Consider the following 70,229-nt stretch of genomic DNA (forward strand, 5'->3'; position numbering starts at 1 on the left):
TGCACAGGTTGCCCTTTAAGAACCTGTATAATATGCCAGATAAACTTTATAACCCTTAAAGTAGGCAACAAACCAATAGATATAACCATATGTTCAGCGAACTAGGTTTAAAATCTTACGGCCACCGCCGATACCAATATTCTTCCGAAACAAGTCCAAGACTAACTGGCTAAACTTTGGGAGACTATTCAATGATAGGTAAGGGCTGCATAGTTAGGCGGTCTAAACACTGACGACATAGACAGGAATGTCAACAATTTAACGGACATAATTTTAATTAAAGTCTGCCTTCGAAAATGCCCTGGATGACTGGGGAGATTCGGAACAAATGTAAAGAGGTCCGAAGAGTTTAAAACAAGAAGTCTACAGAACATGAGAACCGCTAAATGCAAAATATGAGAACCGCTGAACTCCTGGAAAATTTTCTGTGAACAGGTAGATAGCGTAAATGACATCTCGGAAATAAGGAAGTTTCTATCAAAAACCCGCACTCAAACCGAAACGATGGTAGATGAGGGGGGAATAGAACAAAGACAACAGAAGGCACTATAAGACTCCTCATGAAAGATCACTTCCCACCGAATATATCGTCATCTGACGAAGTGACGGTGCTAAAGGGAGGAAAGATACAAGGAACCGTAGATTGGTTAAAAATGGTGCGCGGTGGAATGAAGAGCTTTTTACCATTCAAGGCAGCTGGGCCGCACCACGTTTCCCAAAGGGAAGACGGGCTATATATGACCACCATTATTAAGAACAACATACCCAACAAAACACAGGGAGGGATTGTGTAGCCACTTCTTTGGGTTACCACTTTTAATAGTCTCTCAAGGATCTTAATTGAGGAGGATTTGAGCCCGTCTGTGAAGCGTACGTATATGCCTAGGTATATGCGGGGTAATGCGGACAACCCCAACGAGAGCCTTGGAGACTATATTGTATATACATCCAATGACATCCAAAAAAGATATGAAGCGGCCGTCGCAGCTTTAAGACTTCTTTAAGAAGCCGTAACCCAGGAGGTAAAATCGACCATAAAACTGTTTTAAACCATTCACAAAGATGGATTCGTAAATAAGCTCGATGTTTGCGTACCACACCAATTAACAGAAAAAAGTAGGAGGGATCGAATTTCCATCTGCGAAGCCTTGGCTAAACGAAATGAGATATATCGATTTCTTAAACGGATGGCAACTGGAGATGAGAAATGGATCACATACGATAACCCTGTGCGAAAACGATCGTGGTCAAAGAGCGGTGAAGCACCTCAAACGGTGGCCAAACCAAGACTAACGACAAGGAAGGTTCTGATATGCATAGAAATAGTAGGAAACGAGATAGCAAATATACTCGCCATAATCGAAACCGACCGAACTACAATAGATGTAAATAATGCCAAACCTTCTAGTGCAACGAGAGTTGCATTGAGGTCATTGGGAAACAGAAACCCACAAAATTCTTTGTAATAGCGAAGGGACTGGGAAAGCTACAACTATTTTATGGGGAGACCCAAATGAGGACAAGGCAAAGTAAATCTTAACGCTAAACAAAAAGGAAATCAACAGACTGACGGGTATACTCACAGGGTATAACAGCCTGTAGGCTAGGGTGGCCACTTTGTATGGAGACGAACAATTCGATTGAATCCAGCCCCTAGGATGATTCAATGGACAATTCTAAGCAACTTTGGTGAAGGAACCATGGGTCTGTCTCTATTTTCGAGTCTCACACATTTTTCCCTATAACATCATTTCGATTCAAAATTCGATTTTTTATTCATCATTATATTATATTTTTATATTTTGAGCCGCCCTACTGTAGGTCCATTGGATGAGAGGGAAACAACTGGCGTTGTGCGAAACATTAGAATAATTCCTGTGCCATAGCCCAGTCTTTTCAAATTTCTGAATCCAATTCTTAGGAAATGGCACTATTCGTGAAATAACCGACCTTAGGCAGTGTGAGAGGAAAAAACTGAAGGACTTTACAAACAAAACAAAATTCCTAGAAGTTTATGACAATAAAATCTACAACTGGCCACTTATAGACCAAAGTGTATGTCCCAATAAACCATGTCAACCTAACCTATGTATAGAAATCTCCATCCTGAAGGTTCAATTTTGAGATGAGCCTAATAATGACAACAATTCAGCCTATTCCAATTTAGCAAAATAATTTATTTTTATTTATTTATATTAACTTTTGTCACGAAAATATTAAAACATACAAAATGAACTACCTCCCATACCTAACCCTCCTGAGATGTTTACAATTCTCGCGGCACAACATTTTGTAGTTTACAAATCGCAACATGTCCTATTGTAACGATCATACAATATTTCGTAGAAAAACGACTACATTTTCCTTAATTTCCCGAAAGAAGTTAATAATTTCATGTCATGTTATGTTGTTGTTTCTTCATTTCCCTGTGGATTCGCGGAATACGAAGAAAAAACGGAAATGGGAAATCTGGAGAAAATTGTAGCAATGAATGACATTTATTGTAAAATAATCGCTATTTCGAGTAAAACAAAAAAAAAGAAAATCTCTAAAACCCAAAGGATATCCCTTAGCAATTGATTTGCCAAAAGAAAAAAGAAGAAAAAACAAATCAAGGAAAAGATTTGTTGGTCATGCTTTTGCTCCGACAATTGAATGAATGACCAGAAAGAAGATAGAGGCTGAGGGGGGCTATGTGTGAGTCTCAGGAAGATTTAGATTTCTTCACATGCTCCAGAAACGAAACAATTGTAGCGAATTCAAACAAAAAAAAAGACGAATGGACGAACTGACGACTATTTCGTTGATCGGTCATACACGCCGAGCCAATATAATGGCAAAACAGCAACAACAACCAAATTGTAATGATTTGCTTTAGCCATCATTATAGAGTATTTTCATGGGTCCAAGATTTGCGAGTACTTTGTCGCCGTTGTTGTTGTTGCTGCTGCTGTTGTTACACTAAATAAACCCAAAAGCTGTTAGCCTGGCAAAAACAAAATCTTCTCATCACTGATAAGTGCTGGAGTTTTTACCTTCTACTCCTATTTTTTCCTAACATGAAATTTAGTTTTTGTGAGTATGTATGTGTATATATGTGTTTTGTTTTTTTTTCTGTGGCGTTTCGTTACTCCAGAAACTTGTTAACATTTATTTTAGCATTTGTAAGCATTAATTTTCAGCTTTACAATTGTTAAGTTAACTAACCATCCTAAAAACAGCAACAACAACGGCAGCAGTAATAGGAGCTCCACTAACTAACATTCACTACCCTCATCTAAACTAAGTCAAACCAATGGTAAAGAGTGTTACACATGGCCTATGTAATGATGGTTGGAGAGTGATGATGATGATGGAACTGTGGTTTGTATTGCTGGGAATTAGAATGAACAAAATATAGGCCAGGAGATCAGCATCTTTATAGGGATCATATGCCCTTGTAAATTATGCCTCGATGTCCTCTGAGAAAACATAATAACTCAGGTTAAAAAATATCGGGGAGAACCATACAAATATATAAAAGGTGTAGGACTGTTAAGTAAGGCTTGTTTCAAAACATAGACCCATACTTAACATTTTCTACGAATAATTTGTTCAACCTCCATGATATCGGGATGTCATAGGGACTAACGCCTTTAAAATACAGAAAATGGGGCGACAGCGTCATATGGGGTCTACGCTTAAACATAGACCAACATTGATGATTTTTTGCGAAGAAATGTTATGCCCACCAAGAACCCGGAATGCCAAATTAAAGTCAATTCAGTTGGGAACCACTCCTAAAACCGCAAATGAAGTGAGAACTTTTAAAATGGGGCTATAACACAACAAATTATTCAAATTATTCAAAATACAGAGAATGGGTCGGTACTGTTATAATCTGACTGTACCAAAACTTGGACCGATATGCCCGCTTTGCATATCGGTCCTAGTTTTGGTACAGGCAGATTTGCAAAAACTGTCAGATCTACCACGATTTCAATAGACATGCTAAAATGGCATAGAATTTTCAGATGTTCTTCTTCAGCAAGCACATTCACATTTGACCGGATTTGACTCGTTTCCATTTGATTCGTCTATGTCTCACTTTTTTAGCTCTAAAATATGTAGTGAAAATTCAAAAATCCGCAGTGAATTTTAAAGAAGTCTTCGATACTTTAAAAGCCGGCGAAATATACCCTTTAAGTCGTATTAAATGAATAGTGTTCAGAAAGCGTAGTTAGCATTTATATCGAAATAATTTGGAAAATACATATGCGAATTTTGTAACACAATGGTGTCTGAAATAAAGAAGCAATGGAATGCAAAACTAGCCACAATCGAGTGATTGGAAAGTCAGCGGTTCTTAGCAAGAGAAACAATAGTCACACAAACGGTTGCACAACTAACGACCACCTAGTGAGGGGAAAGAGGACGATATGAAAGCAAAACACAGCACACAAAGAGTTTGTGGTGGTGGTGTTTTTCTTGGAGGAATACATTTGTTTTTGTCATAAAAGAGAGAGAGAGAGAGAGAGAATAAATTAGCGCAAATAGTGGGAAGTAGGAAAATAGTTTTGATATTAACGAAATGTTTACATTTATTACATAGTGGCTTTCTCATGATTTTACGAATTTTTGCCTGTGAGTGAGGTACATGCACAATATGGACAAAAATTTACTATGAATAAAATTATGAAAATATTCATTAAAACTTGTTCTGTGTAGCTCTGGGAGTAGATATTCTAAAATCTGGTTACCCCACCAGATGGAAAATTGGAAGAACTTTTTAACCTCTAGGAATCTGAAATGATAAATTGTTGCATCTTATTGGAAATATATGTGGGGAAAATGTCAAAAAATTTACCAATATATTTTTAGCCCAATGATCTAATCTCCTCTAACAAATATGAGGCTATGATCGTGAAAAAATCTAAAATGGTGATCTTTATATAAGGAGGTATTTTGTCCACAGAAAATCCAAAATGGAAATGTACACTCTAATCGATTTCTTCTAGTCGTTTTTCCAAGGCAAAATTCCTAACAATGTTGGACAAGCGCAATGGAGAGGACATAATAAAATAATCAACGCTTGTGAAGGATTTCGAGATTGCGAAAAAGACAGTGTAAAGTGCATAGTCCAAAGGGAACTGTTTCAAACAGAGAAGATAGAAAATCAGTCACCTATTAACACGTCGGAATGAAGGAGGTTTGGAATCTAAGTTACTGTGCTTCCTCATTTGGAATAATAACCAAAAGTATATTATTCATATTACTGAAGTTAGTAATGTTTTGGGTAAACAATAATAGATTTTAGTTCAGGATATACAATTGATACTTCGCCCCTAATCTGTATACACAACATGGATTGCGACTGCATTAAAGTCCCTCTTTGGTATTACAGAAAACCATGCGTGAATATCATATAGGCTACAATGACAAGTTGATATCGAACATCATATCGGCAATTTAAAGGACCAACCTGAAAACCAAAAATGCATACACTAGATTTACGGACATAGTCAATTTGAAATCGATCTTGGGGGAGGTAGCGAGGTAGCGAAACCTTTGAATATGATATAGTTTTGATAAAAAATATTAGGTTGTGTAATGTTTGGATAAGAACGGACAGCTATATATTGATCAATTACGAAAGTGCTACCAGAATGAGTGATATGCTCTTCGAGCTTAATTTAGGCCTGGAAGAAATATTATGATGTGCACAGTTTAAATTAAATCGATATATCCTTTTGAGAATTGTCATTTATCAGCCTGAAAAAAACTTTTATATGGGTTTTCTAATAATTAATATTTTATGAAAATTGAATTGGAGCAGTTTTCCCAAAAAATTAACTTTTCTTGTATGAGTCAACTTGGCACACTTTAGTAAAAGTAGGCGTATACTCAAAATCCGTTAAAGGCATACTGGGAAGTTCCAGCACAAAAAAGGAGTTAAATAACTAGTACGAGCAAGGAAATCTATACTAATAAAAGAGTAAAGTGATTGACTGACTGAGTGATTTGACGATTCACCAACGCCCAGACGAAACGACTGAAGCTGGAATCTTGAAATTTTGGGTGAGGGTCACTCTTGGTCCAAAGGTGACAGATAAGGCTGGGGTTTTGGAAATTCGTACTAGAACGGTATGAAAAGTACTAAATGTGATACCATTTGTATTTGGTGAACCAGTGGAGCTAGAACTCTGAAATTTGGTTTGGTTGTCGTTAATGGAGTGCAGGATAGATCTACCAAGGGGTTTTTGGAAATTCGAGCTGGAATCCTGGAATTTAAAATTAAAATTACTGTCTGAGTTTAGGATTGGGATATGAACGTAGTTTTGGAAATTTGTTACTTATGTGTACGAAAAGTACTAAATCCTACTATAATTGGTACAGTTTGGATTTGGGTGATCCTAAAGAGCGGGAACAATGAAGTTTGGAGTCAGGATCACTGTAGGGGTCTGGGATTGGGGTCAGGATTCAGTTTAAGAAAATAATACTTATGTGTACTATATGGTACTAAATTTGGTACAATTTGAATTTTAGGTGAACCAAAAGAGCTAGAATCATGAAATGGAATCAGGATCACTGTGGGGGGTGTAGGATTGGGATATGTAGGAAGTTTTGGAAATTGGTACAACTATGTACTAAATTTGGTACAATTTGAATTGTGGGTGAACCAATAGAGTTGGAATCCTAAAACTTATATTTAGGTTCATTGAGGTGGTGTAGGTTTTGGGGTAAGTAAGAGGTTTTGGAAATTCATACTACTGTGTACTAAATTTGGTACAATTTGAGTTGTTGGTAAACCGATAGAGTTTGAATCCTGATAGTTAGATTTAGGATCACTGTGGGGGTGTTGGTTTGGGTAAAGTAGGAAGTTTTGGAATTGGCACTGCTGTGTACAAAATTTGGTATAATTTGAATTGTGGGTGGACCGATAGAATTGGAATCCTGAAACTTATATTTTGGATCACTGTGGTCGTGTAGGTTTGGGGTAAGAGGTTTTGGAAATTCAAAATACTGTGTACTAAATTTGGTACAATTTGAATTGTGGATGAACCTATGGAGTTGGAATCCTGAAACTTGGATTTAGAATCACTGTCGGGGTGTAAGTTTGGTTTAAGTAGGAAGTTATGGAAATTCTACTACTAAATTCGGTACAATTTAAATTATGGGTGAACCAATAGAGTTGAAATCCTGAAATTAGAATGTGGAATCATTGTGGGGGTATAGGATCGGGGTATGCATGAAGATTTGTTGGATGGTTGAAAAGGGTACTTATGGAAATAAGGTATTTAGCACACCTTATTTCCATAAGTGCCCTGTATTTGGATTTGGGTGAACCTTTAGAGCTCGAATCATAAAATTTGGTCCTAAATGGTACTCAAATTTAATTTATGGTCGATATTAATGTGTAAACTGGTATTTCTGATATATGCAGTTTGCTGTGAAAATAAAAGAATATGTTAACACATGTTTAAATATTTCCTACATTCGCTAACGAAGTTGCTGGCATATGCTAGTTATATAGTAAAAAACATGTTTAATTAGATCAAATAAACCAAAGAAAAACTTATTTCGTGGAAGAAGGAACAGAGTTTCAAAATTGTTGAACCGGATATTCAGATAATAAAAACTCTTTTTTATACCTTATGTGCATACCATTAGATGACCGGACCATTATCGGTTTTATTATATCCGGTTCAAAAAATTAGTAAAACCGGCTCTTCATGTTACTAGCAACAAAAATGATCATGCCATATCGCCGAACTTTGACCTATACTGATAATTCTACAAACCGATTTATGTACACCAAATACAAATTTCAGCAATTTTAAATGGGGATTTTTCCTACAATCTGAAAAACTCAAAACGTGGACTGATACTGAGAATGCTTGGTAAAGTATAGAAACCTCAAACTACTGCAATATATATTGCAAAGTTATATGAGGCTATGCCTAAAAGGTGACCAATATTGATAACCTAGTGTAGGAATTGGCGAATATTTAGGGTTATCATTATATGAGTATATATCAGTATATGGGGGAGATGCATAAATGCTGGCCGATATATTCCATTATCGTCAGGTTCGAGTTTTATTTATTACGATATCCTTAGAAAGCGGAATGATTACAACAGATAGCTAAATCGACTTAGAATTCCATACTTTGTGGAGTAAAAACTGACTATTTCGAGTAACGTCTATCCTCCATACTATGGTAGAATACGCCTATATAGGGACATTCCCAACACACGGAACAAATCAGCTAAATATGGGGACTACTCCTAAACGGGGGCGAATATTAATAATATGTGGCAGATTTATTACCAAAATTGAAAAACGCGCTCAAGAACCCCAAAATACCGAAAATTTGGGGGTATCCTGATATGGGGACTACCCGAAAAAAAATTACCTATATTTATAATTTTTAGTAGAGAGAAATTTACTAAACAATAAGAACTCAAAGTACTAAATTACAGCCAATTCGGTTGAAAAATGTCAAAACCCCAAAATACTGAAAATTGGGAGATACCGTCATATGAAGGCTACCAGAAAAAGTAGACCCAAATTTATAATTTTTAGTGGAGAGATTTGGTACACATTTCGGTTGAAAACCGAGCTTAAGAACCCTAAAATACCAAAAATTTGGTTGTACCCTTATATGAGAACTATGCCTAAACGTGGACCAATATAACCCATCTTCGAACTTGAATTGCCTGCAGACAAAAGACGACTCTATTATGCAAAATTTTGGTGATCTGACCGACGGACATGCTTTAATCGTCATAGAATTTTACGGTGATCAAGAATATATGTACTTTATAAAGTCGGAAATGATTATTTCGATGAGTTACAAACGGAAAAACAAAATTAATATACCCTCCGTACTATGGTGGAGGGTATAAAAATATTTTTATTACATTTTGAATATTATGAAAAACAAATCACTGTAACTTCATTCCCTCCCATCTTCTAATGCAGCTCACATAGGTAAAAAGGAGTTCAAAATTTCGAACAACTGCAGCACAACAATAACAAAAACATTTGTACTCCGCTGTATAAGTACTAACTTCATGAATTTGATGCCATTTTATTTCGTATGAGAATTAGTGCCATTACATGTTACATTGTCTTTAGGAGGGGGGTTGGATGGCTAGGTGGCCAGGGCAGCTATAGACGAAATATTGGTGGAGATTGGTGAAGAGGCTTGGACTTTAGGCCTTTTTTGTACTTAACACTAACTAAAACTAATGCTCTTGAATTTACGTTTATTAAACCAAAACCAAGAAACAAAAAATCCTAGTGGTGGTGTTGGTGGCTTCATGGAAACATTGCAGCGGGACCAGTGTTGTTTTGTTCGCGTTCTACGTTCGCGATCGTGTTCGAGAAACATGAAAAATAAATTAGATTTTTAGATTAACGTGGGGATTTGAATTTTTGTGTTTTGCTAGTTGGCTTCATTTTTTGTTTTAGATTTTTTGGGCAATGGTTTTACAATTGTTAATGGTAACGCTGCTGCAGCTCTTCGAAGAGCTGATGCTGTGGAAGTTTAAATTATTACAAAATGTTAAAAGTTGTATTTTTCCGTATGGCCGTTAGTGGAGCTGCAATGCAAAAGAGCGTGTTAGTTTTTCCTCCGCCGTTGTTGTTGTGATTTTTAAAAATTTGCAATGTATGACGTTTTTTTGGAGGATTTTTTCCTTATTGTTTTTTTGTTGCCCCTTTTAAGAACCATAAATTACAATTAATGTTGATTTAAATGTTTTGTGGAGAATGAACAAAAAACAATGTTTAAATTACAATTTTGCCTTGATTTGGCAAATAAATCAAATCAAATGCATACCTGTCCGGAGGTATCTACCGATCAATCCAAACCGAAAGTGAGCCTAATGTACAATAACATAATCAGATCACCATTTCAAATGTCAATTTCAGTTCCAAAAACCAAAACAAAAAATTGCCCATTGGCTGACATGATTGATTGTTCGTGACCCATGTTGATGTTTCTATTATTGTTATTTTTTGTAGTTTGGTTTTATTTCCGGTCTATCGAATTTGGAATGGTTTTCTTGTATGGGGATTAAATTAAGAAATTGAATAAGTAAATGTTGACATTTGGATTTTACGTAAATAGACAATTACAGAAGATATAATTAAATTAATTGAGATATTTTCGAAATGAATACAGTTCAGATTATGTAGGCAATGCAGTCTATAATCATAGAATTGAATCTTCTTAGAGAAGACCATGTCAGTCAATAATTTATCGGTTATTTTTTTGTTGAACCAGGAATGTCTGTTTTCTTTTTCATATACAAATTATATGTTTTACATTACACAAAAAAAAATAATTCCTATATTATATGAATAGTGTTCACAAAGTTGTCTATTTCTGAATTTCTGCATTTTATGAATATAATTCATAAAACTTTAAATATTGGTTTCTTATCAGAGAGAGTAAAAAAGCAGCAACGCATTTTAAGTATTGGTTTCTTATCAGAGAGAGTAAAAAAGCAGCAACGCATTTGGTGGTGACGGGTTTTATATGGCACATAAACCCTTTATCGTTTAGATCATATATCATATTCTTTGTTATTTCTTTCAACACTTCTTTGGTATTAAATCGAAATAATTTGGAAAATTCATATGCGAATTCTACAACACTAATGGAACATGGAATGCAAAACTAACCACAATCGAGTGAGTGGAGGTGGCGGCTGTTAGCAAGAAAAACATTCATCAAACAAGCGGTTACAAAACTAACAACTACAAAGTGAGACAAGAGTCGGAGCGATTGGCCAATGGTGGTGGTTTTTTTTCCTCAGCAGGAATATATTTATTTTTGCGAAAAGAGAGAAAGGAAAAATGAGTGCAAATAGTGGTAAAGTAGAGAAAAGTAGGAAAATAGTTTTGATATTAATGAAAAGTTTACATTTTTGGAAAAAAATAGTGGTTTTCTCATGACTCAATGAATTTTTACTTGTTTTCTAAGTACATGTGCAATATGGAAAAATAAACTAGGAATTAAATTATGAAACTATTCATTAAACATTGTTTTCTGTGTATAATTTATTCAAAGGTAGGAGAAAGTAAAACTGTATAGATCATCGCAATACATTTTAAAAGAAATTTGATAATTTTTTGTTTTAGAACAATCAAAAATTCACATTTAAACCTCAGGTTAACCGAAACATTAAGAAATTGTAGATTATTCGTATACGCTGTATTTAAACCAAGGGAACCTCGTTAAAAAAAAGAAAAAAAAAACATTTATACCGTCGGCCTCAATGCCTCTTGTGTCTGGCCCAAAACCCTTTCAGACAATTCAGATATATTAGTGAACGTATATACGTTTTGATCCGACAAAGATTAGACTTTTATAAACATTGGATTTATACTCCACGTTTCTTCGGATGACATTAGCCAAGTGGATCTAAATATGGGGCCTCCGAAACAAATAAAAACGTCGTTAAGTTCGACAGGGCCAAACTTTTTTTACCCTTCATCTGTGGAGCACATTTTATGGGTGCTATGCCATGGTAAATTGATTCCAGGAGAAAGCGAAATATCAAACTACATATTCTCTGGTTAAAAATTTGACAGTTTTATGGGGACTGTTCTAAAACCTGGAGCCGATAGTGATCATTTTTGATAGAAAGGTCTGCAACCAAATCCCACACTTTCAACTAATAAGGTTGAAAACTTGTACAAATAATTCAAAATACTGAATAAAAGCTTGGGCCAATGTTTAGCCTTTTTGCTAGAGAGATTTTCTACATAATGAAAATTCAAAATATAAAAGTACAGCCAATTAGGTTAACAGATTATACCCTCAGTCTTTTGGCTACTGATGAACCTCATCGTAATATTGGTTTTTGACCTCATGTTTATTTGGACCAAATTCGTTTTACACAATATGGAGTCGATTTACAAATGTCCGTCAGTCTGTCTGGATGGTGCGAACGATAACTTTCGAAGGGATTTACCGATTCCATCCAAATTTTGCACATCGTAATATTTCTTCCAAATTTAGGTTAACGGTGCACCATTCAGTTTTCCGAAGTTGCGTTCTTATTTTTGCATGGGGAAAAATACCACATTTCGGATAACAATTCTGAATGCTTCTTGTGTCCTAGTTCAATGTTCGTCAGACGCTTCTCGATACGCTTCTCCTCTGAATCCGAGAAACTGCTTATAAGATTACACATTTTTTCAGCAGGAGCATTGACGATGATATCTGATATCTTCTCTAAAATACTGATTTCAATCGATGCGACAATGTTGTGGAATCTTACGCAATACCAGCCATAATGAATTGCGATTCCATTGATTTGAGCAATAGCTGCGGGTCGAACGCCAAAATGGAGGACCTTTCGCAGCTAATCGCGAAACTTCCATTGGTGGTCCGGAATTTGTAGCGACGGTTGTCATTGTTATTACTTCATTATTGTTAGGAATCAATAAAACCTCTAAAATTAAATTTTATATAAAATGTTGATGTTTTATTTTTAAAAGACAAAATGGATCCCTCTAGAAATGTGAAAATTACTATTAAGGGCCCCATACACTATAAATCATGCCGTCATCGTACCCAGATGGTGAAAGTCGTTTCACTCTTTCTGGTACCTTCCCCACAAACTAGTCAAAATTTAGCTGAAACTTTATTTAATAATATTACGCGAACGGACTATCCGGTTTGAAATAAACCTTGTACAACCTAATATCAGACTGTATAATGTTGTACAGTACTTCTCCCTAGTACTTCCCCCACCAAGGGTTTACATTTTGAAAACGTGTACATCGTATATGAAGCGAACCAAATATCCAACTTCATGGAAACTTTGCCCAGCCGTACTTAGATTATGTCCGTACTTCGATTATGTAAGTACCATTTTGCCGTACTTATGTCCGAAGATGGGGCCCGTCCCATCTTCGGTCAACTCCTTCCTCACACCCAGTGTCAACATTTTTTTAATGAAAAGAAAAAGAATGAAGGGTGTATTCTAAATCATCACCTAAATATACACATATTTTTGTGTTCACAATAAAATTATATGTCGATTTAGCTCTGTCCGTCTATCTGTCTTATTGCTCCGATTGTTTCAACTCCTCAGATTTTTGGTATTTCAAATGAAATGTGTCGGTCGTTTGGTATAGTCCCCATATAACGATACATATACTGTATTGATTCATCAATTGAAATAGTGAACTGTGTTTTTTTATTTTATTTAAATATTGCCTCAAATGTTTTCTACTGATATTTAGCCATTTCGTTGGCCGTAATAGCACCCTAAAGATATTTTAATTTCCTATCATTTCTCATTTTGGTTTCTTGCGAAAATTTTCAATTCCATTTTTGGGTAGTAATCATAATTCAAAACCCCCCACCTACACACATTGGATGATATTTTGTTATGAGTTTGCTATGTCGTGCGTAAAACATAAGCCCAGAGAAAAAAAAGCACCGAAACGTTTTACAACCCATGAAGCAGGAAAATGAGTTGTAAATTTTCCGCAATAAAAGAAAACCCGAACGGTGTAGAGCATAATATTAACGCCAAATGGGCAATGCTTTCCACTTTTTTTTGTTAATTATTTTGAAAATTTACATATGTATGAACCAATTCGAAGTCATAAATGTATGACCGAATGACTAGTGAAGGAAGATGCACAGGAGTTCCAACCGAGATGTGATATTGCACAGTGGTACATAATAGTAAAAACAATAAATTTTTAAACGAATATTTTTCAAGGTGTAGATTTTTTAAAGAATATTTTTCAAGGCCTATTATAGGCGCTGATTTTTTAGAGAATATTTTTTGCAGGACATACTGGAGGCGTGGATTTTTCAAAGAATATTTTTTCCAGGTCTATTAGATGTTTGGATTTTTAAAGAATATTTTTTGCAGGGCTTAGTAGAGGCGTGGATTTTTTAAAGAATATTTTTTGCAGGGCTTAGTAGAGGCGTGGATTTTTTAAAGAATATTTTTTGCAGGGCTTAGTAGAGGCGTGGATTTTTTAAAGAATATTTTTTGCAGGGCTTAGTAGAGGCGTGGATTTTTTAAAGAAGGTTTTTTCAAGGCTTAGTAGAGGCGTGGATTTTTTAAAGAATATTTTTTGCAGGGTCTACTAGAGGCGTGGATTTTTAAAGAATATTTTTTGCAGGGTCTACTAGAGGCGTGGATTTTTTAAAGAATATTTTTGCAGGGTCTACTAGAGGCGTGGATTTTTTAAAGAATATTTTTGCAGGGTCTACTAGAGGCGTGGATTTTTAAAGAATATTTTTTGCAGGGTCTACTAGAGGCGTGGATTTTTTAAAGAATATTTTTGCAGGGTCTACTAGAGGCGTGGATTTTTTAAAGAATATTTTTGCAGGGTCTACTAGAGGCGTGGATTTTTTAAAGAATATTTTTGCAGGGTCTAAGAGGCGTGGATTTTTTAAGGAATATTTTTGCAGGGTCTAAGAGGCGTGGATTTTTTAAAGAATATTTTTGCAGGGTCTAAGAGGCGTGGATTTTTTAAAGAATATTTTTGCAGGGTCTAAGAGGCGTGGATTTTTTAAAGAATATTTTTGCAGGGTCTAAGAGGCGTGGATTTTTTAAAGAATATTTTTGCAGGGTCTAAGAGGCGTGGATTTTTTAAAGAATATTTTTGCAGGGTCTAAGAGGCGTGGATTTTTTAAAGAATATTTTTTCAGGGTCTACTAGAGGCGTGGATTTTTTAAAGAATATTTTTTGCAGGGTCTACTAGAGACATGGATTTTTTAAAGAATATTTATTGTAGGGTCTACTAGAGGCGTGGATTTTTTAAAGAATATTTTTTGCAGGGTCTACTAGATGCGTGGATTTTTTAAAGAATATTTATTGCAGGGTCTACTAGAGGCGTGGATTTTTTAAAGAATATTTTTTGCAGGGTCTACTAGAGGCGTGGATTTTTTAAAGAATATTTATTGCAGGGTCTACTAGAGGCGTGGATTTTTTAAAGAATATTTTTTGCAGGGTCTATTTTTACTAGAAATATTTTACTTTTTAAAGAATATTTTTACTAGAGGCGTGTACTTTTTAAAGAATATTTTTTGCAGGGCTTAGTAGAGGCGTGGATTTTTTAAAGAATATTTTTTGCAGGGCCTACTAACTAGGGGCGTTAACTTTTTAAAGAATTTTTTTTTGCAGGACATCTAAAGGCGTGGATTTTTTAAAGAAAATCTTTTGCAGGGCCTACTAGAGGCGTGGATTTTTTAAAAAAATATTTTTCAAGCTCCACAAGAGGTGGAGGTTTTTTTAAGAATCTTTTTTAAAGGCAGAAGATGGGGATATTTCAAAGAATATTTTTTCAAGGCATAGTAGGTGGGGATATTTTCTGCAGGGCCTACTAGCGGAATCCACTGTGCAATTATATGTAGGATGAGACCCCCACTGGCTACTTTTCCCCCAAATTAAGGAAAATACCTCAAACTAAATGTGAAAAATCATCATTACAACTATTTTCTCTCTATATATGTTAGTGTGTGTGTCTGTATAACTTCTTGCGATTTGGTACTTTGACTTTTTTTGGGAACTATATAAACTCTAATTTTAAGTTTTTGGTAATAATTACTAGAAATCTGTAGTCATTACGAAAAAAATTAACAAAAACAACAACATGTAACACCCCAATGAGAAACCATAACAGACAGACAGATAGGAGGACCACTAAAATAACACTCTACATTAGTCATTAAAATCTGTAACCATGTAAAATGTAAAAATACAGGGGGATCGGGGTGGAATTTTGAGGGGAAATCTAAATAAAGAAATTGCTCTCTTCTTCTTTTCTTTTCAAAATACCCAACGGAGCATTTATTCACAGAGTGTGTAATACCACTCAGCCAAATACAAATATCGTCAGTCAGTATGTCTAACTGACTATCTGTCTATTTGTTTGTCTATTATTAAAATTGGTTGGTTTGTTGGTTGTTACAATTCTTGTTTAGTTGTTGCTTTTGTTGTCGTTGTCGAAGTAATTTTTAGCTGTTTCATGGTAATGCGTTTACGCTTGCGCGCACTGATGCATAATTCCCCTCCAACACCTGATGGAAAATGTAACAAAAAGTAACTACCAACCACACACAGAGTGAGAGAGCGTTAAGGTGACTTATGTTTTCCATCAGACAATAGCAGATAGCAGTAACAACAAATAATAAAACATGAAATATTCAAATTATGTTTCGTCAAAAAAAAATGTTAAAATCTAACATTTTTACAGTTGTAATACGAAGCGATCATAGCATGAGAATAATACAGTGGTATGGAAATTTGGAAAAAAAAGTAACGCCTCTTAGGCCTTTGACAAAATATTCTATAAAAATTCCAACCCTCTTAGGCACTTGAAAAATATTCTTTACAAAATCCACGCCTCTTAGGCACTTGAAAAATATTCTTTACAAAATCCACGCCTTTTAGGCACTTGAAAAATATTCTTTACAAAATCCACGCCTCTTCTAAGCCTTGAAAAATATTCTTTACAAAATCCATGGTTCCTCTTCGCCTTAAAAACATATTCTTTAAAAAATCCACGCCTCCTCTAAGCCTTGAAAAATATTGTTTAAATAAACCACACCTCCTCTAAGCCTTGAAAAAATATGGTTTAAAAAAACCACGCCTCAGCTAAGCCTTTGAAAAATATGGTTTAAATAAACCACGCCTCAGCTAAGCCTTAAAAAAATGTTCTTTAAAAAATCCACGCCTCTACTAAGCCATGAAAAAATATTCTTTAAAAATCTACGGCTCTTCTATGACAGCCTCTTCTGTCCCTCTATGGCAGAAGATCTTCTGGTCCTCTATAGCAGAAGACCTTCTGATCTTCTATAGCAGAAGACCTTCTGATCTTCTATTGCAGAAGACCTTCTGATCTTCTATGGCAGAAGACCTTCTGGTCTTCTCTGACAGAAGACCTTCTGGTCTTCTCTGACAGAAGACCTTCTGGTCTTCTATGACAGAAGACCTTCTGGTCTTCTATGACAGAAGACCTTCTGGTCTTCTATGACAGAAGACCTTCTGGTCTTCTATGACAGAAGACCTTCTGGTCTTCTATGACAGAAGACCTTCTGGTCTTCTATGACAGAAGACCTTCTGGTCTTCTATGACAGAAGACCTTCTGGTCTTCTATGACAGAAGACCTTCTGGTCTTCTATGACAGAAGACCTTCTGGTCTTCTATGACAGAAGACCTTCTGGTCTTCTATGACAGAAGACCTTCTGGTCTTCTATGACAGAAGACCTTCTGGTCTTCTATGACAGAAGACCTTCTGGTCTTCTATGACAGAAGACCTTCTGGTCTTCTATGACAGAAGGCCTTCTGATCTTCTATGATAGAAGACCTTCTGGTCTTTTATGACAGAAGGCCTTCTGGTTTTTAATGACAGAAGACCTTCTGGTCTTCTATGATAGAAGACCTTCTGGTCTTCTATGACAGAAGACCTTCTGGTCTTCTATGACAGAAGACCTTCTGGTCTTCTATGACAGAAGGCCTTCTGGTTTTTAATGACAGAAGACCTTCTGGTCTTCTATGATAGAAGACCTTCTGGTCTTCTATGACAGAAGACCTTCTGATCTTCTATGATAGAAGACCTTCTGATCTTCTATGATAGAAGGCCTTCTGGTCTTTTATGACAGAAGGCCTTCTGGTTTTTAATGACAGAAGACCTTCTGGTCTTCTATGATAGAAGACCTTCTGGTCTTCTATGATAGAAACCCTTCCGGTTTTCTATAATAGAAGACCTTCTGGTCTTCTATGACAGAAGACCTTCTGGTCTCCTATGACATAAGACCTTCCGGTCTTTTATGGCAGAAGACCTTCTGGCCTTCTATGGCAGAAGAGCGGCTGGTCTTCTATGGCAGAAGAGCTTCTGGTCTTCTATAGAAGTTTTTTATAGAAGTCGTATTTCCCTAAACTTTACATACCCACCTCTCCTTGCACCCTCATCCATTAATGTCTATAATGTGGTTGAATAAATTTCCCTGCCATTGTAACAAAAAATTCCCAACAACAATGAAACAACGGTTAATTAGTCATTCAAGTCTTCTTTTTTTCGAAACTATTAAAAGTCATCCTCCATTGTCAGAGGGTAGGAAACATTAGAAGATCTTACTGTAAAATAAAAATAAAGAACATCATAGAAGAGAACACCTTCTGTCATAATGACCACCCATTTTGCTACCGAAATTTGACATTCCGTTCGTCGGTGATTACAGGTCGTTGTGGTAAATGTTTTATTAGTCTAACCTCAAAAACAAAAACATAGCCGTTGCGGTCTTAAGTGGTGGCATTTCAAAATTTACATGAAGAAGTTACGACTACTGCTGCTACAGGTGGTAGGTTCAACAACAAGTACACAACATATTTTTGGGAAACATGGAGACAATTGTGCGTAAGGTTGTTTTTTATTACAAATACCTGTCGCACATAACAATAACAACAACCTGCCAGCCCCATTATCATTGTCATTACAATCATTCCAATGAAGATCAACAACATTGTAGTCGTCAGTAGTCAAAAGTTTTACTTAAAATAATTGCCGTCGACTTTATTCTCAAACGTTTTATCGTTCAAACGTGCGTTCCAAGCGGTTACGCATGCGAGAAGAACCAACCAAAGAAAAAATGCGTCATCTAGGGACTAATCATGCCACCGAAAAAAATAATTTTCTTTATGTGGGAAATGTAAATGAGAAGTTATTGCCGCTGTTAGGCACCACCGTCATTCTCTAAAGGGAGTTGACCTGATGATACCCATCTCAAATTGCCTACAATTTGTTATGGAGCTATGCTCGTGGAATTTGTAATTGGTGACCTCTTTCTGAGAAATAGAAATAATGTATCTTTAGAATTAATTTCAAATTAATTGCAGTGAAAGAAGATAACTTACAATTATTTGAAATTAAATTGAAATATTCTGAAATGGAGAACTATTAAAAATTGAAATATAATAATAGCGACGAAGCCCAGATAAGGTTCTACAGAAGGTTTATAAATCTAGAAGATAAATTTGACAAAAAAATCGTTGAAGTCAAAACCTGGTCCAAAGAAGTCCCGCGGTTTTTATCCCCAAATGTTAGAAGAATGTCATAATTTTGCCTTCCTCATACAAAATAACTTCCTGATGTCTATCTGCTCTAGGAAGAAGGCAGAACTTCTGGTCCCCTATGTCAGAAGACATTATGGCCTTCCAATTCAGAAAATCTTGGAGTCCTCTATGACAAAATCCTTCTGATATTCTATGGCAGAAGACATTCTAGTCCTCTATGGCAGAACAACTTCTGGATAAATACCTTCTAGTCATCCATGACAAAATAACTTCTGGTCCTCTATGGCAGAAGATCACCTTGTTTTCAATGACCTTCTGGTCCTCTATGGAAAGTCTTACAAAATAATTTCCAGAAGTCTTTCTGGTCTAGAAAAAAGTCAAAATATTTCTTCATTCCAGAAATCCTACTAGTCTTCCAATGCACAGGACTTTCTAGTCCTCTAAAACAACAGTCCTTCTGGTATTCTAAGGCAGAAGACCTTCTAGTCCTCTATGACAGTAGACGTCCTGAACCTCTACGGAAGAAGACTTTCTGGTCTTCCAAAGCATAATACCTTCTAGACCCTCCCATATATGTGTAGAAGGTCCGCCTCGCTTCAAAAAGATTTTCTTCTATGGGTCTTTTTCCTATAGAAAATATTGAAGTTATGGAAATTATGTACTTCCCAAGATGTGTAATGGATCGAATTTTTTGGATAATGCAGAATGCCCTCAAAGAAGGACAAAGGGACCTGTTCCAAAGAAGAGTTGAAGGTCTACAATTGAAAAATATGTTCTCTTCTCAAGAACTTAAGAATTCTATGGATAATCGCCAAAAGTCTCCTTCCATAGACGAGCAGACAATTTTCCGTATAAGAACATAAGACTTTCTATTTTAAAAGCCAGAAGGTCCTTATTATATTAAAGTCTCTAATATTCTGTCAGAAGATATTTTTCCATAGGAATCTTAAAATAGCTATCTATAGGCGACCAGAAGATATTTTTCTATAGAAGATCCGAGGGTATTCTATAAATTATTTGGTACGGTTTTCCGGTTTTCCTGTAGAACCTACTTCAGATAGAACATGGTCTATAGAAGAACGGTAGACCTTCTACTTTAGAAACCTTGAAGGTCCTCTTTATATTACAGACTTGACTGTTACAGAATACGACCTTCAGCAAGAAGTTATTTTTTCATAGGAACCTAAAAATTATCTTCTATAGGCGACCCAAAGGTCTTCCTTCATAAAAAACTATCAGAACTTCTACCATCGAGTAAAGAGTAAAACGACTTAGTTTATAGATGAGCAGAAAGGAAGAGAACATAGAATGACGTGTTTCCATACGAAAAAAATCGAGCAGACTATCGTATTCTTTAGAAGAACAAAAGACCTTTCTTCATTAAAGACTAGAAGAACTTCCACAATCGAGTAATGAGTAAGGGATAGAAGGACTTTTTCCAGAAGAAGCTTAGAAGGTCTCTGTTGTAAGAATCCAAAATATTATTCCTTAAATGATCCGAAGATCACAGAATTCCAAAAGGTATTTTTCCAAAAAAACCTAGACATCTTGGACCTTGAATAGAGGGCAAGAATATAATATGGTGATATTCTATAGGAACCAGGTAGGCCTCCCATCATTGAAACGCCGAAGGCTTTCCTCCATATGGAATCAGAGGCACTTATTCTACAATAGAAGTCTAAATGAAAATATATATTCGTCCACGGAAGAAGAAAGGACCTCATTTTATAACAGAAAAGAATATCTCCTTTAGAAATCTCTATGTTCTGGTCCTCTTGAGATGGACAGAATGCCTTCTATTATAGCAGAACAAAATCGTATTTTATAGAAGCACTTAATGTCTCCCTCCCTCACTAAAGGTATCTTCTGTATAAGTTCAGACAAAACATTCTTAAATGATCTGAAAATCCTAGCTTTCGTGAAGGTCCCTTTTTCACAGAAACCCAGAAAATTTACTGCATCAATAGAAGACAAGCAGGGAAATTTTTATAGGAGAAATGCCGAAGATATGTCCCTTCCATGGAAGATCAAGAGGTAAATTTCGAAAGATTAGCAGAGGTATTCGTGTATAGTAGAGTAGAAGGATTGCTGCTATAGTAAAAAACAGACTTTCGAAAGATATATTCTTCACGAAAATAAGGACGTATTTTTATAGAGGTAGATGTCGTATTCTCATGAAAATCCAGAAGGTTTTCATACATAGAATACAAGATTGAAATTTGCTATGAAAAATCGGACAATCTTCTACTAAACGAGACAATACAGGGTCTGCTTCTACTGCTTCTACTAAATATCAGAAGGCTTATAAGCTTAGGAGGTATTCTCTTATACAAGACAATGCATATAGAATATCGGAAGTATTTCTTCTTGAAGCAGAAAATTTTCTTTCTAACAGACGAACAGGTATTATTCCGTAGGATTGTAAATGGTATAGTAGAGAAAAGGATCTGCTGAATCTGCCCAGTCTTCCCTAACAAACTCCGGCGTTATCTAAAGAAGTTGTTTATCCATGCATTTATAACAAAAAAACCAAACATCTGACTAGAGGAACTTTGCTTAGATAGGGATAGAACAATGGTTCCTGGGCACACTCAATTATAATTCATATATTTATTTGGGATGCAACAAAAAGAAAAAGGAAAAGAAAGTGGTTTGGAAAGAATTGAATTCTTGAATTCTTCCGCTTCATAGAAAGAGACCGACAAACATCAGCTATAAATTTATTATTTACGCATGATTTGTTTGCTACGCACATTTAGTACTCAAAATGAAAAAAAGATGAAATTGAAAACTAAAGAATTAAGAAAAACAAATTGCTGTTTAATGCAGATGGATTAAGGTTGATAGGTCGGAAGAAACCGCAAAGAAATGATATTGATTGAACTGCCACCAGTGACGACGATTTGAGATGGCTGTTCAAATTACATGAAACTGTTGGGCCTTGGGTAGTCATCAGATTGACTGATTTATCGATCGATAGACATGATAGAACCAGTAAGGAAAGTCGTAAAGTCGGACGGGGTCGACTATATGATACCCTTCACCACTATGGGTATATTAAACAAGACTATTAAGATGAAATTGGATGAACTAAAATCTGTGATATTTATCAAAATGTGCCAAATTTACATAAAATGAAACGAAACTTTATATGGGAGCTATATCTAAATGTGGACCGATTTTCACGAAAATTGACAAACATCACATTAGGCTCAATGGGAGCTATATCTAAATTTGAACCGATTTTCACGAAAATTGAGAAAAATCACATTAGGCTCAGTTCAGTACGTTATGCCAAATTTCGTGCAAATCGAAAGATATATAGGGACTTTGGTGCACCATTTACATAAAATCGGTCGAAAATATATATGGGAGCTATATCAAAATCTAGTCCGATTTTCAGGAAAATTAACACACATAAATTTATACCTAATTCATTACGCTGTGCCAAATTTCGTGCAAATCGGACGATATATAGGGACTTTGGTGCACCATTTGCATAAAATCGGACGAAACTATATATAGGAGCTATATCTAAATCTGAACCGATTTTCACGAAAATTGAGAAACATCACATTAGGCTCAGTTCAGTACGTTATGCCAAATTTCGTGCAAATCGAAAGATATATAGGGACTTTGGTGCACCATTTACATAAAATCGGACGAAAATATATACGGGAGCTATATCTAAATCTGGACACACATCATTTTAGACCTAATTCATTACGCTGTGCCAAATTTCGTACAAATCGGAAGATATATAGGGACTTTGGTGCACCTTTTTCATAAAATCGGACGAAACTATATATAGGAGCTATATCTAAATCTGAACCGATTTCCACGAAACTTCGTAGACATCACATTAGGCTCAATTCAGTACTTTATGCCAAATTTCGTGCCAATCGCACCATTTACATAAAATCAGACGAAAATATATACGGGAGCTATATCTAAATCTGGACCGATTTTCAGGAAAATTAATACACATAATTTTGGACCTAATTCATTACGCTGTGCCAAATTTCGTGCAAATCGGAAGATGTATAGAGACTTTGTGGCACCATTTTCATAAAATCGGACGAAGCTATATATGGGAGCTATATTTAAATCTGGACCGATTTTCATGAAACTTGGCAGACATCACATTAGGCTCACACAGTGGGAAAAAATGCAGATCTAGCGCACAGAAAATAAAAGTAGATGTTTTACTGTATGTTTATCGATATTTTGGATAAGAATAGATTTATATGGACAATTTTAATTATTTTATGAAAAAATTTGGCAATTTTTGTTTTTATTAACCCATTAAGGGCCGATTTTTTTTTAGAAAAAACTTAAATTTTTAGGTGAAAATTACTATTTTGAAGCATTTGAAACATTTTATAATAAGCAACATTTTTCGTTATAACTAATAGTACTCCTTCTTTTAAAAATTCCGAAACATTTGGAGGGTAAACAGTGGGTTAAGGGCAAACACTATTGTTATTATATATCTTTATTATTGTTAGTATTACATATCTAAAACATTAAACTATATATATTTTACAAAATTTAGGCGTCACTTATTAAATACTAATCACATTCAGAATCCGAGTTTTGATCTGAATTAGTTGGTAGCATTGGATCCTCCAGTAGTTTAAGGACTTCTTCAGATAGTGGCTCACTATATCGATGATTAAAAGATGTACTACGAGACAAACTTGATATTTTTGGATCAGAAGAAAATAGCAACCTATTGAAAAGATCCCTCATTGTTTCCTCACGACTAATTTTTCTGGCGTACAGTTCCCTGTAGTTCCGAAAATCTTTATTTCTGGATTCCTATGTCCTTCAGACAACATTCCTATGGGCAAAGCTGCACATTTAATTATATCAAGACCAAGAATATAATTCCGCGAAAAGAATAAATGTTTCCTTAGTAAGTTTTTTAAAAGACTCCGCGTTAATAGCATATCCACAGGCCATGGTTGAAACGCTGTGATCTATTCCAAGACATATTTGATGAATTATATCAAAAAAATTCACAAATTTTTAATTTTATTTGAACAAAACCTTAAAAAAGCTTCCTACACCAAATTGGCATTTTTTCAAAAAATTGCCATAAATCCGAGAGTCGCAGGAAGTCGCAGGAAAAAATTTAGTATGATGTTCTAGAGAGGCACACAAGAAAAATAAAACAAAAATCAACGCTGAACTCGACTGCACTCCATACTAAACCCCTATTTTAATTGAAGGAATTTAAAAAAACGGACCTTACATATATTTAGCCCGAAACACCTAAATTAAAATAACTTATGGGTTATATAACTATACCATTTAATTAAATACCAATACTATATATCAAAAATGGACAAAATTTTATAATAATATATTCACAGAATGCACACGACCATCGCAATTTTATAGCTAAACAATACCATTTTTAACATTGGAAAAATTGTCTATTTTAAATGTACCGTTATTCCGTTCTAGCTTATTAATTCGGATTACTTTATATAAACTTAAGTACTCTCAACACTCTACTTTAAGACTGCATTATTGTTTTAAAGTTTCCTTCAACTTAATTTTTTTATTTTCTGCGCGCTAGATCGGTATTTTTTCCCACTGTGGCTCAGTTCGGTACGTTATGCCAAATTTCGTGCAAATCGAAAGATATATAGGGACTTTGGTATACCATTTACATTAAATCGGACGAAAATATATATGGGAGCTATATCTAAATCTGAACCGATTTTTCTCAATCGGGCCAAATAAGTGACCTATGCCAAATTTCATCCTGTACTTTGTTTAAAATTTAACATGGACAGACGGACGGACGGACATGCGTAAATCGACTCAGAAAGTGATTCTATGCATATTCTCAAAAGGAGCCATGTGTATATCTCGTTTCCTTTTGCCTGTTACAAGCATATGCACAAAGACATAATACCCTGTACCACAGAGTGGTGAAGGGTATAAAAATGGTTGTAACAGAAAAAACAAATATAACAAAATATAAAGGAATCGGAGAAATTCCTCCCCTCTTCCTCTTCCAGGTCATTATTTGTATTATTATTCTCTACATAAATACGTCCATATTGTATCCACTATTATTTTATTTATTCTAAAGAATTTTAATCAAATTTCTTAGTCATATTTATCTAAAAATCTCTCCTAGAACATAAATTAGAATAAAACTTGAATAAGAAAATAGTATTTTCTTTCCAAGAATCTGACAATTTTCCAAACCACCACCACAACAACAATAATGGGTGGGGAATAAGATCAAAATTTTTTATTGCGAAAAATTTTCATACGAGAAGAACGAACAATCATTCCAAGCTATAAGTACAGATGAGATGATGTGCTTGTCCAACTAACAAAACAGCCGCAACAACATCAAACAAATGACAATAACACCAATCATCATCCTTGTCGTCATGACGACCGTCGTCGTCGTTTGTGCCAAACATAGACACGTTTGGCGACAAGCCCTTGACATTGAAGTGGCAGTGACGTAGAATGTAAAAGGGGGGTAAACTTATACATAAAAGCTGGGTTTTTTGATATCCGAACTAGAAGGGTACAAAAAGTACTAAATATAGTAACCTTTGTATTAAGCAAACGGGGAGAGTTAGAATTCTGAAATTTGGAATGTGGGTCACTAATGGAAAGCAGGAAAGATGTACAAAAGGGTTTGTGGAAATTCAAACTATAAGTGTACAAAAAGTGCTAAATTTATTTCAAATTTTATATATATTGGACATATATAGCTAGAATCTTGAAAATGTATATGAAATACAGGTTGTGGAGTGGTGTTGATGATTGGAAATGGTCTTAGAAATTCGTACTTATGTTTATGACAACTACTGAGTGGTACTAAATTTGGTACTATTTACATTTAGCTGAGCGTATAGAGATGGAATCCCGAAAATAGGAACTAGGATAACTATTGGAGTACAGGATTGATGTAGTTTAGGAAATATTCGTACTTATGGGTACGAAAAGTACTAAATTTAGTACAATATGGATTTTGGGACGTGACCATGTGAACGGATAGAGCTGAAAACCTCAAATTTGATATTAAGATCGCTGTAGATAGATATAGGATTGAAAATTGGTATTTATGTGTACGAAAAGTACTAGAGGGCACTCCGTTCACACAATTTAGATTTGTGTGAACGGAGAGAGAGGGAAACCTAAAATTTGAAATAATAGTTGCTGTAGGAGTGTAGAATTGAGATATGGAAGTATAGTACTTATGTGAAGAAGTACAAATCCGATGTTATTGCCTTACAGGAAATGCGATGGAAAGTGACTGGTGTAAGTAAGTCAGATGATTACGCCCTGTATTATAGCTGACATGAATCGAGATATGAATTTGGCTGCGGATTTATGGTTAACAGGAGAATAAAAGACCTCGTCTCCAGATACACTCCAGTAGATGAGCGAATTGCTATAATCCGTATAAAAGCGAAGTTCTTCTACATCAATCTTATTTGCGCCCATGCTCCGACCGAAGACAAAGATGAACAGACTAAAGACATATTTTACGAGCGCCTAGAAACAGCATATTACCGCTGTCATGGCCAGGGACATTAAAATTCAGCTAGGAGATTTTCATGCAAAAATCGGAAGAGAAAATATCATTGGTCCCACCGTTGAAAAATTCAGCCTTCATGAAGAAACATCCGACAATGGCATAAGGTTGATTGACTTTGCGGCAGCAAATAACATGGTAGTTAGCAGCACCAAATTCAAGCATCTTGTTATACACAAGGCCACCTGGATTTCTCCTGATCAGGCAACGAGAAATCAAATTGATAATGTTTTGATAAAAGGACGGCATTCATCCAGAGTTTTAGACGTTCGATCGATCCGAGGAGCGAATATCGATTCGGACCATTACCTTCGTTCGCACCCGTCTTAATGTAGCAGGGGCGATTTAACGGAAACTCGACGTCGGTAGGCAGAATGAAGTCCGGAAATTTTACCAACGATGGCACCAAATAGTGACGGGTTAAGAAGATTCCCCAGAACCCATAAGAGATGACGGTATAGATTGTATACCATCTAGCCAAGATGAGGTCAGAATAGCAATCAATCTGCTGAAGAATGATAATGCAGCAGGTGCCGATAGGTTACCAGCCGAATTAGTCCATACTGGTGGTCAGATGCTGGTAAGGCGCATGCACCAGCTGATTAACACTAGAACGCCGAAGGCGGTCATTTTGACCGCTTTCCAATTTCAAGTACAAAAGCAACTGTGCATTTAATGACACTTTTTTTTTTAAATTTGGTGAATTTTTTATAATAAACGTAATTCTATGAGGTACAAAAAGTCACCATATTTTAAAAAAAAGTGTCATTAAATGCACAGTTGCTTTTGTACTTGAAATTGGAAAGCGGTCAAAATGACCGCCTTCGGCGTTCTAGTGTTAACACAATTTGGCTAGAAGAATGCATGCCCAATGATTGGAACCTCATCATCCTGTGTCCCGTGCACAAAAAAGGAGACAAGACGATATGTGCCAAATATAGAGGAATAAGTCTCCTTCCCATCGCATATACAGTGCTATCCAGCGTACTGTGTGAACGACTGAAGCCAATGGTCAATGACATTATTGGACCATACCAATGCGGCTTCAGACCTGGCAAATCCACCATTGACCAGATTTGCACTCTGCTCCTGGAAAAAACCTACTAAAAACACATCGACACATTCCACCTATTCGTCGCAGCATTCGACAGCCCTATCCGTTCAGAGGTGTTTAAAACCATGTTTGCATTCGCATTCCTGCAAAATTAATACGGCTATATGCAGGATAACTTTAACTTACACAAGGTCAGCAGTAAAAGTCAGAAAGGACCTTTCAGAGCCCTTCAATACCGAACGAGGATTCAGACAAGGTGACTGTTTGTCGTGCGAACTGTTTAACATCCTGCTGGAAAAGGTCATAGGAGATGCAAATGTGAACAAAAAATTACACTCTGTACACCTAACAACGCATGTTACTCGCCTACGTCGATGGCATCGTCACAATGGGTCGAACATTGCGGTTTTGGCACATTTGCGGTTTGTATTTTCTCCATTTCTGTGCACGATATTGAGTTCAGAACCTAATCAACATGCAAAATTTCTTGACGATTGATCTATGACTGTGACAGGTACATTGATTACCAGTTATAGTGGACAGACGGACAATCAAGTCTAGATCGACTCAGCTAGTCTAGACATTACGATCAGTATACTAAAAGGTGGCTCTATGACCAATATTTCGTGGCGTTAAAGCCCATGGGGCTGCATAAACTTATAATATCCTGACAACATAGTTGTGTAGGCTACAAATATTAGGTTGGGGGAAAAGAAATCCTTTGTTTTTATAAGAACTATAGGAGTTTTTTAACAAGTTTCGGAATGTACGATTTGGGCCAAATATGCACCGTTTTCTTATATGATTCGTTGACATTCTGTGGGTAACTTCATAATGCCTCTCTCATAGAAGTACTGCTCTCTATTTGCAAAAAAACTCTAGTAGTCGATTTTCACAATCCTCCCCAGATACCAATTTTTTATCATTAAAGAAATGTTGCAATGCAAGAAAAAGATGATAATCGCTTGGTGCCAAGTCCGGACTGTATGGCGAATGCATTAAAACTTCCTAACCAAGCTCCCAAAGTTTCTGGCCAGTCACTGTGATGTGTGTGGCATAGCGTTGTTCTGGTGGAAAACGACACATATCCTGTTGGCCAATTCTGGCCGTTTCTGGTAAATTGTAAATAGTTCAAAACAGTTTTATGGTCGATTTTTAGCTCCTGGGTAATGTTACGACTGCTAACATGCCGGTCAACATCGACGTTTCGTCGATTTTATCGACATTTTCGACGACCGACCTACATGTGCAAACAGCAAAATAAAAAATTTCAGTACAGCCGTCTGCCGAAAAAATAATGGATTTATTTTTCCCCACTTCCACGACCCTGATTGTAGCTGCAGATCAACAAACCTAGTATGTTTGCCATACAAAAAAAAATAACAACGACAATAAAAAAGTGCGTTAACAACAACACCAAGAAATAAAACTAAAGAAATGTTTAAACAATTCTTAAGCGCATGCTTAGTGTCGCTCATACATGCAATAGTCTTTGATTAGTGGCAATCGCGATGACTACGCGATGAGGACGATGACAGTACGGGAGGGGGTACATAGTCATCCAACATCCCAACAAACTCATCATGTTTTAGTTACAAGAATTGTGCGACTGTTGTTGGCAATCGACATCATCAACAACCATTTGGGAAGCATGCGGCGGTTGCGGCGGCATTCAACCAAACATTCATTTGTGACTGTTGCCAGTAATGGCGTTGTTGTTGTTGCTGCTGCTGGTGGTGCGGTTCAGTTGTTGTTGTCGTCAGCATATTGCAATTGCAAATTGGTATTGAAATAATTATCTGATGTAACTTTGACGCTTTGACGATTAACTTGACGAATTGTGGATTGTTGGATAGCTGGCTGGTTGGTTGTTCGGGCTGGCTGGTTAGTTAGGCCAACATGGCTTCGTTGGATGTACTCGTCGTAGTCGTCATCGCCATCCTCATCAGCCATTGTCGACGAAAATGTGTATGGCTTGTTTGGTATGGTTGAATATTTTGCGAATGCAATGCAATGACTACGACGATAATGAGAATGAGGCTGTTGCTGTTGCCGAGAGATGACATTGATGTCGATGACGCGATGACGGCGTCAACACACATGAATACTACAACATCAACAATTCGAAACGTCATAGATTGTCATTCAATTTTGTTTTCTTTATAAGCATCACCACCACCCTCAGATCCAGCACATCTGTACCCATAAAGCCAGCCATCATTGGCGGGAAATATTTTTTTCTTAAAGGGCCCCTAAAACTATACCTTTTGTTGTTGTGCACCATCCATCCACTTTTTTTAACCATTTCTTGGCAAACGATGATTACAATGATAATGAAGAAGCCAAAAGACAATTAAAAAATTTCAAATTGTTAACAACAACCACAAGAACGCAATGCCTATGTTTGCAACCTCTAAAGATTTATGGAAAATTGTCTTGAGATTTATTGGAAATCATAAGAAAAATATTTAAAATATTAGAGATACTTGTGTGAAATGATGACAGACAACAGATAAATGATTATTGTGGTTTTAAATGCAGACAGACGTACTCGTACATAGATATGTTCGGATTTAGTAATTTCTTGTGAATATTTGTTGTGTTCTATTTTGAGTTTAACCATTTAGGGGGACAATTTATTCAATATCTTCAATTTAGAAGAAGTACAACATTACAATAGCTCCATAGATAATGAGGATTAGTTTTAGAGAAATTCAACATTTCAAAGAAAATATATTTAAATATAAACCAGTAAGATAATTGTATACTCTAAATTTCTTAAAAACTATTGAATATAAATATATAGTTTGCTCTGGGACTTGCAGTGGAATTTGACGTAGAATATTTTATTCTTTGACATAATAAACCTAAAATTACGTTTCATGTAAATTTAATGCGCTTAGTCGAAAAAAGTACTGGGAAATGTCTTTGAAAAAAATACAAGAACATTTTGATTTTTTTGTTCAAAATGTATGACCATGATATAATTATTACAAGGTAGGGTACAGCTACCAACTGATTACAATTTTTTCTCAAGGTGGCTTGTTCCATCAAATCAAAATACATATCGTTAGCTAAAATGCAAAAAGGCGTAACTAACAAAAGCATAATTGTGTAGGAGAAGCATAAAACAGCTTTGAGTGAAAACTATAAACATGACATGTGAAATGAAAAAGTATGCGCGGTTATTTAGTTTAATGGCAGTCATAACAACTAAGTAAAAATTTGATTTTTTTGTTAGTTACGCCTTTTTGCATTTATCAAATAAACCCACTTGTAGTTACGTCTTTTTGTTTTTGTTAAAAGAAGCTCCTTTTTGACCGCAGACGTGTAAAACTTTGTCAACACATGTAGTTTATTGACATTCACAATATTCATTCAAAAAGTCGATTTTCAACTTTTTGTTACTTACGCCCTTTTGCATTTTAGCTGACGATATTTTGTGTATTGTTTTGAATACAATGTCAAATAAATTCAAAATAAATGGAAATCTAGAGTAACTTCTGGTAATGTGGACCATGCGTCAAATGTGGACCACCCCCCATATCTAAGAAAATGCTTGAAATATGCCAATGCCGCCTTGATATATGTTTTCCTAATTAGTGAGAACAAACATCAAACTTGGTTTTTAATAAATAATTGCAATGTTGAAAATTTAGTAGGTGAAAATGTAGCTCTGATTGTAAAAGTGTGATTTGAAAATTTTTTAGCACAATAGTCGAACGATTTTGTAAAATAGTCGAACATTTTGTTTTTCTCGAATATAAAGAGGTTATGTGGTTTTCTTGTTTTCTTTAACAAAAATACATGTTTATCTGTAATTACTTTTCGTTATTTTTAAATTTTTATTCATTTTTGAAGCCGATAATTATTTTTAAATAAAAATATTCAATGTGGGGTAATGTGGACCACTATAAAAAAGTGGGACATTTTCATGAGGACGAGTTCGAAACAAGGGCGCATTTAATATGCGAGGAGGTATTCTATCCTCTGAAAACTCGATATCCGAAATTATAGGTGCCTCGGTTGGATAATGAAGCAAGGACCTTCAAAATACCGCAAATGGGGTGATACCCTTAAATGGGGGCTATTCCAAAACATGGGCCCATATATTTTTGCATTCATTGTTACCCAAGAGTGCAATAAATTGAAATTTATCACAATTAATCCACAACCTACCTTTAACTTACTGATCCTCATTACCCACACATACTGGTCCACATTACCCACCAAGTTATTTTTATTTGCAGTTTAGAGTTTTTTGAAATATAATGCAATAACATTTTTATGGACAAATATATATAATTTTTGACCTAGAATATAATTAGCCAACAAATCTACCATGCTGTGAAAACAATTTGTTTTTATTTTTTACCTTTGTTACGCCCACAATATCAAAAAAAGAAAATGGTGGTCCACATTACCCGAAGTTACTCTATTCAAGTTTAATTGAAATGAAAATAAAGTTTTTAACACGTTCGTCTGGAAGTAATTACTTTGTTATGGATGAAACAAACATTTGATGGTATTCCCTACTGGATTTTGGGAAGAAATCATAACCTTTCATTCATTTTTCGCGTTTCTAGTTTTGTGTTGAAAAATGTCTAATAAACACAAATACTTGTTGCTTATATTTATTTTATTTTTGGCAGAAGAAGCCACACGTGCATAGCGCATAGTTTTTTGTTATTCAACTCAAGCTTTCCTACCTTGTATTATTGTACCATGTGTATGACTATATATTCGGTATATACATTATATATTACTCCTTCTAAAACAATCTCTTGTGGGAAAATTCGTTTGAGGCTTAAAATTGTACACCCCGATATTTTATCAGTAATATTGCCGAAGACATAATATACCTAAAATGATGGAATTTTAAGAAATCATAATTGGAAAATTTTAAATATTCTTAAAAAAGTGTAATATTACAGACCTGCGGCTACTGCATCAGTATGAATGCTATTCAAACCTGCTCGATAGGCAACTTGATAACTTCATAATCCCTCTCTCATAGAAGTCCTGCTCTCTATTTGCAAAAAACTTTAGTAGTAGATTTTCACAATCCTCTCTAGAGGATTACAGTATCGGGAGCATAAACATCATTCACAATTTTATCTGCTTGGCTTGCATTTTCGCCTTTGTCAAAGAAAAACTGTAAAATGTACCGAATTTTCTCTTTGTTCACTTCGATTTTTAACACCCTGTAACTCACAACTGAATGCACCAAACAACAACAACAACAGCAAAATATTTTTTTTTTTTTACTGCGAAATGTCACCCAACGAGCATACATTTGAAATTGTTTGATCGATACTTTACGAGAAGTCTATCAGTACAGTCATCTGCCGAAAAAATAATGGATTTCTTTTTCCCCAACCAAATATAAATTTTGTAAAATTTTGATTTGAGTGAACCTATATAGATCTCGAATTATGAAATTTGGAATTAAGATTACTGTTGGGGTGTAGAATTGTGGTAAATTTTGTACAGAATGGTACTAAATTTGGTATAATTTGGATTTGGTTGAACCAATCCTTAAATTGGGAAATAAAATTTATATTAGTTGGTACAATTTGGATCTGGTGAACCGATAGAAATGGAATAGAGAAATATGATTTCTGTTGGATTGTTGAGGTATGTAGTTATGGAAATTTATATAAATGTGCACAAAATGGTACTAAATTTGGTAAAATTTCGATTTGAGTGAACCTATAGAGCTCGAATCATGAAATTTGGAATTCGTTTTGGGAAAAAGTACTACAAGAGTACAACAGGTAATAAATTGTACCATATTTAGTATAGAGATAGATTTCTTTTGCGACCAGAGAATAAGAGAATAAAGGTACTATTTTTTTAATTTAAAAATACCTCTCAACTGTGAAAAAATAACTTAGCGGGTAATGTGGACCAGTAAGTTAAAAAGCATGTTGTGAATTGCATCTTGGGTAACAAAGGAAGCAATAATATATGGGCCAATATTATAAAATAAAGGCCCTAGCTTTATTTCAAACCCATGTTTGGATCTAGTCCCCTCTTTTTTTAGCAATTCGCATTACCTGTCATTGGAGTTTTCTATTTAATAATACTTTTCGGCTTATAAAATAAATACAAAATTAAAAACCCACCGACTGTAACTACATCTGGCCCAGAATTTTTGTTATAGGAAATAGAGGACCAGATAAATTCTTTATATTTGAACTGTACTGCCAATTTGCGGATTTTGGTATGTACAAGGTCTTAGCCCAAATTTCTAATAGATTGTAGTTTGATATTTCATTTTCTTTTGGCAGCAATTTATCATGGCATAACAACCATATAATAGTGCCGATCGATTTTAAGTATTTGACTGTGACATGGTGGGGATATAAAAAGTCCGTCTCAGGAGAACTTAAAGATGTTTTTACTTGTTTTTGTTGATATTTTTGAATAAATTATGATTCCAACAAAAATTTTACTCTTTTAAATAAAATTAGCATGTAAAAAATCAACAAGTGTAATTAAAAAATATAATAAGAGATAAAAGAAAAGGCTCTAAATCCCAAAAAAAGCCGTGTACCTCCGAAAATACTTATTTTGTTCCTTCTGTCTTCACGCAAATAAAATACAAAAACAATTTGCATTTACAGATTTAAAATATTTTTATTCAAAAAAAGTTTGATGGTTTTATTTCTCCTGAAAAAGGGATTTATTGCCTTTACAAGCCAGCGATATGAATTTAGAAAAATGTGTCTCAAAAAGCCGAATATTGGAGGTACCGTTATTTTTCTAAACCAAACATCCTAGGAGTAATAGTAATGTATTTGCAAAATGTCAGTATTGCAAGTTTTTTAGGAAAGAATTACATACGGACATGGCTTAATAGACATTGAACGTTATTCTGCTCAAGAATACTTTATGGGGTCTCAGCTTAATATTACGAGGTGTACCAAACGGAATGGCAAATGACCAAGAACTCGGAATGCCAAATAAAATCTCTTTCGCTTCAAAAAGTGGGCAGGACACATATCCAAGTGGGCCTACATATAGAAATGTAGGCTAAGTCAAATCAAAGGCCAATATTTACATTTCCCTGCAATGATGTTTATCACCTTTCAAAATACAGGATTCTAAATTACAGCCATTTTGTTCGGAAAATGCTGTTAAAAAGAACTTAAAAATACCGAAAAGGCGTATGTTATACCGAAGCAGTAATGTTATATGGAGACTGGCGTACCAGAAGGCGGAGAACTATAGTGTAGACGATCGGAAATATCGAAAGGAGTATCAATGATAGTATCATACATTTGTATGAACATCTAAATCGTTGGAAGTCGTTATAAGTATCAAATGGTCAATTGTGTCGGATTAAAATATTTAAAAAAATATAGGGGAGAGGGGGGCACCTTTGAACGTGGGGCACCTTTGAACAGCGCTCATAAAATCTTGGTTTAATATTTTTCCGACCCGCAACCACATTTTTGTATATGGCAATCTTGTTCTCTATATGCGTAAACCACTTTGACTTGATTTTTCAGTTGTCGAAAAATTGTGCATGGGTGACCATGTTTTCTAAGTGTCATTGTAAACTTTTATTCATTTGGTTGAAAGGGCGCAGGAAGAATTCTGTGATTTTTTTCCTTCGCTAAGCAAATTTTTTGCATTCCAAAAATCATTTCAAACATAACTAATGTAATTTCTTTCATATATATTTATTACAAAAAAAGTTATTTTAAATTTCCGTAAAATGCCATGGGTGGGGCACCTTTGAACATGCCCATTAAACTCGGGTAAAAAAAAATGATTTTTTTAACTTTTCGCTTCGATTTATCAAAATTTCAAATGGGCAAATAAGATTACGAAATTAACTGTATTTTTCACCATATTAATTTTTGTTTTTAAGTCATTTTATGTTTAATAACTTTTGATCTAAATTTTTTAAATATCGAAAATTTTTTATATATTTTTTAATGAATTAATGCATTTCTGATATGTATGAATAAAATACATACATATTTGAACATAAACACTGTAAAAAAACCATGTCGTTCAAAAATGCCAACCCCTGTTAAAAGCTGCCCCCCTGGGGGGGCAGTTTTGAACACTTTGAGTTCGTCCATTAAAACAGTAATAAAATATATTTATCAAGCTTATAGTATGTCATATGTATATTCATTTTAAAGGTTACATATGTACCTATTAGTTAAAATTTATAAGAAACCAAAAATTATAAAATAAAAAATTTTATAAGGCTTGAAAGCAAAAAGTGTTCAAAGGTGCCCCCTCTCCCCTATATACTTTATGATCATAGATCTAATAAGAAAACCACCCCAATCACGTTTCCCAGTTAACAATTAAAATATGCTTTATCTATTCCAATTAGATCATGGTGAAATAAACACAATATCATTATGACTACAAAAAACGTGGATTCCAAACTTACCTTAGGGGTATGTAGCACACTCGGTGTTCCCGGCATACTATCAACATCATCGATCATTGCACTAGTCATACCGCTATCCTGCATATATTCATCCATAACATCACTATCATCGACACCGTACATAGCCAACGGATTACTACTGCTCGATGCAATATCATTTAAGTGGGTTAAATTGGATATGGCCGATGGAAATTTACCACCTTTTTTCTTATTGGCGGCCATTAATTCTTTATCACGTTTGGCCTGAAACACTTTACGTTCAAATTCATTTAGATGCTCAAGCGATGGTTCGGCACCATTCAAATTGGAAATGCTAAATGCCACCCATTGTTCAACAAATTCGGCGGCATCTTCAATATTGTAAGTGGAGCACAAATCAACAGCTGAAATGTGAAATAATTAATTAGTTCATAATTTATTAAATAAATAAGGTATTAACTTACATCTAAACAGAACTTCTTGGCTGGGCTCAATTCCCATATTATCAAATTCTTGTTTCAATTCGGATTCCATTTTGTTCACTACTACTTTATTATTATTTTTTTAATGTCAACACAAATTGATAGAAACTGAGTTGTTTATTTGAAGTATTTATTATTTAACACGTTTTATTTAATAAAAAACACACACGATAATTTGTTTACAATCGGAATACACGGCTTGTTTAATAATATTTTGCAATGTTTTTGTTTGTTGTGCTCAAGAACTGTCAACTGATGGCGCGCAATTAATGATATTTTCTACACATGTTTCTCTCCACTACATAGAATTGGCAGCATTTTTTCACCAGTTGCCTATATAGGGAACACTAGGTGAGATAAATAGAATACAAATGATTGTTTACATTTTCAGTGTTTAGACAGGGTTGAGATTATGGCGCAATAATTCGATTAACTGTCAAAGTGCATTTGAGAACATTGAGAAATATTATTAAAATTTAGATGGTCGAATGAAAAAGAGATTTTTTTGATACAACAATTATTTATTGCATCATGGACAATAATTATGTAATATACGAAACCACATTCCGTCTATCACTGATATAAATCCACAACATAAGTCGTGTTTAAAACGGTTTTTATAATTCGTTTACGGAATTCTGGGTTCCACAGGTTGCGGATAGTGGGAAGATCAGCAAATATATTTATATATATATATGGAGGCTATGCCACCGTCCTCCAAAAAACAATGACGTATGAAACCAGTGATCTGAAATAAAAAACCCCCATAAAAACAAAGATATTCGACTTAAACAGTTGTGGTTGCTTTGGTACCTTCAGTATCACATGCTACAAGAGCAGACTCTTCATCCCGAGTCAGGAAATCCTTCTGAGAGAATATGAGACTATAGTCTCACCACCAAGTCAGATGGGGTCGTGAGATATGAAACGGAAGGATGCGGACCCCTCGAGTAAGGAAGCTCGAGACTCTACAACGGCAATTTTCTATTAGCCGTGAGGTACCTCCACTGCAATTAACCACCGAAGACAAGTCTAAAAATTAAAAATCAAAAGTGGCCGTGGATAGGAAGGCGTGCCGAAAGGTTATTTGTTTTTGCCAACTATACGTCGACCAAGACCCGATTAAAATCAGTGATAGGGGATTTCTTTTGATCAGGAAACACCTAATGGTGTTTCTACACGATATGTATTTTACATATGTGCTGTCACTTTTTTATATATGGAAATCGAACTCGTCATGTGAAAAATACGGAAATTTCAATGTGTCAAAACGATATGCAATTACATATGTATTTTTTTCCGAATAGGACGCGCTCTATTTTCGTATGTGAAACATAAGGAAATCAGCTGTTTGAATGAAACACATTGTTGGAAGAAAATATTTCAATTGCAATTCAAAAAAAAAGGATGAAAAGGCAACAATTACAAATTATTATTTCGTTTGTAGGTGTTTAATAAAAAAATGATGTTGATTTAAGAAAAAATAAAAGTGTTATTTTGTTTATAGGTTATGTCATATGTAAAATACATATGCCGATTTGAACACAAAAATAAATGTTTTGTGTACACTGCTAATTTTGACACACATACGGAATTACATATTGTTACGTTCTTGGGTTTTACTAAATCCCGTGTAGACGTTGTTTTATTTCCCGATACAATTCGTACCAAATAAAACGCGGGTTCTTTCTGATTACGATTATTATAATGATTTTATTCACACAACTTTACTTTGCACTTTACTTTACACGACGGTTTCAATTCGCGATCTGATTCACAACTGACTCACTGCCTTTCCATTCCCTCTATTTATATGAGCCCTGCCTGTCGCTACAGAAGTTTCTAGACGATCTGGTAACACCTAGATCACGAACAATCTACCAATGCAACAAACACATTGAGTAACAATAACAACAACAAACTTACTGAGTGAACAATAACAACAACAAACTTGAGTAAACAAACTTACAATAACAACAACACATATACAGGCGAGGGAATAACAAAGAAAGAGGAATAACAACAACACATATACAGGCGAGGGAATAACAAAGAAAGAGGAATGACGTTTAACAAGAATTGTACGACAATAACAAAATAGAAAATGAAAGAGGAAATGGAAGGATGTAGAAAAATCTATACAGTGGTTGTTGTTGTGAAGTTATTCAAATAAACTGCGTAGTAGAAATTTACGTTACAATTCAAATTCTTAAATTAACGGAATTCATCTAAATTAACTTAAATCTAAAGTTATATTCGTAACATTGCCCCCCGCTTAAGCCTGTTCGTCCCGAATAGGCACAGTTCCCGTTCCGTAGGGGGTCAGCCGCTCCAAATGTACAACTTTCATCTTCGACCTGGGACTGTCGCTCCTCTGGATGCGATAAACGACGTCATTTATTTTCGTGACAATCTTGTAGGGTCCTTCCCAGTGCGTTTGCAATTTGGGGCATAGTCCTTTCTTTCGTTGTGGGTTGAACAATAGTACCAGTTGCCCTTCTTGAAACCCATCGGTATTTGCCGCTCGATCGTACCTTGCCTTCATGCGGTTGCTAACCATTTTTATTCGATGTCGGACTGCATCGTGGACTTTACTAAAAGAGTTTTGGCTGTCTTCATCTTGGTTCACATCGTCGTTTGGGGTAGCGCCGAATATCAAATCGCCAGGTAGCTTTAATTCATTTCCGAACAGAACTTTGGCTGGGGTCCGGGATGTGGAATCATGAATGGCCGATCTATAAGCCAATAAAAACTTTGGAATATGCTCATCCCAGTCTCGTTGGCCACTGTCCACCACTTTCCGTAGATGTTCTTCAAGGGTGCGATTGAATCTTTCCACCATGCCATCTGATTGTGGATGTAGGGGCGTCGTTCTGGTTTTCTTAATTCCGTAGGAGTCACACATTTCCTTGAAGATCGCTGATTCAAAATTCCTACCTTGATCGGAATGAACCTCAGATGGAACACCATAGCGACAAATCCAATTTTTGCTGAACACATCCACAATTGTCCTGGCTTCTTGATTTGGGATAGCATAAACCTCCGGCCATTTACTGAAGTAATCCATGACCACTAAGACATACCGGTTCCCAGAGTCGCTTGTGGGGAACGGTCCAGCTACATCCATTGCGATTCTTTCAAAAGGGGCTCCTGAATTATACTGCTGCATGTAGCCTCGACTCTTCCGTGTTGGACCTTTAGCTTTTATGCACCTTTCACAATTGGCGATCCAGTCGGCAATGGATTTTTGACAGCCGACCCAGTAGAATCTCTGCTTTACCTTTTCAGCGGTCTTTGCTATGCCAAGATGTCCTCCACTTGGCCCATCGTGAAACTCCGACAAGACATCTCTTATTTTGGAGTCTGGGACGACGATCAAGTTCCGGTGAGATTTACCGTCCTCACTTTCCCATTTGCGATATAGGCAGCCATCTTTTATAAGTAGACTGTCCCACTGGGCCCAATAGGATTTTAAAAGAGGGCTTTCGGAGGTAATTTCTTTACGACTAGGTCGCTTGCCCGTTTCAATGGCCGAAATTACTTTGCCCAGAATGGGATCTCTTCGTTGTTCCGTCGACCAATCTTCACCCGACTCAAACTGCAATAGTCGGACATCAACGATATTCTCCTTATTCTCAGCCTTTGAGCAATGCCTGCATTCCACCTTGCATGGCCGACGAGACAGGGCATCAGCATTACCGTGTTTTCCGCCTTTTCTGTGCTCGATTCTGAAATCATAACTCTGGAGCCTCTCGATCCAACGGGCTAGTTGACCTTCCGGATTCTTAAACCGCAGCAACCATTGGAGAGCAGCGTGGTCGGTCCTCAGCAGGAAATGCTGGCCATATAGGTATTTGTGGAAGTGTTTAACGCTCTCAAGGGCAGCAAGCAGCTCTCTCCTCGTCACACAGTAATTCCTCTCAGGCTTCGACAATGTCCGGCTGTAGTACCCGATGACTTTTTCCTGTCCGTCGATTTCCTGGGAAAGGACGCCACCGATGCCGCACGCACTTGCGTCTGTGTCCAGAGCAAACTTTCCGCCAGGTATAGGGTATGCCAAAATGGGGGCTCTGCATAGCATGTCTTTGAGTTTACTGAACGCCTCTTCTTGGTCGTTGCCCCACTGGAACCTCTGGCCTTTTTGCGTTAAGCGGTGTAGACAGGCGGCGATGTTGGCAAAATTTGGGACAAATCGACGGTAGTAGGTGCAGAGACCCAGAAAGCTTCGCAGCTCATGGAGATTTCGGGGCTGCGGCCAATCTCTGACGGCTTGAATTTTCTCCTTATCCGTCGATATGCCCTCCGGCGTCACGTGATGCCCCAGGAACTTCACCTCTCGTTGGAAGAGACTGCACTTCTTTGGGTTCAGCTTGAGGCCTGAAGACGAAAGCTGCTGAAGAACGTCCTTTAAATTCTTGATGTGTTCGTCGAAGTTGCGTCCCATGACTATGATGTCATCCAGGTATATGAGGCATGACTTCCACTGCAGCCCTTTTAACACACGCTCCATCAGCCTTTCAAATGTAGCCGGGGCGTTGCAGAGTCCGAATGGCATGACATTGAACTGCCAGAGACCCCCATTAACGCCAAACGCTGTTTTCTCCTTATCTTTCTCGGCGATCTCTACTTGCCAGTACCCACTCTGCAGGTCGAGGGTGGAGAACCATGACGTCCCGGCTAATGTGTCCAATGTGTCGTCGATTCTTGGGAGCGGATAGCTGTCTTTCTTGGTGACATCATTTAACTTTCGGTAGTCCACACAAAACCGGGTGCTTCCGTCTTTCTTCTTGACCAAGACCACTGGGGAGCACCATGGACTTGACGATGGTTCTATTACACCACTCTTTTCCATTTCACTTATCAGCTTCTGGACCTCGTCTCTTTTGGCCAGGGGAACACTTCTTGGAGGCTGTTTAATGGGTCGCGCGTCTGCTGTATTGATTTCATGCTTCACCACTGATGTTCTTCCTTGGTGCTCTTTTGTCAACGCAAAGGTAGAGGCATACTTCCATAATAGCTGCTTAGCCTTGTTCCTCTCGGAAGGTGATAATTGGTGTGTCCACTCTTTTATGTAGCCGTCGAGGTGCTTCTTCTCCATGGCTGCTGGCTTTTCGGTGCTAGTTTCCAAATTAACTACAGCTTCAGCTGGTGTGCATTGTCCAACTTCGGAAAATTGGCAAATTTGCTCTTGCTTGTTTGACAGGTTCAAAACTCTAACAGGAATCAATCCGTCCTCGTTGCTTTTCACCAGGGCATTCGCTATTAGGATGTTACTGTATCTGTTTTCTGCTGGTTCCACCACCCACAACTTCTCGGCTCCACAATCTCCATTCATTGGTACCCATATTATTGCTTCGGCACAGGGCGGTATTATCTCTGGATGGTCCGTAGTCAGACGTCTAATGGGTGTACTTTCATCGTAGCCCACGTTTAACGGAATTTCGACGTTAGACCAGGTCATCACACGCTCTTTCATATCCAGATTGATACCGAAGGCAATCATAAAATCTGCGCCTATTATCACTTCGTCTACGATATCGGCAACTATAAAATCGTAATTCACCGATTTATTGGCAATAGTTAGTCTCAGGGTAATCTTGCCGTGTACGGCCGCGGGCTCCCCCGTTGCTGTGCGCAGTCTGACTCCATTAAGTTGCGTTATGTTTCCCTTTACCAGATCTGATCTTATGATGGACTTTGATGCGCCAGTATCTAACGTCAGAACTCGCTTGTCACCATTGATGTACCCAGTTGTTGTTAGGTTGTGACTTTTCTGTTGTACTATTGCTATGGAGATTGTGGGGCCATCGTCGATGGGAGCCAGTTCATGCCCCGCTGGACTGGCTCGATTTAGTTTAACGGTGACTCATTGGTGGACTGTTGAGCCATTCGTCTACCATCTTTCGTTGGAGGTGGTGACGATGACCTGGATCGTTTGCGCTTAGCTCTGCATTCGCGCGCAATATGACCTGCTTTATCGCAGTTGTAGCATCTAACCCTGGGCTTAGTCATCCCTACTAACTTTGTTTCTTCTATTACCTGCTTCATGGCGTCCTTGATCGAGTTAACGAGAGATTTGGGTTCGCAACCTTCGGTCTCCAGTTGGCGAATCTTGTGGGTCTGGGGCTTAACAATTATTCTTGCCGTCTCTTGGGCAAGGGCAAACGACACAGTTTCGGCAAACGACGCTTTTGGTGACGCATATGTTGCACATTTAATTTTCTTCTCCAGATTCGTAAACCTGTGGTCGTGGGCCAGAAATTTCTCGTCAACCGACTGCACTTTCTTATCCAAATCTTTAATTTGGACCTCCACGGTTTCCACTCTCCTTCCAATAACTTCCGTAATGTTCCCGAGTGTCTCGTTCATTCTACAATTCTCTGCCTTGAGTTCATCTAACTTTCTGGAATTCTCTTCGAACATTCGTCTCGTGTTTTCTTCTAACTTTCTGGAATTCTCTTCGCTCCTTCTGAAATTTTCCTCAAACATTTTGGCCAGCATTTCTCTGAAATCGTCACCCCTGGCAGCTACTGACGAGACTTCCCCACCGTTGGATTCGCCCATTTCCGATAAATCCACTTCATCCTTACTGTCAAACTCATATGTATCGATGTTCATACCACGGCGCTCGAACTCATCCAACAGACGTTTTTGTAGTTCAGCCTTGTTGCCAGTAGAGGACAATTCCAATTTATTGAGCTCCTTCTTTAAGTCTTCCACTCGTAGATCCTTAAACTTCATCGTAGTATTATCGTAATCTCACTTCGGACACCAATTGTTACGTTCTTGGGTTTTACTAAATCCCGTGTAGACGTTGTTTTATTTCCCGATACAATTCGTACCAAATAAAACGCGGGTTCTTTCTGATTACGATTATTATAATGATTTTATTCACACAACTTTACTTTGCACTTTACTTTACACGACGGTTTCAATTCGCGATCTGATTCACAACTGACTCACTGCCTTTCCATTCCCTCTATTTATATGAGCCCTGCCTGTCGCTACAGAAGTTTCTAGACGATCTGGTAACACCTAGATCACGAACAATCTACGAATGCAACAAACACATTGAGTAACAATAACAACAACAAACTTACTGAGTGAACAATAACAACAACAAACTTGAGTAAACAAACTTACAATAACAACAACACATATACAGGCGAGGGAATAACAAAGAAAGAGGAATAGCAACAACACATATACAGGCGAGGGAATAACAAAGAAAGAGGAATGACGTTTACCAAGAATTGTACGACAATAACAAAATAGAAAATGAAAGAGGAAATGGAAGGATGTAGAAAAATCTATACAGTGGTTGTTGTTGTGAAGTTATTCAAATAAACTGCGTAGTAGAAATTTACGTTACAATTCAAATTCTTAAATTAACGGAATTCATCTAAATTAACTTAAATCTAAAGTTATATTCGTAACAATATGGATGAAATAAGTGACAGCACATATGTAAAATACATATCGTGTAAAAACGCCATTTGTTGCCTTCTGAGGGTAGTCCCTTGTGTACTTACAAGGGACTACCCTCAGAAGGCAACAAATGAACGACATCGGAAGGATCCCTACATCACTTACTGTGGCTACCCACGCCAAGCCCCCAAAAAAGGCAGCGACGGATTCCCTCCGTACAGTATCACAAAACTCCGGCACATGGAGTCAGAAGGATCGGAAATTTCAGCGAATCCAGTTCCGACGACAATGGGATCAACGTATGAACAGCAACCAGCTGCAAAGAAAATTTCGTTACCAGGTATGCCTCAAATCCTATCTGATATGTCTCAACATCCACTAAGAAGTATAGTGCGAATAATACCACCGAAAAGGCCAAGGCAAAACCAAATGGCAAGCCTTCAGAGAAAGCTTAGAAGCGAACTTCCAAAAGTAAAGAGACGATAAATGATCTCAGATAGCCAATCAGTGCGAATCATTGACTGGATAGATCAGTGCGAATCATTGGTTGCTGTATCTGAAGACCATTTAAAGGACCGGTTTGACCATCAAAGGTTACAGTTTGGCATGATTTTCCTTTATAAAGTCATAAATAGTGAAAATAATAAGTCTTCTAACTACCTTATTAAGGCAGTGAATGACTTTGAACCCCTTTGTATGGATAACAATCTTGCAGCTGTATCTGTAGATGAGATCCCGTGCGGCTTGGTAACCTCTGTTTGGTTCGGATTTGCAGAGGTTAGTTGAAAAGCAGAACTCTAGTTTTCGTATAAACAGCTGGCGAAAGTTCAATGCTTACGAGAAAAACTGAGGTCTGGTTGTCAAATACGCCACTGACAAATTAGGGGAATAACTTTTGAGAATGAGCAAAGGGACACTAATGTACAGGTTGGAGAGGATTCACATCCGACACCGATCCGCACAAAAGTCGCCCAATGCATGAAGGTCGTGCAGAGTTCTTCTTTACCCTCGTTCAACAAAACATCGGCATTGCTTTGGTCCAGGAGCCATATCTGCACGAGGGTATGATGACCCTTAATTCTCCTCTCCAACTACAGCAACAGGAACAATGCAATAGCTAGGCTGGACGCAGGTCTACCTGCCGTGCGAGGATCCCGAACCTCCTGACAGCACTTTACGCTCACCGGCAGAGAAATAGGGATCAGCAGCATATTTGTTTGCAATTTGAAAAAGAATAGAAGAATTACCACAATGGAAATGTTTTTGCAATACTTTGATGCAATAGTAAATAAAAAGAACTAAAAACACAAAAATTCTATAAATAATTTTTAATTTTCTTTGATCTTTCATTTTTGTATTTGTCAACCGTTAAATTTTAAAACAAACGGCATGTAAAAACAGTTGCAAATGTTGGTACTTTGTGAGAGAGTTGTATTTTTTCGTACAAAACCCGCGTTGTATCTCAGTAGTATCATGATTTCGATCATGATTTAAAATAAACCCTGCCGCACAATGATTTAAATTTGAATGAGAAATCATGGTAGATTCAGCCCGATTAAGAAAATAAACCCTGATTCACCTTTTAATCATGATTAGATGTTATATGTATATTCGCTTTAAGATACCCTAAGATTTCTATGGAAGTTGGTATAACAACGTTACTAAAATCCGACGGGGCGTACAAAAATATTCAACTTCCCCACTATGGCAAAATGTTGTGTACGGCCGTATTACCCAAATACGTCGAGTCCATATCTTCAAGCAAATAAGACAAACCGCAAGACAAAATTGAAAATTTATTAAATTAATCCACATATTTTAGAAATTTCAAATTTCCAGAATGTTTTGTTTTTGTTTTCATCAAAAGAAAAAAATTAAAAATACGTTCTGTCAAGTTGTAATTGTTCAACTTGAAATTTTGTACGTTCGACGTATTTCGGTAACATTCATGTAAATCAGCAGTGCCCAAAATAGGTCCCATGGGCTGTCGGTGTGTGTCAAAACTCTCTCACACACAATGATAAAAATATAAACATTTGAAAATAAAAAATATTTTCAAAATTGTCATTCATTCCTTTTTGTTTTCATACACTGAACGAAAAAATTAGGACATTTTTGGCAAAAATTAGTTCAGAAAAAGTCAAAATATGTGACCAATACAATGGGGATTGGCGAAACAGAAGCAAATCTATCTTTGCATAGGAAAATATTTCATTAACAAGCATATTCGCATTGAATACAAAATGTTCTTCTGTCTTAAAATTTGAAATACAAGTTTTTACAATTTTTCTCACAGTTTAATAACAGAGAAAAATTATTTTGAAATTTGTGTATTTGAAACAAATACAATAACAAACATTTGCATGTATTAGTGTGGACAGCCCTGATATAAATACATGTGTTCTACTTTTGTGGTGAAAAACGTCGAACGAGCTAGTTGAATTTAAGTAAGGCTGTAACAAACCATTCTAAACGTCTTTAAAATTAGAATTAACCAATGAAGTTGGTCGCCGCGGTTTTCAATGTGTTCATTAACCATCAGCTGTTTATCTCCACGTTTAATTAGTGCACCCTATACAAAAAGTCTCCACATAATCAAATGTTTGCATCAACCTTGGCAACCCTAACTGTGAATAACAAAAACAGCTGTTCTGGAAAAAAACCTACAAAATTAGCTTGTTCCAGAGGGACGGACATCATTTTTTCGCACATCCCAGTGTTTAAGCCCGATAGTTACATTTATATAAATTCACAATGGTTATTGGTGCCTTTCCAGCGGCCAAATTGGGTGTATTGGCCATCAAACAAGTCAGTAAACCCATAGCGAATATAATTAAATCGAAAGCCAAAGAGCATCCATTATTTCGTAACTATATTTGTATGCCACCGGCTCAATGTAAGTAGTGTATTCCTGAATATTTATTAATGGATTAGGTGTGGAATGTATGAATGACGATTTTCTCTTTCCGTTTAGTGTATAATTGGGTAGAAGTCAAGACGAAAATGTGGGCCCTTAATCTGGGCAAGCCTGTCAATGTGCCACCCCTAACAGAAGCCATGGCTGTAGAACTGGGTGCAAATCTATTGGGTGAATTTATTATTTTCGCCATTGGTGCGGGACTGCTGATATTTGAATATGCTAGGTAAGTAGAAGAAGGGCACTATGATGTCATTCAAAGGAAAGGAAACTAGGAAAACAAATACATTGTGAAAATTTACATTTGCATGAAACAAGTGTTCCAAATCCATAGAAGCTCATTTCAATTTTTTCTGTAGGTGAAGTCGAAATCCATATTCGTGAACTTCGTTATTTTTGTTAGTCAGGAATCTTCGTGACCAGAAAGATAAGGTCAAACTGTCGTTAAATTTTTTGAAAATTGAGAGATGAGCCCTTATATTCAAGATATCACATCTTTTGAAACATTATAGTCAACGAATCAGATTGAGCTAAAGTCCTAAATTGAGTACCTATATGAACTCGGATCGAACATAATTTTATAAAAACATTCGGAACGCAATGATTTTTAAACAATAAATAAAAACTTTTTCTGATTTTCCGGAATATTTCATATCCATATTTCGGCAACTTAGAGCCCCCTCCCATAATAGTAATCTAAACATACTTGTGTTAAAATCTATTCGAATACAGGTATCATCTTGCTCCCTATTTTTCTCTCCCAAATCCTATATCAAATTCTATTTACTTTATATCTTTGCATTTACAGACAAACCAGCAATGAGGCCAAAAAGCAAGAAAAAATGGCACTAGAAAAAGCGGAACTTACAAACAATTTAGCTGAACTGACATTCCGTTTGGAACGCCAAGATGCTCAATTAAGAGAATTGACACGAGTACTAGCCGATATTGGTAAGATTCTTCATCCGAATAGTCAAATCATCTTAATGTTCTTTTGTGTTCCTAAGAAATGTTGAAAGAATCATACAAACTATTGATAGAATATCTCAAGAATGAAAAATTGCAATGTGAAGAAAATCATATAAGTGGGAATGTGAACAAAATTTCTGTATGATATATTTTTTTATTTGTAATATATTTCATCTGATTAATGTTATATTTTACAGTGATCCAAATCGTTGTGGTTCTCTTTTATAGTGTGTTATATGTAAATACCTAACTTCCATATCTGATCCCGGCTTATGCCATTAATTTAATTGGGACATTAGAATTTTCAATTTGTATTCAAAATAATTGATCCGCCCAATTTTTTGAACATAAAACTAAACCCAAGTCATTGAAGCCTTTATTTCAATTACCAATTCTATCATATGCACAGCAAAAATCGAACCCCCTTTTCAGTGGTATTCGTAGTCTTAAAGTCAATTTTTTAAGAATTGGGAAGTTTTTAACAAAATATTTTTTGTTTTAAAATCCAGCATCGATTCACCGAATTAATCTCCGGACAAGTTTGCCACAAAATAGACCAGCTAGTGAAAGTTATAAATCGGAAAAATGTGATTGTCGCGGCGGAGCAGGAGAACGAGCTCAATGAAAATTTTTAGCTTACATCGTTGTGATGAAGGCAACGTTCTGAGGAAAGATTGCACCCTAAATTAAGGTGGTGTCTATCATTCCTTGTGTGACACTCTGTTCAATGCAGACCTATCTCGCTTGAGTTAGACTCTAGTGACCCATACATGGACTTATCGAGGTTAACAGTTAAATGTAGTACTACCGAGGTATGGCGGAGGTGCTTAACATGTATTTACCGCCAATTAATAGCTGTGAATCGCGTTATTTGCCTAACACCAGTTTTCTATTGGAGGATAATAATCGTCCAGTACTAGGGGACTTCAATGTTCACCATGAGTTGTGTACATCGCTGGCTGAGCATATTGATAGCTCAACATTTTGCACGGTTAATAAGGATATCCCAACGAGGATAAAAGGAGATTGCCACATTTCACCAAACATCGCCATAGTGGTACCGGGCCTGATAAATGTCCTGACCTGGCCACCACTCATTTTATCCGGCTCAGATCTCCCTTCTTACTCGGCTCAGATCTCCTTTCTTACTCGGCTCAGATCTCCTTCCTACTCGGCTTAGATATCCATCCTACTCGGCTCAGATCTCCTTCCTACGTCTACGTCAACAGACCTGCCAATTTCCTCAGATCCTCGGGTTACTGAGAGAATTTTCCGTAGAATCAACACTACTACTGGTTCCCTGAGGCCTGAAAAGGTCAATCAAGAACTAGTTTTGAGTTTATATTACACGACTTCAAAGCCGTGAGAGCCGCCTGACTATCGACATTTATATTCACCGGTCCCGTATTATCGACAGTAAGTGTTTTTACTATATCGGCCGCTTTCGTGTTTGCAAGGATTTCTGCTTGAAAAACACTACAAAGATTGTTAAGTTTATATGAGTTGTATATTTCTAATTCGCTACAATAAACGCCTGCACCAGTGCCTTCCTCCATCTTTTACCCGTCTGTGTAAAAGACCGGGCAGAGGTAAGGAGCCACTAGTCCAGGATTCCCTACTAGGAAACTCTACTTTGATGTTATTAAAGTCTCTATAAGATGGAACATAGTCACGAATGTGAGTATTTCTCCTCAAGAAATCACAACCTGGTGTTATGTTAAGGATACCATCGTGGCCATAGTTCAGCGATTTCCAGGCATCCGTTTCTCGGAGCCTCAGGGCACATCTGGCCGCCTGGAATTAAATAAGGATGTCCAGAATGGTTGGAGATTCAAGATCGCATTCAATGCTGCCTGTGGTGTATTTCTTAGCGCTCCGGTAGTCGGGATCGAAACCGATCGCTCTATTGAATTTAATTTTGTCAGCAATATCTTTTTTTGACCCCCTTTTGACTTTTATTTTTAGTTCGATCAGCATGAAATTCTACACTGGGAGAAGGATCTGACCATTTAATGAGTAGCATATCAAATCAGCCAATACATTTACTTCAGAGGGTCGGGATTTAGCTACAGTATAATTTCAGTGATAGTTGTGTAGAGTATCATATTGTTGGCCACGTCCATATGTACTACTCTGCTCACTGTTTTTTTAATTAGTTTGCCGATGTTCTGTAACCAACCACTTTTTAAAATTATAACACAACGGTCTTGATCACTTCTGTAATGCTTCCCAAAACTCTCTCTCTCCCTTTCCTATTATCCCAACTCTCATTTCATTTCCCTATTTTACACATATTTATGTTTGCATTTAGTTTATCATTTCATTTGTTTTCTATTTGTTTCGTATATTTTAGAATCACGTTCCATTTTCAGATGGACTCGGGAACGGTTAAGCGAATATCAACCATTTAATCCTGACAATCCTGATCAGTCATTAAATAAAAAACCACAAACCAAATCACCATATCATGCTGATGGTGGTTTAGTCATGAGAGCTTTACATTTCCTAGATACACAAGTGTTCACCAATAGTCCAGTGTCTGTGTCACAACAACAACAACCACAACATCAAACCTCACCTCCACCATCATCATCTACACAAAATGTCATGGATGTTCCTGAATCGATGTTATCCGAAGGTTATGAAAATAGTGAAGACATCGTCGAGTCTGCCGCTAGCAACAAAGAAAGACTGGCCTTGAAACAGTGACTACTGCCACAAAATGTTATTTTAGAAAATTCGATGGCTAAACTTAAATATTATATAGAATTAGCTAACAGTGAATTGGGAGCAGAATGAACGAAAATATTTGTTATATTTCTATCTTCCTACTTTTTTTAATTTTGACTATTGTAATTTATATTTTTTCAAATACGTTGCATTCTGTTTCTTCTTTACTACAACAACTCCAATCATAATGTAGAATTGTGTAAAAGTTTTTTCAGAATTTTCTCCAATAGCCGTTCATATATTTATTAAATTGTGCAAACACAACCACCTTGCATTTACATTTCTTCCTTCCACAAAATTGCCACCTGTCGTCTATATCCAACTTTGTAGAATAGTGTTTTTTGTTGTTAATTAATTTTTAAAAACAAAAGAATATTTATACTGAAAATACAGTTATCAATGGTTGCATATAGAATATAACACCTTGTTTTACTTGTTGGTTATTTTTTCTGTGTATCTTTTTAGCACCGGCAAAATCGGCAACACTTCTCAAAATGAATACATCGTCTGGGCAACAGATACAGTCTCAAATACCAACATCGAAAAAGGAAGACAATGCCTCAACACAGACATCCAATAGTACAACAATAACCCCTCCTCCACCACCACTATCCCTACCTGATAAATCCACAAAAGCTGAAGCTCCAGTCAAAGCGGCGTAATTTTAAGTGTTTTTTCATTGAGAAGTTTTGGTATTCGAAGTTACAACTTTTTGTATTATAAACATTTATGTTGTTCTCACAGACAATAAAGGATATTATTACACAAGGATATATTGGAATTATATTGAATTTTTAACAAATAAAACGTCGTTAAGTTCGACCAGCCCGAGCTGAACATTTAAAATACCAGTAATCGTTCGGTACCTAAAATACCGAACAATGGGGTGCTGATCGATTGTTTGACTTTAAAGGCGTGTATATTTTAAAAATTAATTTTTCACCTCCTAAGGGTGGATTTTTTAAAACTTATTTTTTACCTCCTTGGTGGCGTAGGGGATGATAGCAACGGCTCTTGATTGGCTTTAACATGGCGAAGTTCAGGCTTATGCTGGTCCCTCTTTCATCTCAATTCTGGAAACTGACCTCACCGCGGTGTCACCTGGGGTAGCTATTTTCATCACCCATTGAAATAGTGAGCTAATATGTGCTGCGAGTTCACCCATTAGAACTATAAAAAATGGGCTGAGACGTCGGGTTAGATGCCCACACTCGGAAAACCCCTGCTAGGAGATTTTAATGCAAAAATCGAAAGGGAAAATATCTTTGGCCCCACCGACGGAAAAATCAATGAAAAAACATCCGACAACGGCATGAGGTTGATTGACTTCGCAGCACCAAAAAAAAACATAGTAGTTAGCAGCACCAGATTCAAGCATCTCGATATACACAAGGCCACCTGAATTTCTCCTGATCAAGCAACGAGAAATCAAATTGATCATGTTGTTAAAGACGGAAGGCATTCATCCAGTGTATTAGAGGTTCGATCGATCCGAGGAGCGAATATCGATTCGGACCACAAACGTGTAGCATCCAAGGTATCGCACTCGGTGCGATCTAACAGAACACGGAAACCCGACGTCGAAGAGCTGCAAACACAACAGGTAGCCGAAGCCTACTCTGCTCAACTTACCCACTTGCTTGACGAAAGCACTCCTTGTCCCGATAATAGTATAGAAGCACAATGGCAAAGAATTGCCCACTTCCTACAAACTGCAGCAAATGCAACACTTGGGTACCAAAAACCACCACCAAGAAACCCATGGTACGATCAGGAGTGTCGTAATGGTACTGATCTGAAAAATGCAGCGTATAAGGCAACCCTGCAGACAGTAGCAACACGTTATGTGATGGGGAATTATCGGGAGCAAATCGAGATATACAGGAGTCAGAATGAAGTCCGAAAATTTTACCAACGAGTAAAACACTAAACCGAAAGTTTTGGTGCAGGTACATCCTACTGTAGAGATGAAGAAGGAAACCTGGTGACAGATACAGACCGCGTGCTGAGGATCTGGAAGGAGTATTTTGAAAAGCTTCTGGTATCATATTGTGGCGGGGAAGAAGATACTCCAGAACAAATAAGAGATGATGGTATAGAGTGTATACCACCAAGATGAGGTCATAAAAGCAATTAATCGGCTCAAGAACAATAAAGCAGTAGGAGCCGACGGGTTACCAGCCGAACTATTCAAGACTAAATCCTGAAAAAACACATCGACACACACCACCTATTCGTCAACTATAAAGCCGCATTCGACAGCCCTATCCGTTCAGAGGTGTTTAAAGCCATGTCTACGTTCGGCATTACTGCAAAATAAATACGGCTATGCAGGATAACTTTAAGTGGCACAAGGTCATCAGTTACAATCGGAAAGGATCTATCAGAGCCCCTTAATACCGAACGAAGATTCAGACAAGGTAACAGTTTGTCGTGTGATCTTTTTAACATCCTACTGGAAAAGTTCATACGAGATGTAAAGGTGAACAGAAATGGCACCCTGTACACCAAGCAACACATGTTACTCGCCTACGCCGATGACATCGATATAACGGGTCAAACATTGCGAGCGGTAACAGCCACCTTTGAACAAATTGAGAAGGAGTCTGTCGAAGTGGGTCTGGCAGTAAACAGCGAGAAGACCAAGCTGATGGTATCAAAGCGGAAGACGTCCAGTAGACTCGGACCAACTGTGGAACTTGAGAACTACAGCTTCGAGGTAGTTAAAGATTTTATACACCTTGGTACAGCCATAAATAAAACGAATGACATCAGGGTTGTGATGGCCAACAGATGCTACTATGGTCTAAGTAAACAGTTTAGAAACAAAGCCACCTCCCGCCAGACCAAACTCACACTTTACAAGACGCTGATACTACCCGTGCTGGGGTGTAGATCTGGGGGGTTACTCTGTATTGCGTTGCGAAAGCAAGTGCGATGCGAAAGCTAAATGCGTTAAGAGTACAATTTGGTACTCTGTAACGCTCACGCAAACGCATTCGCAAACTAAATCAAAAATAGGGCAACACTGTCGCCACAAAGTAAACAGTAACGAAGAATGACAAAAGGAAACGTCAAAAAATTTTTTTGTGTGGTACGAGTGTTTTTTTAAACAAAAAATGATGAACGAATTAAAAACAAAAACAGAAATTTATGAGATCGATCAAATATACTCTCCCTAAGTGACCACGGGTATTAAAATAGAAGTACGAATTATGTGACAAACATTTTCAAATATTTAATTTTTATAGATTTATACAAAATGTTCGTCTCAATAAAGATTCGTTTATGTATTTATTAAACGCTCGTCTTTCCAAATAGATCCACAACAATTCCAATCCCAATAAAAGAGGCCGCTGCTTTGAAATTGCTTGGACAAGGTGGTTATCAACACCAACCTGTAAATATGCACACATAGTTTCACATTTATATATAAAAAATATAATACATTACTTTTTCCAACCACCGACATCTTTTACAGGAGGTCAATTTGAATTGAGGTCATCAGACAGTTTTGTCCACAAATTGTTGGCGCGTTGTTTCGCATTTGAACTCTGCAACTGTCCCTTTGCCAAATCACTGTGTTGCCCCATAAAATCTACTTAAGATAGGAACTGACGTTGCTGAGTCTGCAACTGTGACTTTTTTGCCTTTTACTTAAAATAATTTACAATTTATATAAAAATAAAAAAATTAATTGAGCTTACTTATATGTTTCGCTTCCTTTGCGTTTGCTATTTTGTTAACGCAAGATATTTGCGCTTAACGAACGAGTTTGACATGCGTTTTCGTATTATAGAGTGCGGTGATGCCACATTTGCGTAAACTAGATGCGAAAGGAGATACGAAAACGAATTAGAGAGTACCAATTTCACGATGCGTTAAAATTTTTCTCACGCATCGCAATACAGAGTAACCCCCCTGAATCATGGGTATTTACGCAAGCAGATGAGACAGCTCTTGGGGTGTTTAAGAGAAAAATTCTCCGAAATATCTATGGGCCGATCTACGTCGATGGTGAATATCGGCGTCGAATGAACCACGAGCTATATAATTCGAAGAAATTTCTTTATCGCTGGCAATAGCAGATCGCCCCCAAAATGCACCTGGGGGGTTACTCTGTATTGCGATGCGTGAGAAAAATTGTAACGCATCGCGTAATTGGTACTCTCTAATTCGTTTTCGTATCTCCTTTCGCATCTACTTTACGCAAATGTGGCATCACCGCACTCTGTAATACGAAAACGCATGTCAAACTCGTTCGTTAAGCGCAAATATCTTGCGTTAACAAAATAGCAAACGCAAAGGAAGCGAAACATATAAGTAAGCTCAATTAAAGGTTTTATTTATATATAAATTGTAAATTATTTTAAGTAAAAGGCAAAAAAGTCACAGTGGCAGACTCAGCAACGTCAGTTCCTAACTTCAGTAGATTTTATGGGGCAACACAGTGATTTGGCAAAGGGACAGTTGCAGAGTTCAAATTCGAAACAACGCGCCAACAATTTGTGGAAAAACTGTCTGATGGCATCAGTTCAAATTGACCTCCTGTAAAAGATGTCGATGGTTGGAAAAAGTAATGTATTATATTTTTATATAATATGTGAAACTATGTGTGCATATTTACAGGTTGGTGTTGATAACCACCTTGTCCAAGCAATTTCAAAGCAGCGGCCTCTTTTATTGGAGTTGGAATTGTTGTGGATCTATTTGGAAAGACGAGCGTTTAATAAATACATAAACGAATCTTTATTGAGACGAACATTTTGTATAAATCTATAAAAATTAACTATTTGAAAACGTTTGTCACATAATTCGTACTTCTATTTTAATACCCGTGGTCACTTAGGGAGATTATATTTGATCGATCTCATAAAATTCTTTTTTGTTTTTAATTCGTTCATCATTTTTTTTTTTTTTTTTTTCAAAAAATACTCGTACCACACAAAAAATATGTTTTTATTTAAAATTTTTTGACGTTTCCTTTTGTCATTCTTCGTTGTTGTTTACTTTGTGGCGACAGTGTTGCCCTATTTTCGATTTAGTTTGCGAATGCGTTTGCGCGAGCGTTACAGAGTACCAAATTGTACTTTTAACGCATTTAGCTTTCGCATCGCACTTGCTTTCGCAACGCAATACAGAGTATCCCCCCTGGTCCATTGCTTCTTTGAATCCAGCACTTTTGGGTTCCGGAGTGGGCCGCGTGTGTTTGAAGCCCTGTCGTTCTTGACTAATTTGACCTCCTTCGTTACTTGCCTCAGACTTCTGTTGAGTGTTTGAGTCTTATGTCTGCTTGAATGCTTTCGTACACTTTAACGACTACTGCCGCTGCAGGCAGTTTCCAGTAGACTTTGGTAATGCATTTCCACTTATTTTTCATCAAAATGAAACTAGCCCATATGGCTTTTTCGTTCTTGTCATCATATTTGTACATTTTTTAGAATTATTGTTGAGGCGTGAATTTTTTGAGGCACCTTCAGGCGACCTATATGAGGCGACCTATATGAGGCGACTTAAAACATATTTTTCTGGAACAAAGTTTTTACAAAAGTCAAAAACTAGTTTATTTATAAAAATTGTATTAAAAAAATCTATGAAATGCACATCTAATGATACAATTTTCAATGGGTTATATATACTAGGTGTTATGTGCATGACGACGACGAGTTCTTAGAACTAAAACTTAACAAAATCAATTTGAAAAGAGGAGGAAAATAACTAAGAAAATAATAATAAAATACTTATGCTACAATTGTGGTTTTAATGGAGAAAGAAAAATAACTTCTAAATACAATATAATAAGAATGACTGTGATTGAGTTTGTGAAGATGATTGTTAGCTGATGATGATTGAAATTAAACTTCTTGATAGTTAACAAAACACTGTAGACTTCTAATTTCCATTGGGTCATCGAACAGATCCCGCAAATAGTCTCCAAAAACAGAGACAATTTTGTAGAGACTACGTCTAACGGAATTTTTCAATGTTATCAGATTACGATCCAATTTTTTACCATTTAAATTGACATTATTTAATTTATCCAATTCACCTTTCAACTTCAAGAGAGTGCGTATAATTTGGGGTAGGGCAACTTGAACCACACCATATTTATCTTCAACCAAAGACTCGGCACATATTCCGGCTAAGCCCTGGGTTAACCAAACAATAATTTGTGAATTGGATAGTAGGAAAGCTGTACGGGCTCCATCGGGTTCTCCAAACATATAAAATACTCCGGGTATTGTGTGGAACGCTGTATTGAGTGCCTGTTCAATTTGTTTGGAAATGTGTTCAAATTGTTCATTGATACGTTGGACTGCAGTTGGGGTGCTTGATGATTTGGCACCACATGCGGCTGTTGAGGATGAACCAATATTTGTCGTTGGTGGTTCAGAGACCATTCTACGTATACCATAGGTTTCATTATATTGACGCAAGAGAATTTTCTCCGCCGCCTCTGTGGCAGTTGGTTTATCAGTTTGACAGAATAGCGGTGCAGATTTCATTGTTGAAATATTCTTAACTGATGTTGTGAGATCCTCAATAAATGCATTAATTATCGCCAGACATTGTGAAGACAATTGATTCCAATTATAAGGGTGACCACCTGCAAAGAATGGGAGAGAAGAGTAATTGTTAGCTTGAACGTGTATATGAAGAAAATTAAGTAACCCGAGTTCAGGAGCGGTGATCCGAATGCGCGTTATTTTTCTATTTTTTGGTATTACGGATTCTGTGAAGATATATTTCTCAATGTAGCATTCAATACTGAAAATGAGAAATTGTGCGGATTCCATGTCCATCCTTGTGCAAGTGGACAGCATAACTACGTCTGTAAACCGGTTAAAAAGTAGGACTTGGAAATGAGTTGCGGATAGGTTTGGTATTCTCTTCATACTTAAAATATCAAAGGGATATTTTCTGCCTTCGAATTACTTCTATTTTTGGGGTATTTCAGTCATTCAAGATAAATCCTAAACACGGGCCTATTTTCACCCTTTTTGTGCGGATTATTCCTACCCTAAGTAAATCTTGCTATAACCTCTATGTAGATTGGTATTCCAAAATTATATCTAAAGAATGGTTATGCTGAAAACTTACCCGGTATCGATAGAGCATAGATCTCCTTACGTCTATTCGCCGCTGAGGTTCCGGTCATATTGAAAAGATCCAATGCGGCTAAAGTTTGTACAATTGGCACCTGGGCCATTGTTAAAGCCTCAACGAGGGTGACTTCTTTTTGACCCTCTGTCACAACGGGATTTTTCTCGATAACAAATTGCATTTCTTCGGCCAATAGAATTGAAAAGAACTTCTGCATTAAATTCATGTTACTTAAAATTTGTGATTGTAAAATCCAGGAATAGAATAAAATCCGCAAATTTGTTAGCACCGAAAAGAACGACGATAGGCTTGTATCAACTTCCAAATCAAAAAACCTTGCAAAACGAGCATTGATTATATCGCCGAATATCCAAAAAGCGAAGGCATAAAACATAGAGGGTACAAAAGATTTCATCAGAGATTTATACAAGGTGGAGTAGAGTAGGGATCGTAGTTTGACAAGTTTCTTTTCCTGAATTATAGGATATTCCACCTCGGGTTCATGGCGTAAATTCTCCTTAAAGAAATAATAACAGCCAGCTGAGATGCCAGAACCAACCAGGAAGAGGTAATAGGAATTGATGCAATCCATGCCATAACACTGGTACACCAAGGATCTGTAAATAACGAAACAAAATTATAATTTCTTCCCGAAGCATATCATCAGCATTTACTTACCTATAATCCACATGTAAATAGCGTGCATAGAGCCATGCAGTTAGGAAACCCACCGCAATGTGTATCATTAAAAAGAGACTCTTACGCACCACAGTCCCCAGTATCCACTTGAAACGTGTTCCATAATATTGCTTAACAGCCAAATGGGATTTACCCAACAGTATGCCATAGATGATGACGGCCGAAATCAGAGGCATAATTGATAACCATGTGTAGAAGGAAAACATTAAACTAAATGTCTCCGTAATCCAATTCAACAGATGGAATATATGGAAATTGACAAACAGCAAGAAAACTGTAAGTAGGAAAAACTGCATCATAATGCTAAGGGCAACTGCCGTAAGGCAACGATACAGGCAGAGCTTTTTGCATTCCAACACAGTGGCGGCAGACATGTTCGGTCACTTGCGGAATCTTGGAATACAGCACCACTACACTTAACACAAGATGTAGGCAATCAACAACAACTGAACGCGGAACCGGCTTTTATTTTTTTGTTGCTTTTGAGGTTAAGTTCATAAGAAACAATTTTAATACACAATTTATCTTTGTAATAATTAAATTATTGTCCCCCGAAGAATCCAGACGGGGTAATGGATACAATTTCTTTGTTTAATGTAATTTCTATGTCGATTTCTGTGCAAAAACACTTCGCTTTGCGCCGTTTCTGTTTAAAATCAGCAAAACAATGATGCCAATTCCACACTATGCTATGGCATCGTTGCACAGCTGTTCAACAGTGCTGCCATGTTCGTGTGCCTAATAGCTATACGAGAGCTGAGAACTATGAAATTCATTTAAAACAAATCTAAACATGTCCACGATAGAGAAGCCCGCGTTCCGTTAAGAAAGTAAATGAAAATATATTTTTTTAGTGAAAAAAGTGTTTCGTGTGTGCTATTTGTGAATAATTATGTGACGATATTGCCCAGACATGATGCGGGTCATGAAATAGATACATTTATGACAAAATATTGTGAAAAATATAGGTAAGTCAAATTTGCCACATGTTTTAACCCTGGTCCTGAATGGCTTAAGTCCAGCCCAATGCCCGCCTGCGGATCAAAAGTTTTTTTATACCTTCAGCCTTATGGCTAATAAGGACCCCATTTTTTCGACCAAATTATTTACTTTCAGACAATTTGTAGTCGATTTAAAAAAGTTCGCCTGTCTGTCTGGCGGACTGGTGCGCACGATAACTCTCGAAGTGAATAACCGATGTGATCCAAACTTTGCGCATCGTAATATGTCTTCCTAACTTAGTTAAAGTTCAAAGATGGGAAATATCGGTCCAATAATTCTCTGGCATGTCTCCCACAAAATGGTCAAAATTGTGAAAAAAATAAAATAAATAAATAATAATAATTTTATATCTTTTGAATCCGATTTGAAATAAGTTTACATAACCAATTTATTATCTTTACCAAGCCTATATCAAGACCGAAGATTGAACTCATTGGTCAATTCCTTCTTGTATCTACCCCACAAAGGGTGAAAATGTTCAATAATTACAAATCCACTACTTCTGGGACTCCCCCACAATAGGTGAACTTCATAAATTTAAATTTAATCCGAAACCTCTTAGATAAAAACATATATCTTTAATAAAGCGTATAATAAAAAATGTGTGTAATTCCCCAGAATGAGAATAAATATCTGTCTGCAATAGCGACTAACACTTTTTTACTTGTTTTCTTGTAAAATACCAACTTCCTGAGAAATAGACCACGTTTGGATTAATGTAATAGGAAATACATTTAAAAATTTACTATGACAATATTATGCACAGGTCGGTACCCTCAGCCCAAGGCTAATTGTACGAAATGAAGCATCCGAATCAGGAAAAAGTCAAGATTAGGTTATTCCAATCGCGTATTGTTTTGATTTTTTTATGGCACTAATTACAAACTACTCTTGCCGAAATCCAATCAATCGGTTTTCTCTTTTTGAAACTTTCTTCACAAAATTGCAATATTTGAAGCTCTATTTTTTTTTTAAATCCATTCCATACATGACACAACTTAATATTTAATGTAATATCCGAATATGAGTTACAGAGGTATAGAAAATTTTGTTCCCAACCAAAATCAAGCCGAATACAGATCCAAAAGTTCAATAATTTGAAAAATTAAAATTTATATAAAGTGAACAGTGTGTCCAAAGCAGTGTGTCGTCCAATATTACCAACTATGTAGCAGCCATTGTCATTTCGAGATCTTGGAGGGTAAAACTGGTCCATGGTACTGTTCAAAGGCTCTATATAACGTTAATGTCTTCACTCCAAAATCGATAATTTTTTTACGTACCTAATCACCCAAAAATGAACTTCGTTTGTAAGACGATTCATGGTTAAATTATAGACCATATTGAAGGTATTTAACCGTGTTGCTAAAACGGTTTAACGGTGTTGCTAAAAGATCATAGCTAAAAAATCGTCCTTTGTAAGTAGAGGATTAAACCAGAACAGTTCGTCCCATAGAACTTTGTTGGTTGCATTTCCCATTTATTTGTGGACGCCAATCGTAGGTTGATTTCCCAAAAATAGCTACAAACGCGGTAGAATGAAGCAGAAAGTTCTTCAGGGTCTGTTGATATAAACTCTACCTTTTCGGTATTCGGCCATCTACAGTAATCATAGTTCTTTGCATATGATCATAAAATTAATATTATTTTGAAAAGCCATGTTAAACTTACACAACATCTAATAATATATTTTTTTCATTTATATATATTTTCAGTTTCGTATGGACAGACTTAGTACAATGTCAAAACCTTTCGTCCTGTAATTAAATAGTGTAATACAAATTGAATTTTTGCAACAATTTGGCTGGCCAAACCTTTATACACCAACTTTTTTCAAACACTACTATTCATTGCAAAGATAAGGTTAGTAAAATTATATTAATGACAAATTTTTTTAATAAACACAATATTTTTTATATTTTCAGGTAAGATATATAAACGTTAAAGATAAATTTATGTAATTGTCTCGATGACTAGACACATTTGAAATTATTTCCATAATTCATAGTGAAGATAAATCAGCGTCCGTCACTGCAACGCTACAACAAAGGTATCTAAAATGAAACATTTAATGCAAATATAAAATTTTATTTTCATATAGTTAATTCAACAGAAGCACTAACCTTGACTTGATTATATTCAACACCTTTTGTTTGAAAACAAATAGGGCAAAAATCAAAATTGCATCCGCCAAATAGACACTACCCATTATATACATTAATTTGATTAATGTTACACCATGTAAATTATCGCCAACTGTAAATGTAATGTAATAGGTAAGCTGTGACAGTCCCATCATGGCTGCAAGACGTAGCACCATGCGAAAACTGAAATTAAATATATGTGGGGGAAATTGGATTCATTGGAAATCAATTATGTCATTAATTACTATATATATTTGTACTTACCTTTTCATTATTTTATATGTCCCATACTCTAATTTTGCAACTTCTATGCTACTTCTCAATATTTGAAATGTTAACATGAAAAATATTACCAAATTCAACGTGAGAAAGATCACCGTGAAAGCTATATTTAAAAAAGATATGAACAATTATTATAAAACTATTTTAATACAGTATACTTTACATCGAATTTACCATCCGTATAAATTGGATCACGATCCACTGTATATATGTTTAATAACAATATCGCCAATGCTAGACCCCAAACGAATAAGGATAACCACCAGAAACGTATCCACATACTCCTCAAATCATTTGTATGATTCATAACTTTAGCATTACGTTTCATTTCATAGCAGATAACATTGGACCAAAGCATACTGGCAATTCCAAAATACAGTGTTATATAATCCAAAATAGCTATAAAATAGATACGGAAGTTAATTCAATGGAAAGTTATTATTTCTTTTTGAAACTCACTCGCTTGCTTTGATGTTAAAAAGGGATAAACAAGTTCATAGAATAAAATCATCATATTGATTAGTGGTAGTATAAGTGAAACGCCATAACTTATGAAAAGTTTTGTTTGTAAATTTTGTCGCAATTCCTTAATCGATCCATATATAAACATTGTCAGCAGGGCAAATACTATAGTCAATATCACCATTACAAAGCTAATAATTAGATGTGTATTTTTCGTGGCAGCAATGGATATTTCCTGCAAACAATTAGTGAATATTCAATGAAAAATAATTTTTAAAAGAATGCACGCCTAATAACTGATCTTTGAAAAATAATTTTTAAAAAAATTCTCAACTCGATGAAAAATAATTTTTAAAAGAATGCACGGCTACTAACTGATCGTTGAAAAATAATTTTTAAAAAAATTCACAACTCGATGCAAAATACTATACTTAGCTGGCTTGTTACAGAACGGTTGTTCCATAAGCCGAGCTTAAAAAAGATTTCCAAGCGCGTCGGCCTTGTGCGCATCTCCGCCAATTTGAAAGACCACGTTCCATAATGTTGTTTTCTACTTGGTCTTTCCATCTGATTCGTGGCCTCCCCCTTCTATGGGAACCATCAGTAGGCTCGCTTTTGTATGACGTTTGAGCTGGGGCATTCTCATTCATTCGCACAACATGGCCTAGCCACCGTAGTCGCTGCAGCTCAATACGACTGACTATGTCGAGGTCCGCGTATAAATTGTAAAGCTCTTGGTTCATTCGACGCCGATATTCACCGTCGATGCAGATCGGTCCGTAGATATTTCGCAGAATTTTTCTTTCAAACACCCCAAGAGCTTCCTCATCTGCTTGCGCAAGTACCCTTGCTTCACATCCATTCGTTTTATTTATGGCGGTACCAAGGTACATACAATCTTTAACTACCTCCAAGCTGTAGTTCTCAAGTTCCACAGTTGGTCCGAGTCTACTGGACGTCTTGCGCGTTGATACCATCAGCTTGGTATTCTCCAGACCCACTTTGGCAGACTCCTTCTCAATTTGCTCAAATGTGGCTGTTACCGCTCGCAATTTTCGACCCATTATATCGATGTCATCGGCATAGGCGAGTAACATGTGTTGTTTGGTATAAAGAGTGCCATTTCTGTTCACCTTTGCATCTCATATGACATTTTCCAGCAGGATGTTAAAAAGATCACACGACAAACTGTCACCTTGTCTGAATCTTTGTTCGATATTGAAGTGGGCAATTCTTTGCCATTGTGCTTCTATACTATTATCGGGACAAGAAGTGCAATCGCCAAGCAGTTGGATAAGTTGAGCGGAGTAGGCTTCTGCTATATGTTGTGTTTGAACCTTTTCGACGTCGAGTTTCTGTGTTACATGAGATCCCACTTTTGCTGCTACATTAAGACGGGTGCGAACCTTGGCAGCCACAAGGTAATGGTCCGAATCTATATTCGCTCCTTGGATCGATCGAACGTCTAATACACTGGATAATTGCCTTCCGTCTATCACAACATGATCAATTTGATTTCTTATTGCTTGGACAGGAGAAATCCAAGTGGCCTTGTGTATATCGAGATGCTTGAATCTGGTGCTGCTAACTACCATGTTTTTTGCTGCCGCGAAGTCAATCAACCTCATGCCGTTGTCGGATGTTTCTTCATGAAGGTTGAATTTTCCGACGGTCTCCTAGCAGAATTTTAATGTCATGGCCAGGGCAGCGGTAATATGTTGTTTCTAGGCGCTCGTAAAATATGTCTTTGGTCTGCTCCTCTTTGTCTTCGGTCGGAGCATGGGCGCAAATAAGACTGATGTAGAAGAACTTCACTTTTATACGGATTATAGCAATTCGCTCATCTACTGGAGTGAATCTGGAGACGAGGTCTTTTATTCTCCTATTAACCATACATCCGCAGCCAAATTCACGTCTCGTTTCATGGCAGCTATAATACAGGGCGTAATCTTCTGATTTACTTACGCCTGTCCCTTTCCATCGTATTTCGTGTAAGGCAATAATATCGGCTTTGTACTTCTTGAGTACATCCGCCAGAGCGAAAACTGCTCCTCTTCCAAGTGCAGATTCGCAGATCGTGGTCCTTTATACGTTTGCGGTTGTCGTCAACATTAGGGGGGTTTGGTTTTCTTTGATTTTTCATAGTAGGAGGGGTTTTCCGAGTGTTGGCAACTAACCCGATGCCTCAACCCATTTTTTATAGTTCTTATGGGTGAATTCGCGGCACATATTAGCCCACTATTTCATCGGGTGACACCGCGAGGATGTCAGTTTCCACAATTGAGATGAAGGAGGGACCAATATAAGCCTGGTCTTCGCCATGTTAAAGCCAATTAGAGCCGTTGCTTGGTATCTGTAATCTCCTACGCCACCCACGCCTATGGCTAGCCGATGAAAAATAATTTTTAAAAAATCCATGCCTAAATCAACGTAATTAAAAATAATAATAATCCACGCCTATTAGCTAGCCGCTGAGAAATAATTTTTAAAAAATCTACGACTATTGATCAGATAATCGTTGTTCGATTCGTTCGAATATATTTTTATGAATAAATCAATCAATTTTCTATTTTTATGTCCTTTCTTTGCGGTTTCAATCTTCATCTTCATTTTATATTTTTTTAACCATAATAAGTTGACTCATACCCCATCCTAACAAATTTATTATTTAAATAACATACCTGGGCATTTTCAATTTCCAATGTTTTATTACAATTTAAATCAATGGGCAAGAGGACATATTGCTTAAGCTCACTGACATAGTGGGGTGTGAAACAATAATTTCCAAAAACATACTGAAAAAAAATAAATAAATCCAAACCACTATTTTCCATCGACAACGACAAACAGAAAATTCCTAACGACTTACATCCAAATTTAAATTTTCATAATCAAAATTTGTGTAATTTTTCGTTGATTTACATGGTGTACGCTCTTCAAAGTCGAATTCTTGTAGTAAATCAACTGGTGTCTTCAAACCACGACCCAATAGTAGATTTTTAGTCCACATGACCTGATCATCTTCCAATAAATCCTTACATTGCTTCAATTGAAAATTATACACTTGATTTTTGTCACAACACAAATTCATGCATAGCTTTCGACGATCTTGACATTTGAACTTGTCATCGGCGGCAACCACAACAACACAAACACTGAATAATAACAAAACATCGATTGCAATATTATTATTTTTATTCGTAATAATGCGTTTAATCATCCTGATAAGTCAATTGTAAATGAAAGACTGAATGACTGACGACTATTCGCTGTAAGTTCTCGCGATTCTGTAATTACTTTCTATTATCTCGACAATGGGGTTGTTGGGGAGAGAAAGTAGGTTCGTCGTACATTAAGTGTGTTAAAAAGCGTGTAACACTACAGAAAACTTATTTGTAAAAATTTAATCTAGTAGTTCCTGTGTAAGGGTCGATCTATTGAAAGAACTATTTATTTGGATGAACTATTCGCGTTTTTAATAATATTAATTTCTAATGACTATTTTCTCTTTTAGGCTATCCTTGTAAAATATTGTAGATATAGGTTCTACAAGACTGAGAAAAACTATTTTTTGGTATAGCACCCATATACAGTCGAAATCGCTTATAAAGAGACGGTCAAGAGACCAGCGAAATTGGTCGTTAAAAACGATATCAAATAAAAGACAGAACATTTATCGGGACCTTGGATACAGTCGTTATAACCCGTATGTCGTTATATATACAGTTTTGACCGATTTTAAATATTTCGAAGGAATTCAATTTCATGGTCTGCTGCTGGGTATACACAATTCGACGCCGCCTCGCTCTATGTTCATATTTTGCTATTTATTTTTTTCATTTAGTTTGGATATTTTTAATTTCCTTGGTTATTGTAAAAACCACACAAAGAAAGTTCAACTTTAAAAATCAGATTTACAGTTTTTATTCATTATTTTTTTTACTTTGAATAATTGAATTGAATAAAGCAGGTCTAATAAATGCAAACTTGTAGCTCAGAAATGAATTGAAAAATGTACCACATATGATGGACCTATGCAGACATCTGTGGTTGTGTACTTGGAAAATTTGGAGTATGTATATGGTGGTTAGGTTAGGGGATGTGCAGTCACTTATGTGGCTGCAGCACTCTGAGACAGTTAGGTCCGTTATGATCATCCACGAGAAGAAAAAAGATAAGGACAGATCTGCAGGGGAGAGAAGATTGGGGAAATATAGGGAGGTGAGAAGCATAAAGAAGGATATAAAAAAGGTATGATTGGAATAAGGTCGATGGCTATAGGAATCAGACAGAAGATGTGTTACGTGTCAAGTTTGCACTTTCCTAACCACTTTAGGTGTCTAATTATGCTGTAGATTAGAGCAGGTACTGTTGTTGAGAAGAATCTAAGACTCGGTAGAAACTGAGCACCCAGTGACACAGGAGATGCTCAATTGTCTCCGGCTCCTCCTCGTCAACGCAGAGTCTACAGTAATCAATTGCATAAAGATCCCATCTACTAGTAAAAGCCCTGATATTGCAGTGACCAGTAATAATTCCTGTCCTTACTCTTATTTCAGCTTTGCTCAGGTTCAACAGTGAGTGCGTTCTTTTGGTAGACAGAGTCGGCCAAATGGATCTTGACACGTTGCACCTAGGTTCGTTGTGTCAAAGTTCATAGGCTCTTTCGTGGCACTGCTCCGGTAAAAATGACATATGGCTGGTTTGGTTGCTAGATCTGTGGATTGAGATCATCGTCTAGCTAGTTCGTCCGCACTTTCATTACTCAATTTGCCCTGGTATCCAACACAACCGATAGCTGTAAGTAAGTTCTTCCTAAGCTGCTCTAAACTTGACGACGGCCTCAGATTTGATATAACAAGATTTGATGGCTTTAAGAGCCGCTTGACTACCCACAATGATAGGTCACCGGTTCAACGACCTCTGCATCCGGACTTTTTATCAATTCCGCTGCCTTCCATATCGCGAAGATTTCAGCTTGGAAAACGCTACAGTTGCAATCCAGCTTGTAGGTTAACTCAAGGCCTAGCCTCTCATAGTAGACGCCCGCCCCTGTACCTTCTTCCATCTTGGATCCGTCTGTATAGAAGGCCAGACCATCCAGAAGAGGGTGACTTCGGTTCCAGTCATCTCTACTAGGAATAACGACATCTACATCGTAAAATGTCAGAATTGGTGATATATAGTCGCTTAGTTTAACGCGTTGGTCCAATGTCATACCTGGCTCGTTCAAAATACTACAATGCCCAAAGGTACTGTACAGATTCCCACAAGGACGTAGGATCTGTTGTGAAGTCTAAATTCAGACGAATTTAGAGCCTTAGGATTAGAGTTGCCGGCAAAAGCAACAACTACAACACATACGAAATATACAAACACCACAAGTATACGTGTAATACTCACGTGATGTGAGTATTACACGTATGAATAACTTTAATTATAATAAATATTGTACTGTCAGGCGACAGGTTTATTATGGGTTTAATTTGGGTAAATATAAAGTTGACGATCAAGGCGATCCTTTAGGTTTTACTTCTTGTAGTAAGAGTGATTGGAGATGGGAGTTTCTCGATTTTGGTTCCCTTTTGAGATGGGAGGACACCGATGACTTACAAGTCCATATCGATGAGGTCTTCATCGGTGTCCATTGGTGTGGTACCCACGTACTGCTTGATGGCCGTGCGGCCGTCAACATCCTCCGCCCCTTGCACTGGTGCAACCTTCTGGCGATCCCAGGACCTTTATATGCTCCGAAATTTCTTGTAGGATCTTCTTTGTTGTCTCTTTGACTGTTAGCGAAAACTTAGAGGACCGCTTCGGGATTTTCCTTGCTTGAGTATAACGCGCTGCTGCCCGAGCTTGGGTGCTTTTAACTGTCTGACGTTGGTGTGTGTTGACCCGAAATTCGTTTATGCAGTATTTGTGTATCCGCACAGCATACTTCCTGCACTTCTGCTCCGTTCTGCAGGTTATAATCTTATGCTGCCTATAGCATACCAGACATTGCTCATGATCTATGTTTATGTTCTGGAAATAAATAAATAGAACAAAACACAGAAAATCTTGACCACACGACAAGTGGTCCGTTATTAAATAATGATTTTTCTTCCCATAACACATAAACGACACAGTGGATGAGACTTTAATCATCCAATTAACTTTTTTTCGCCATATATCTTGTAGAAATATCTTGGCTCTTACGATTGGTTTTGGTGACAGACTGGCTTTATCGTATAATTTAGCCACGTTCAACCGAACTTTTCGTTTCGTTATTTCTCTTGCTATAGAGTATTGAATCGTTGTATACGAAAAATTGTGTATTAGTACATTCCATGGAATGACCAGAGTGTTGATAGCGCTACTATCATCGATTTTAATCAATTTCTCGTTTAGTAATTATTCAAGAAATGTATCTGGGGGATTCGTAATTTTTTTAAATAGAAATCCGGCTGATTTCAACGTTTTTATTATTTCATGATGTGCTTGTAGTGCAGAGTCGATTGTATGACCGCCTGCTAATATGTCGTCGACATATATTTCCTTTTTAAGTATGTTTGTAGCTAGCGGCCGCTCAATTTGCCATTCTGTGGCCTGCTGCAATAACGTTCTTATTGCCAGGCATGGCGCACAGTTAATACCAAATGTGTTTATTTCGTAATCTTCGATTTGTGCGGTTTCATTTTGTAAATACAATATTCTCTGATACGGTATATCAGACTCGTGTACAAATATTTGACGGTACATCTTCTCAATGTCACCATTAAATACATATTTATATAACCGCCAATTTAGAATTACAGACGTTAAATCGTTTTGTAACGTTGGGCCTGTATATAGAACATCATTCAATGAAAATGAACTATTTGTTTTGCAAGACTCATTCAACACACGTGATGAAAATTCATTTAAAACGTCTCTGTACGTGTTTACCAGCATTTTGTCTTTATTTAAGCTATTTATATATTGGGGTAAAGATTTGAAACGAGGTGATTCTAATAAAATAGATTGTTGATATTCTTTTTTAAATGGATTTTTTACACCAAATCTACCGCCCGGTCGACGGCACGTCTTTTTGTAAGAGTCTTCGCAGTACTCATTTAATACGGTCGGAATAGGAGTCCGTTCGACTTCCTCATGTTCCCCGAATTTTCGTGATAATGCTTCTATGTCTTCTTCACCTTTCGAAGATTCTTTGACTGTGCCAAATGCTATACTTTCGTTTGCTATTGGTCCGTATATATACCAACCGTAAATTGAATTCTGTGCTATCATATTACCTAGAATATTTTTCTTCATGCCGTTTAGCATTATTGTTGGAAGGATATCGCTTCCAATCAACATATCTACATGCGCTGATACCGCAAAACCAGGATCGGCTAGTTTTAAATCTTTAACTTCACTACAGTACGAGTTTGGAAGAGACCTAGTTGGAAGTAGACTAATAAGATTTCGTAGCACTATTACTTCGGATACTAGATTAAAAGAAGTGTCATCTGTACATAGTGTAATGCAACAAGATTGGTTTGCATTGGTGACTATTGTGTCACTTAAACCACTAATTTGGAAATCTTCGTTTCTGGTCGTAATACCTAAGCGATTAACCACTTTATCTGTCACAAATGACCTTTTAGACGCCGAATCTAACAACGCCCGTAATGTGAACCTTTGTCCGGAGTGCATAATTTGTACCAAGGCCGTCGGTAACATAACGTCACCGTGACTAATTGTAGCTAGTGTCTGAACGTTTGTACCAGACACTGCCCTTGACGAGCATGGCAATTCATTGTGTGATTCGTCGGTGGTGAAATGTGTTTCGGTTCGGGCATGACCATAATTGTTTTCACGCGCTACGTTATTAGCGCTCGATTGTTGTTGTGAATAGTTCGTTATATGCAACTTAGTATGATGTTTTTTCTTACATTGCATACA

At 36.7% G+C, this 70,229-nt stretch overlaps 3 protein-coding genes across 3 annotated transcripts; 1 reads left to right on the top strand and 2 right to left on the bottom strand.

The window, feature by feature from the left end:
• Positions 1 to 35,993: 35,993 nt before the first annotated feature.
• On the bottom strand, positions 35,994 to 36,615 carry LOC133334481 (DNA polymerase alpha subunit B-like). Its single transcript, XM_061542773.1, has 3 exons — positions 36,546 to 36,615; positions 36,103 to 36,485; positions 35,994 to 36,029 (listed from the first exon to the last, which is right to left on the bottom strand). Exons 1-3 carry the CDS (start codon positions 36,613 to 36,615, stop codon positions 35,994 to 35,996), a joined length of 489 nt encoding a protein of 162 aa, XP_061398757.1.
• Positions 36,616 to 46,728: 10,113 nt separating this feature from the next.
• On the top strand, positions 46,729 to 51,269 carry LOC133334482 (putative OPA3-like protein CG13603). Its single transcript, XM_061542774.1, has 5 exons — positions 46,729 to 46,887; positions 46,966 to 47,134; positions 47,717 to 47,859; positions 50,231 to 50,515; positions 51,073 to 51,269. The coding sequence occupies exons 1-5, from the start codon at positions 46,746 to 46,748 to the stop codon at positions 51,267 to 51,269; spliced, it is 936 nt and encodes a 311-aa protein (XP_061398758.1). The 5' UTR covers positions 46,729 to 46,745.
• Positions 51,270 to 56,462: 5,193 nt separating this feature from the next.
• Positions 56,463 to 58,784, bottom strand: LOC133334483 (nucleoporin Ndc1-like). Its single transcript, XM_061542776.1, has 3 exons — positions 58,390 to 58,784; positions 57,709 to 58,328; positions 56,463 to 57,214 (listed from the first exon to the last, which is right to left on the bottom strand). Exons 1-3 carry the CDS (start codon positions 58,782 to 58,784, stop codon positions 56,463 to 56,465), a joined length of 1,767 nt encoding a protein of 588 aa, XP_061398760.1.
• Between the last annotated feature and the right edge of the window lie 11,445 nt (positions 58,785 to 70,229).

The sequence above is a fragment of the Musca vetustissima genome, unplaced genomic scaffold, assembly GCF_032173495.1.
Source record: "Musca vetustissima isolate MV318-11 ecotype Yass unplaced genomic scaffold, APGP_CSIRO_Mvet_v1 utg9326, whole genome shotgun sequence".
In the NCBI taxonomy this organism is placed as follows: Eukaryota; Metazoa; Arthropoda; class Insecta; order Diptera; family Muscidae; genus Musca; species Musca vetustissima.

Bases quoted from the DNA above. Each gene is read 5' to 3' on its own strand.
- LOC133334481 (XM_061542773.1), bottom strand. From the start codon at position 36,615: ATGGAATCCGAATTGAAACAAGAATTTGATAATATGGGAATTGAGCCC. The intron at 36,486-36,545 runs GTAAGTTAATAC...TTCACATTTCAG, and splicing joins CCAAGAAGTTCTGTTTAGAT to CTGTTGATTTGTGCTCCACT. The intron at 36,030-36,102 runs GTAAGTTTGGAA...TAATTGGAATAG, and splicing joins GTGTGCTACATACCCCTAAG to ATAAAGCATATTTTAATTGT.
- LOC133334482 (XM_061542774.1), top strand. From the start codon at position 46,746: ATGGTTATTGGTGCCTTTCCAGCGGCCAAATTGGGTGTATTGGCCATC. The intron at 46,888-46,965 runs GTAAGTAGTGTA...CTTTCCGTTTAG, and splicing joins TTGTATGCCACCGGCTCAAT to TGTATAATTGGGTAGAAGTC. The intron at 47,860-50,230 runs GTAAGATTCTTC...CGTATATTTTAG, and splicing joins ACGAGTACTAGCCGATATTG to AATCACGTTCCATTTTCAGA.
- LOC133334483 (XM_061542776.1), bottom strand. From the start codon at position 58,784: ATGTCTGCCGCCACTGTGTTGGAATGCAAAAAGCTCTGCCTGTATCGT. The intron at 58,329-58,389 runs GTAAGTAAATGC...CGTTATTTACAG, and splicing joins TATTTACATGTGGATTATAG to ATCCTTGGTGTACCAGTGTT. The intron at 57,215-57,708 runs GTAAGTTTTCAG...CATTCTTTGCAG, and splicing joins CTATGCTCTATCGATACCGG to GTGGTCACCCTTATAATTGG.